The following is a 71,221-nucleotide window of genomic DNA, read 5'->3' as shown; positions in this document are numbered from 1 at the left end:
AAACTGTGGCACATCTACACAATGGAATACTATGCTGCCATAAAAAAGAAGGAATTCTCATCATTTGCAGCAACCTGGATGGAATTGGAGAACATTATGTTAAGTGAAATAAGTCAGTCAATGAAAGAAACATACCACATGATCTCACTCATTTATGGATAATAAAGAACATTATAAACTTGAACAAAAAGATAGATACAGAGACAGTAAAGCATCAAACAGACTGTCAAATTACAGGGGGGAGGTTAGGGAGAGGTGGGGGAGATAAGAGATCAATCAAAGGACTTGTATGCATGCATATAACCAATGGATGCAAAACTCTGGGGGGTGAGGGCATATATGGGAGTGGGGTGGGGGGGGCAATAGTAAGATATGTACACATATAATACCTTAATAAAAAAATTGGAAAAAAAAATAGTTGTCCAGTCCTGCCATTACGTTCTGCTCCCATCAGCTTCCGGATTGAGTCGGTTCCTCAATGGCCACTGCCTGCTAGTCACGTTCAAAGTCTCAGGATCCTGCTAATTGCATCCAAAGAACAATCATCTGAGTACACAATCTCTTGTCCCCTGGGAGGGAGCAGCGAGTGGTCATGGCTCATTTAGAAGCCACACAAGCCTGGCTGGCGTGGCTCAGTGGTTGAGCGGCGACCTAGGAACCAGGAGGTCACGGTTCGATTCCCGGGATTCCCGGTCGGGGCACATGCCCGGTTGTGGGCTGGATCCCCAGTGTGGGGCGTGCAGGAGGCAGCCGATCCATGATTCTCTCTCATCATTGATGCTTCTCTCTCTCCCTCTCCCTTCCTCTCTGAAATCAATTAAAATATATATATATTTAAAACAAAACAAACAAGCGAAAGGAATGGTTGCTGGTGCAGCTGGTGGACTCGTCATGGGTTAATTACATCCATGAAGGCCGTCAGGACAGTAGTCATGGAGCTGAGAGCTGCCCGGGATCAGTTTCAGCAGTTCCTTCCTCTCCCAAAACCACCAGGCGATCACGTGGAAGGAGCTGAGGCTGCGCAGGTGGTCCCAGGAGCCTCTGCGTGATGCATGAGTCTGTGGCTCAGAAGCTGGGAGCCCGGAGCCCCATTCATGCTGCCACTGCGTCACACCCCAGCTCACCACCCAGGGCAGCCACCCAGGCTGGGCACAGGCAGCAGTCAGTCAGCCAGGGCATCTTCAGAACACAAGTGCCAGGGTGCCTGACCTCATGGGCACCGAGCAATCAGCAGCGACCATTTCTCATCTCGTACTGGTGTGACCTCAGGGGCTAGAACAAGTCTGTTTGGTTTTGGATGGCTTTGTTCCAAACCCTGTGTGGGCCCCGGCCGGTGTGGCTCAGTGGATAGAGCGTCGGCCTGCGGACTGAAGGCTCCCAGATTCGATTCCGGTCAAGGGCATGTACCTTGGTTGCGGGCTCCTCCCAGGCCCAGGCCCTGGGCGGGGCGTGTGCAGGAGGCAACCCATCGGTGTGTTTCTCTCACATCGATGTTTCTCTGTCTCTCCTTCTCCCTCCCACTCTCCCTAAAATCAATGGAAAAAATACCCTCGGGGAGTATTAACCAAAAAACCCCACAAAAAACAACAACCCTGTGTGGCATAGACCCCTGTCAACACTGCCCGGGGCTGGCACAGGGACTGAGAAGTGACCCAGGTGCTTAGGGAGCAGCTGTGACAGGCAGGCTGGTCCCTCAGAAGCAATGGTGACAGTGGTGACAGGGGAGGCAGGAGCAGGACCGGAAGGGCTACAACTCTCATGCTTCCTCAAGAAACATTTCCGCGAGGGCACTTCCTTTCTCTCCCTGCTTCCCCAGCCAGCCAGTGCGGGGTCCCCACAAACCGGAGGACCCAGGAGAAATGTTCTTGCTATCCACTGTGCCCCCCCCGCCCCCAATTCATATATAGAAATCCTAATCCCAACGTGATGGTCTTAGGATATGGGGCCTCGTTTAGGTCATGAGGGTGGACCCTCACAAATGGGATCAGTGCCCTTTATTTTTTATTTATTTATTTTTAAATATATTTTATTGATTTTTTACAGAGAGGAAGGGAGAGGGATAGAGAGTTAGAAACATCGATGAGAGAGAATCATCGATCAGCTGCCTCCTGCACACCTCCTACTGGGGATGTGCCCACAACCAAGGTACATGCCCTTGACCGGAATCGAACCTGGGACCCTTCAGTCCGCAGGCCGATGCTCCATCCACTGAGCCACACCGGTTAGGGCATCAGTGCCCTTTATTTATTTAGTTGTTTATTCAGTGTTAATCCTCACCTGAGGACATTTTTCCATTGATTTTTAGAGAGAGGGGAAGGGAGGGAGACAGAGGGAGAGAAACATTCATGTGAGAGAGAGGCAGGGATTGGTTGCCTCCCACACACGCCCTGACAGAGCCTGCAACTTAGGTACCCTGCCCTTGACTGGAATTCAATCCACAATCTTTTAGCCCGAGGGCCAACACTCTAACCACTGAGCAACCCGGCCAGGGCAGGTCAGTGCCTTTACAAAAGGGACCCCAGAAAGCTTCCTAGCCCCACCACCAGGTGAGGGTATAGCAAAAACACAACTGTCTGCGAATCAGGACCCGGGCTCACCAGACACCCACTGTTGGTACCTTGCCCTTGGACATTCCAGAAGTGCGAGGAATGAGTGCGTGTTGTGTGTAAGCTGCCAGCCTGCGGTGTTCGTTCTAACAGCCCAGAGGGGCTCCGGCACTTCCTTCCCCAGCTGTCATTGTGATGATGAGGTCAACACAGCAAACACAGAGGTTGGGTGGTTAATGACCCAGCCCGCAGCCCGGCCTGCTGTTCCAGTGCACTTAATTGTAGAGCGTAATTGTCCAATCAGCCTCGGGGCCATGACGACAGCAAAGGTCAGCGTGTACATCGCTGACTCCTCACATTTCTGGACACGATTCATCTCCAGGATCCTCAGAAAACCCTTCCCTCGCCATTTGCCAGAAGAGCTCAGCAAGGAGGAAGCCACGAGGATTTCAGTAACCAGAAAGGAAGGGGGAGGAATCCGCACTGGGCCTTGAAGAGAAACCTCTGCTGTTACCACCACCGAACAGTCACAAAGGAGCACAGCTTTAAAGGCGCCTTGGAAGGCTCCAGATAGATTTTAATTGCCTCGAGGCCCTCAGGAATCTTGATGTAACACACAGTATTTAAAAGAGAGGGCGTGCTTAAAGCAAAACAAAGTTGCGAGTCAGAAATGCTGTCTGGTTTCATTTAAAAACAACTTTTAATTTTAGAATAATCATAGATTCCCAGGGAGTTGCATAACTACAGTATAAGATGAAAACCAGGAAATGTACAACCTACAGACCTTATTCAGATTTTAAAACTATATATGTTTGTACTGATTTCAGATAGGAAGGGAGAGGGGGAGATAGAAATATCAGTGATGAGAGAATCATCGATAGGCTGCCTCCTGCACGCACCACACTGGGGATTGAGCCTGCAACCCGGGCTTGTGCCCTGACCGGGAATTGAACCCTGACCTCCTGGTTCCTAGGTCAATGCTCATCCACTGAGCCACACCGGCTGGGCTGCATTTTGCCAGTTTTACGTGGGCTCTTTTGCGTGTGTGTGCACGTAGCTCCATGCAATGCTCTCAGGTGTAGCTTTGTGTAACCACCATGATCAAGATAATGACCTGATTTGCAGCAACCTGGATGGAATTGGAGAATATTATACTAAGTGAAATAAGCCAGTCAATGAAAGAAAAATACCACATGATCTCACTCATTTATGGATAATAAAGAACATTATAAACTGATGAACAAAAAGATAGTTACAGAGACATTAAAGCAACAAACAGACTTTCAAATTACAGGGGGAAAGTTAGGGAGGGGGGGTAGATAAGAAATCAAACGAAGGACTTGTATGCATGCATATAAGCATAAACAATGGACGCAAAACTCTGGGGGGTGAGGGCATGTGTGGGTGTGGGGTGGGGGGGTAATGGTAAGATATGTACACATATAATACCTCAATAAAAAAAATAAATTATATATAAAAAAAAAAGATAATGACCTGTACCATGACCACAAGGCCCCCTCAGGCTATCCCTTTATGGCCACATCCGCTCCCCTCCAGTCCCCATCCCTAACCCCTGGCAATATTACACTGTCCTCCGTCTCTAGCATGATGTTATTCCACAAATGTTGTGTAAATGTAATCATACGGTGTGCATACTTTTGAGCCTGGCTCCCCCCGCCCCTCAACAGAATCCCTTGACGCTCTGTCTGTGTCGTCACGTGTATCAATATGTCTGAGCTCGAGCTGCTAAAACAAAATACTAAAGGCTGAGTGGCTTATACAACAGACATTTAGTTCTCAGAGTTCTGGATCCTGGAAGTCCAAGATGAAGGTAGCTGGCAGATTTGGTTCTGGGTGAGGGCCCTCTCACTGGCTGGGGCAGGCAGGGGATGAGAGAGGGAGTGCTGGTGTCTGGGCCTTTTCTTACAAAGGGCACGAATGCCATCATGAGGGCCCCACCCTCATAATCACAGCGAAACCTAATCACCTCCCAAAGCCCCATCTCCAAATACCTTCCCATTGGGGAGACACAAACATCGAGTTCATAACATGCTAGTTCATTCCTTTGTATTTATTTATTTTTAAAAATATATTTGTATTGATTTCAGAGAGGAGGGGAGAGGGAAAGGGAGAAACCTCCATGATGAGAGAAACATGGATTGGCTGCCTCCTGCACCACCCCACACTGGGAATCGAGCCCACAAACTGTACCCCGACCAGGAATGGAACCGTGACCTCCTGGTTCATAGGTCGACGTTCAACCACGGAGCCCTGCTCCAGTTCATTCCTTTTTACTGTTTAGTATTCCATGGTATGGTTGTACCACAGTTTAACCGTCACTCATTGAAGGATATTCGGGTAGCTTCAAGTCTTTGGCTATTAAAGCTACTATGAACCTTTGTGTACAGGTTTCTGTTTGAAAATAAGTTTCATTTCTCTGGATAAATGTCTGATGTAATCCTGGGTCATATGGTAAGTCCCTCTTTCGTTTTAAAAGAACCCGTCAGCCCTGGCCAGTTTGGCTCAGTGGATAGAGCGTCAGCCTGCGGACTGAAGGGTCCCGGGTTCAATTCCGGTCAAGGGCATGTACCTTGGCTTCGGGCACATCCCCAGTAGGGCGCATGCAGGAGGCAGCTGATTGATGTGTTCTCTCTCATCGATGTTTCTGACTCTCTATCCCTCTCTGCAAAAAATCAATAAAATAAAAAATAAAAGAACCCGTCAAACTGTCCTTCAGAGTGGCTGCCTCATCTACTGTTCCCACCAGCGCTGAGTGAATGAGCCCGTTTCTCTGTAGATCGTCCAGCATTTGGTATCATCACTATTTGTGAGTTTAGCCGTTTGGATGGGGTGTGCTGATGGTTCATTGTGGTTTGAACCTGGGTTTCTCTAACGACCAATGATGTTGAATATCTTCCTGGGCTTATTTGCCATCTGTGTATCCAATTCATTGAAATATCTGCCTATGTCTTTTGCCCATTTTCTAATTGGATTGTTTATTAGTGTTGAGTTTTGAGAGTTCTTTATACACATGATCTAGACACAAGTCCTTGTCAGATGTGTGATTTGCAAATATCATCTCCCAGTCTTTAACTTGTCTTTTCATCTTTTTTAAACTTTGCTTTTGGGTGATAGTTGACATCCAATATTGTGTTAGTTTCCGGGGTACCACACTGTGATTAGACATTTCCATAGCTTACTAAGTGGTCACCACAGTAGGTCTAGTACCCACCGGTGCCATACATAGTCATTCCCACCTTCCTGACTACATTCCTATGCTGTGCTTTACAGCCCTGTGGCTGCTTTTGTAACTGGCAATTTGTACTCCTTAATCTCTCGTTTAATCTTCTTAACAGGGTCTTTGGCAGAGCAAAGTTTAATATTTTGATGTGGCCCTGGCCGGTGTGGCTCAGTGGATAGAGCGTCCTCCTGCAGACTGAAGGGTCCCAGGTTCGATTCCGGTCATGGGCACATCTCTGAGTTGTGGGCTTGATCCCCAGTGGGGGGCGTGCAGGAGGCAGCCGATCCATGATTCTCTCTCATCGTTGATGTTTCTATCTCTCCCTCTCCCTCTCCCTTCCTCTCTGAAATCAGTAAAAATACATTTTAAAAAAATAATGAAAAATAAAATAAAATGACACGTGTTCGTTCAACGGTGGTCTTCCCTGACAAGCTGCCTCACTCGAATGACTCTGCGGAGTCATTCCAAGCAGAGTCCCCTCTTCCCTACCGGGGGCCTAGGGAAGTATGGGACAGAGAGTCAGAAACATCGATGAGAGAGAAACATGGATCAGCTGCCTCCTGCACACTCCCCACTGGGGATGTGCCCACAACCAAGGTACATGCCCTTGACTGGAATTGAACCTGGGACCCTTCAGTCCCCAGGCCCATGCTCTATCCACTGAGCCACACCAGCCAGGACCATTTCTGTATATCTTAATTTGCTCTGGGCCCAGCTCTCCTCCAAGAATGTTTCAGAGCGGAAGGCTGACCTTGCCTGCTGACCTTGCTCGTGTAGGACTGGCCAGTTGATCTTCACAGCAAATGCCTGGGCTTAAAACCAGAGCATGCCTTTTGTCATCCTGTCCACCCCTCCCCCCCCATGTCCCTCCTTCTCCAATCCTCATAGTCTCCTTCCTAGTTCTACACACCAGGCATCTCCCCCTCCCCTCTGATGATTCTAATCCTACCTGTGGCTCCAGGTTTGATTCAAGCTCCAATTTGGAAAGCTTCCAGAACTTTCTAGGCCACCAGAGTATCTTCCTCCTTAGAACAGTTACTTACTGCATGTTTGGTACCACTCATTCGTTTGCTCCATGTATTTTTTTTAAATTTATTTTTATTGATTTCAGAGAGGAAGGGAGAGGGAGAGAGAGAAAGAGGGAGAGAGAGAGGGAGAGAGAGAGAGAAAGAGAGAGAGAGAGAGAGAGAGAGAGAGAGAAACATCAATGATGAGAGAGAATCATGGATCGGCTGCCTCCTGCACCCCCCCCCCCCCCACTGGGGATGGAGCCTGCAACCCAGGCATGCGCCCTTGACCAGAATTGAACCCAAGACCCTTCAGTCCACAGGCCGATGCTCTATCCACTGAGCCACACCGGCCAGGGCTAATTAATGTTCTTATTATATTCAACCTCAGGCTGTGTGAAGGTGACATGATAGATTCAGAAACATTCCAGGAGAGAAGAGTGGGCGGCAGTCGGTGAGTTGCAACATTTTTCCTTTCCTAGAACAATTCCCGTGGAAGAAGCTGCCTTCTATTTTCAGCACAAAGCACTGCCTCACTAACCGGATGATTATTCAGGTGGAGGTGGAGAGCCGCAGACCTTCATGTTAGCTGCAAGTTTTGCCGAACTGCAAACTAATATCCAGAGAGGATGCAAATGAGTGGTCTGCTGGCAAAATGGAACTCACGAAAGGGCTTAGAGGTTTTGGCAGTGAATTTGGGATGCATAGAAAAGGAGATTGATAACCTTCCCAGGAGGCGAGAGGAATCAGGGAGAACAGGCCCATGATGTACCCATCAACCCGCTTAACAACTAGAATGGCGCCAATAGCCACACAGAGCCCTGGCCGGTGTGGCTCAGTGGATAGAGCGTCGGCCTGCGGACTGAAGGGTCCCGGGTTTGATTCTGGTCAAGGGCATGTACCTTGGTTGCGGGCACATCCCCAGTAGGGGGTGTGCGGGAGGCAGCTGATCGATGTTTCTCTCTCATCGATGTTTCTAACTCTCTATCCCTCTCCCTTCCTCTCTGTAAAAAATCAATAAAATATATATTTTTTTAAAAATAGCCACACAGAACATGAAATAACCTGAGCAGCCAACAGTCCCAAATGTTGCTTCGTAACATTAGGATGGCCGACATGAAGGGAGAATTAGCAGAAGGTCCAGGGTCCTACCTAGGTACACAGTTCTGTACGCTCTTTTTAGTGGATGGGAGGGGGAGAGACAGAGAGAGAGGAACGTTGATGTGAGAGAGACACGTTGATTGGTTGCCTCCTGCACACACCCTGACGGGGGAGGGGATCGAGCCTGCAACCCAGGTCCGTGTCCTTGACCAGAATTGAACCTAGGACCTTTCAGTCTGCAGGCCGATGCTCTAACCATTGAACAACCCAGCAAGGACCAAGTCTGTATATCTTTTTTTCCGTGTGTGTTCTGTTTGGTTTTGTTCATCCTCACCGGAGGATATTTTCCATTGATTTTTAGGGAGAGTGGAAGAGAGAGGGAGAGACAGAGAGAAACATCGATGTGAGAGAAACACATCCATTGGTTCCTCCTGCACACGCCCTGACCAGGACCGGCCCGGACCCAGGTACCTGCCCTTGACTGGAATCGAACCGGGAGCCTTTGGTCTGCAGGCCAACACTATCCACTGAGCCACACCGGCCAGGGCTAATTCTGTATATCTTTTTAAAAATATATATATTCTATTGATTTTTTACAGAGAGGAAGGGAGAAGGATAGAGTTAGAAACATCGATGAGAGAGAAACATCCATCAGCTGCCTCCTGCACACCTCCTACTGGGGATGTGCCCGCCACCAAGGTACATGCCCCTGACCGGAATCAAACCCAGGACCCTTCAGTCCGCAGGCCGAGGCTCTATCCACTGCGCCACCCCGGCCAGGGCCAATTCTGTATATTTTAATAGAGAACACTGGGTGGGACGGGATTGATTCCAATTATAATGTGTGCTTTTTCCCACGTCACCAAGCAGGCCCCACACCAGCTGGATGTCCCACAATTCAACCCCGTTCTCACGCCCGCTCCCTGGAGAGAGTGTGGATCCCACAGGTTCGGGCTCGGTCCCACCAGCCCCCTCCCCCGGCTTCAGATGCCGGCGGCCAACCCAGGCTGTCCTGTGCTTCTGACCAGCCAGCTACAGACTGGGGGTCCCAGCGACCCCCCCCCCCCCGATTTGGGTCAGATTCATTTGCGAGCGGCTCCTGGGGCTCAGAGGAGCATTTCCTCAGCAGATCACGGCTTCTTATAAAAGGCTGTGCCTCCGCCGGTCGGAGGGAAGCGCTGCGCAGGGCGAGGCGTGGGAAGGGGGAGGGGCTCCCCCCGCCCCCCCCCTCCCCGCCCAGGGGCACCGCTTTTCGGGTTTTAGAGGCTTCCATACATAAGCCTCATTGTCCTTGGACGACTGAACTCACTCTCCATTCAGCCCGGCTCCCTTTCCCCAGAGGTGGGGGTGGGGTGGGAATGAAAATTCCAACCCTGTCGTCACGTGATCGTCTCCACTGGCAACCAGCCCCACATTAACATAACAAAAGGCCCTCGCAGCCGCCGCGCAGGAAATTCCAAGGTTTTGGGAGCTGTCAGGAGCGGGTGGGAGACCTAGTGAATAGTTCTCGTTATATCTCATCACAGCACGTCAAGGTGCTTTATTTTATTATTTTTTAATTCACTGATTTGAGAGAGGGGGGTAGGGAGGAAGAGAAGGAGGGAAGGGAGAGAGAGAGAGAGAGAGAGAGAGAGAGAGAGAGAGAGAGAGAGAGAGATCCTTTTGTTTTGCTGTTCCACTGATTTGTGCATTCATGGGTAGTTTCTTGTATGTGCCCCGAGCAAGGATCGAACCCGCCACCTTGGTGTGTCAGGAGGACGCTCTAACCAACTGAGCCTCTAAAGAAATAAAAATTAAAACATTGAAGCGGGTTGGCAGCACACGCCCGGCAGACAAAGGAGTGTGGCGTGGGCAAAAAAAAAAAAAAAAGAGGAAAAGAAACGTTTCAAAGTTTAAAAAACGATGAAACCTAGTAGCCATCGAAGTGTGGGGGGCAATGACACCAGGAATCACGAAGGGAAGGGGCCGGGGACAGAGCATGCGAGGCCCACACGGGACTGCCGCCCGCGTGTCTGCGAGGCGAGGCCCAGCTTCAGTCCCACGTCACCCGACGGGGGGTCTTAAAGGCGCCCCAGGACCTGAGATGCGGCATGGGGGTCCCCACGGGCGCGTGCCCCCCCTCGCTGTCCTTCCAAGGCCCCTGTCTTCTCTCCCGAGGCCAGGCAGCCTCCTGCCCGCCCCCCCCACCCCGTTCAGATCCCCCCCCAGGCTCCCCTATTCATTCCGTGCTCCGCAGTCCCTTCGCGTGAATGAAGGCAGACACGCAGCGAGTTTTTCTGTGAAAGCGTGTTCAGGATCGTCAGCGGCAGAGAACATGTCTTCCCCCTAATTTTGATGTTCGCCTTGCCGCTTTTGTGGGGAACAAGTGGATCCCCAGCCAGATCTGCTATTTAGGAGTATCATTGCCCAAGACCGTGGTCGGCAAACTGCGGCTCACAGGCGGCTCTCTGGCCCCTTGAGTGTGGCTCTTCCACAAAACACCACGGCCTGGGCGAGTCTGTGTTGAAGAAGTGGCGTTAGAAGAAGTTTACGTGTAAAAAATGTGGCTCTCAAAAGAAATTTCAATCGTTGTACTCTTTTTTTTAAAAAATATATTTTATTGATTTTTTTTACAGAGAGGAAGGGAGAGGGATAGAGAGTCAGAAACATCGATGAGAGAGAAACATCGATCGGATGTGCCCGCAACCAAGGTACATGCCCTTGACCGGAATTGAACCTGGGACCCTTGAGTCCGCAGGCCGACGCTCTATCCACTGAGCCAAACCGGTTTCGGCCAATCGTTGTACTCTTGGTATTTGGCTCTGTTGACTAAGGAGTTTGCCGACCACTGGGCTAAGACATTCTTGGTTTTGTAAGTAGCAGCTCTGGCCCTCGGATGATATCCTGGAGCCAAAGACGCCCCGCTTCCCTTTAGAACTTGATCAGCAGCACCCTCCTGATGCTGTAACTTACCCGCTTGGGAGGGGATCTGGCCGATCTGAAACCCCAAACAAACAAACAACCCCCCCCCCCAAAAGGCTGTTACCCTTTCAGACATGAAAGGAGACACAATGGGCAACTGCTCTTACCTGTCATTAACCTCTGATTACGGGGAGCTCTGCCCTGTTGAACTTTACCCCCACCCACCCCAGAGGGAGGCAGGGCTGGCTGGACCCAGGCCTTGCCCCGGGACCTGGCGGGGAAAGATGCGTGGCGCTCAGGAAGTTCCCGAAAGGCTCGCTCTTACTTCTGACCCACACTGACCTGTCTGGGAATGTAACTGCTAGAACATCGTACTGTTTTGTTTCAAACATGATCAAGAATTCAGCACTTCGCCCTGACCGGTGTGGCTCAGTGGATAGAGCGTCGGCCTGCGGACTGAAGGGTCCCAGGTTCGATTCCGGTCAAGGGCATGTACCTGGGTTGCGGGCACATCCCCGGTGGGGGGTGTGCAGGGGGCAGCTGATGGATGCTTCTCTCTCATCGATGTTTCTAGCTCTCTATCCCTCTCCCTTCCTCTCTGTAAGAAATCAATAAAATATATTAAAAAAAAAAAGAATTCAGCACTTTGGGGAATGAAGTCACCACGAAAGGCTCCGAGGTCTCCACGTCTCGGAATCCCTCTTCCTGCTGCTGTTCTCTCCGCATCGCTCTGCTGGCTGGGGGCTCCTCAGCCACGTTATTTGTTTGCATCGCAATAATGCGATTTCCGTCTGGCTCGGCCTCTGGCGGGGCTGGCTTGGGCAGCACAGATCCTAAAAATCGCTCTCAGAATGATGCTAGGCGAATGAGCCGGTCAGGGAGACAAATAGCGCATGATCTCACTCACAGGCGAAATCTAGAGAACGAAATACACGGGTGAACCCAACAGGCTCAGAGGTGTGGGTGCATGGGGCAGAGCAGACCTAGGCGGGGTGCGGGGAGGGGACAGGAAGAGAGGGAGAACCTGTGTGCACATACGCATCACCCAGGGACAGACAATGGGGCGGTGAAGGCCTGGGGCGCGGTCAGGAGTGGGGTGGAGGGGGGCAGAAAGGGAGACAATGGGAGACCTGTAATACTGTCAACAATAAAGCAAGAGAAAGCCGGTCTCAGAGAGAGGTGAGGAAAGGTGTTTAAAGTCCCCTGCGGGCCCTGACCGGTGTGGCTCAGTGGATAGAGCACCGGCCTTTGGACTCAGGGGTCCCCGGTTCGATTCCGGTCAAGGGTGTGTACCTTGGTTGTGGGTGCATACCCAGTGGGGGGTGTGCAGGAGGCAGCTGATCGATGTTTCTCTCTCATCCATGTTTCTGACTCTCTCTCCCTCTCCCTTCCTCTCTGTAAAAAAACAATAAAATATATTAAAAAAAATTAAGTCACCTGTGGAAACAAACGAATGGAACTAGCCCCCTTAAGGTGCCCACATTAAAAAAAAAAAGGCGCCCACATTGGAATTGGCAGGTGGGCATTGCACTCTTACCCACCAGCAGTCATCTGTTGGGCATCTGTGAGCCGCTCCTTGCACGGCCCTGGGTGTGACCAGTCCTTCTCCGCGGGCTCACACACACGCAGCTGCAGAACAACAAGGGGTCATGATGCAGCCTTGGCCGGGGGGGGGGGGGGGGGGCGGGGGGGGGAGGCAGGGCAGCCTGTGTGCTGGGCGGCTGAGACGGTGGGGAGGGAAGTGTATATTTCCTTTTACCGTGTACTAAGCTCTTCCTCGTTGCAAAGCATTTCATGCACCAGCCCTTACATCTCAACCACCTTTTGAGGCAAAACAACTGTTCTATTTATTTAAAAAAAATTTTTTTTATTGATTTCAGAAAGGAAGGCAGAGGGAGAGACAGAAACATCCATGATGAGGGAGAATCAGGGATCGGCTGCCTCCTGCACGCCCCACACTGGGGATGGAGCCTGTAACCTGGGCCTGTGCCCTGGCCGGGAGTCGAACCGTGACCTCCTGGTCCATGCTCAACCACTGAGCCACGCCGGCCAGCCAAAACTGTTTTATTTTTAACTTATCTTTATTGTTGAAAGTATTACCTGTGTCCCCCTTTCCTCCCCCTTTGACCTACCTCCACCCCCCCCCCCCCGCCCCCGCCTTCACCACTCTGTTGTCTGTGCGCCTGGATTATGCATATAAATTCTTTGGTTCATTTTAACTTTACAGATGGAAACTGAGGCATTGAGATGTTAAGTTGTTCCCAGTCACAGGGGGGGATCTGAACGGCCGGCATCTGCAGTTTCCAGGCGTTTTCTCGTCTGATTGGCTGCCTCCAGGGAGGGGGGAGGGGTGGTACAAATGGTAGTTATTTGCTGCGAGGTGGGGGCTCCCTTTAACAATGCCCGGGAATGTACGAAAGGGAGGCCGGAAAAAGTTTCTCACGTTCAGCTTTTCCTAAGCCTTTTGAGGTCACTTTCAATAAAATTTGCAAATGACTGGCCGGGAAGATATGCAAATGACTTGGTGGAAAAGTCAGCCACCCCACGTGCGCATTCTTTTTCGGAGTGAATGTGTTTGAAGACAAAGCCTTGTATATTTCCCGCTCCCTTTCCAACGTGATCGTCCAATTATCATGTATTAACAAAACATCCAGTGACTTGAACTGAGTATGCCTACGAGCAGGGCTCATTGAAAATAGGAAACTGCTGTATAATTTATTCTTTTTAAAAATATATTTGTATTGATGTCAGAGAGGAAGGGAGAGGGAGAGACAGAAACATCCATGATGAGAGAGAAGCTGCCTGCCTCCTGCACGCCCCACCCTGGGGATGGAGCCCGCAACCCGGGCCTGTGCCCTGACCGGGAATCGAACCCTGACCTCCTGGTTCCTAGGTGGATGCTCAACCACGGAGCCACACCGGCGGGCTGTATAACTTATTCTTTTAGGTACTCACAGGCAGTACCTTGTACACCGGCTCTACTCAAAATTAAACCAAGCCCAGAAGCAGAATAGTAAGTACATCCCTCTGCTGTTATGTGCAGTTTGAACTGTCACAACTCACAGCTCTTACTCTCTTTTTTAAAATATATTTTATTGTGTTTTTTTACAGAGAGGAAGGGAGAGGGATAGAGAGTTAGAAACATTGATGAGAGAGAAACATCCATCAGCCGCCTCCTGCACACTCCCTCCTGGGGATGTGCCCGCAACCAAGGTACACGCCCTTGACCGGAATCGAACCTGGGACCCCTCAGTCCGCAGGCCGACGCTCTATAAGCAAAAACACCTGACAACGGTCCCTGAGAATCCACGAATCTCGGCGGAAAGGGACCCGGATGGTCACGGAGCCTTAATGGCTCTCAAGGCGGCACGGTGGGGGTCCGTGGGTTTTGGGTGTCACAGTGACTGGCAGGGGCTACTGGCACGTAGTGGGCAAGCGCCAGGCGTGCTGGTCTACAGTGCGGGACGCTCACCTGAAAACGCGTTCCCAGAATTAACTCTATTTGACATACAAGCACAAAATAGCTTTGCCCAGTTTTTTTGTTTTGTTTTGTTTTGAATCCTCACCCTATGATATTTTTTCCTTTTTTTTTAGACAGAGAGGGAGAGACAGAAATACCAATGTGAGAGAGACACATCAATTGGTTGCCTCCCGCATGCCCTGACCAGGGCCAGCAGCCCGCCACCGGGTAGCACCCTTGACCTGAGTAGAACCCGGAATTCGTCAGTCCCTAGGCTGACGCTCTATCCACTGAGCCAACTGGCTAGGGCTCTTTGCCCAGTTTTTAAAAATTGATTTTAGAGAAACACCGATTTGTTGGTCCACTTATTTACACATTCATTGGTTGCTTCGTGTGAGTGCCCTGACCAGGGATGGAACCCCCACCCTTGGCTTAGGGGAAGGATGATCTAAGCCAGGGGTCGGCAAACTCATTAGTCACCAGAGCCAAATATCAACAGGACAACGAAATTTCTTTGGAGAGCCAAATTTTTTAAACTTAAACTATACAGGTAGGTACGTTGTTATTAACTTAAACAGGGTACTCCAAGGCTGGCCTTTGCTAAAGACTCAAGGGGCCAAAGAGCCGCATGTGGCTCGCCAGCCGCGGTTTGCCCACCACGGCTCTAAGCAGCTATGGGGCAGGGCTCTTAGTCTTGATACAGTGACTTCTCCAGGAATGTAACTACCACAGCAAAGTGCGGGAACATTGTACTATTTTGTTTCAAACATTATCAAGAATTAGCCGTTTTGTAAAAGAAAGTCACCAGGGGCAAAATTGCTCATCATACTGGAGTTGTGAAAACACACGTTTCCAGTCGCATTTTAAAAATTGATTTGAGAGAGAGAGAGAGAGAGAGAGAGAGAGAGAGAGAGACGCGTTGATTTGTTTGGTCCGTCCATGAGTCCATTGGCCAACTCCTGCTTCGTGTGCGGGACGGGAATCCACGCGCAACCGCGGCGCTTGGTGCCTAGACGGTGCTCCCGCCCCCGGCTGGCGGCCAGGCCTTCCGTTGGCGTTGGGAACCGCTGGGCAGGTGCCTGGCATCAGCTAGTGTTGCCCGGGAGCGCTCACTTATTAAAATCGTTTCATTCTAACCATCCGCGCTTTTATTCGTTAGATCATTTTTTTGAAATCGTGTTGTTTTTATTATCTATGATTTCTTATTTCAGTATGGTTATTGGGGGCGTTACAAAATGCTGTTATAAAAAGGAGTTAGATCTTTTACAGGGTTACTAGTCCAGCCGACTCCTTTTACAAAGGAGGACGTTGAGGCCCAAAGCAGTTAAGCCGCTTGCCCCAGGGCGCGAGTGTTATCTCCCGGTCTCCTTAGGATTATTTCAATTTTAAAAATTGGAAAGGGAGAGTGGTGCCTGGGAAATTATGTGAGGAGGATGAGCTATCTGAATTCAGGCAGCAGAAGGCCCTTTGGGGGGGGTGGTGCGGATGGCGAAAAACGCTGCGTAGTATTTGTCAGGCTGCGGGTCAGAGAAGAGGGGCGAAGCGTTTGGGAGAAAGAACCCCGTCTGTGCGGCCGCTGAAACGCATTTTCTTCTACCTGGAGGCCTGTGGCATGGAAGCTGGAGCCAGGGGTGGCGGGCTAGGAGGGGGGCCACGTTTCCTCCCCTTCCCCCGCCCCCCGCAGCGGCTGCAGGGTTCCCCGGACCCCAGGCCAATAACGCCACAGCATTTGGGCAGCCCCGATTCGCCCAGCGCAAACCCCCTATTCCCTAGGGGAGCCGTTCTCGGTACCCAGGGTCCCCTGGCTTTGAGGGGGGACATAAAGGGCCTCATGTAGCACTTGTACCCGCGGAGGCCGGGGTCCCTTCGGGGTGCGCACCCCGCCGCTCAAACTCAGCGCGTGATTGTTTTATTGTTTCCTCATCGCGGGGTTCGGGGGCGCGCGCAGGAGCGCGCTGGAGTCTGGGGGTGACACTGAGGGATTGCTGCGTTTCTAGGCGGCGTCCCCGCTGCCTAGGCAACCGCGCTGCAGAGCGACGGCCCCGGGCGCGCGGCGCCGGCCCCCCCTGCCCCTAACCCGGTCACCTTCCCGCTCCCCTTCCTCCCGTTTCTCTCTCCTCCTTTTCCCACTCCTCTTCCCACGTCCCCCTCGAGACCCCCGCATTCCGAGCGCCCTATTTAAGCCTCGGTTTCCTGATCCACAAAATGGCCACCGCGGCCGGCACCTGCGGTCACGTGACCCCGGACTGCGGACAGGGTGGCCGCGGACGAGCGAGGGCGATCGGTTTGGAAAAATCTCCCGGCATCTGCTCGTCCAGACACGGAGGGAAAGAAAAGAGAGCGAGGGCGAGCGCCAGGAAGGGGGGACAGCAAACACCGGGAGTGGAGGGGGCGGAAGGTGACAGAGGCCTTAAGGGAAATGTTAAGGCCCCTAGCGGGCGAAAAGCGGGAAGACGAGTTCTCGCGATATCTCGCGAGCCAGCCTTCCGTGGGCTGTCGGCGGGGGACAGGGAAGGGAAGCTCTAGCAAAGTAGGACAGCGTTTGCGTTTTGAGTTCCCAGGTAGGACGACCAGCCAGGGACGGGAAAGCAGGAAATCCCGCGAGATCAGGGCCGACCAGGCGCTCAGTCGCTAGGCAGAAGTGGTGGGGCAGCGGGAGCGGGGGTGTGAAAGGGAGGGCACGCGCACTACGTGCTGACGTCACAGCCTGCGAGTGGGTATATTAGATCCGTGGCAGCGCCGAGCGCTCCAGAGCCGCAGTTCTCCCGTGAGAGGACCTTCGCGGTGAACCTAACGCACTCGCTCAGCAGCGGAAGACTCCGAGTTCCCGGTACTCTTCAGGGATGAGTCATGTGGCGGTGGAAAATGCGCTCGGGCTGGACCAGCAGGTGAGCTGCCCGGCGCCCCGGCTCCCTCCCCTCCGCCAACTTGGCTGATGGCGCAGCGCCCGCGGACGCCCTTCGTCCCCATTTCCCGGCCACCTCGGGCTGGCGCGTGTCCACGGGGCTGTGCAGGAGCGGGGAGGTGACGGGGAACGCGGCTTGTGACCGGCGCCCGGGCCGGGTCCCCGGCTCGACCCGCGCGGTATTGTCCCCGGGACGAGCACAATGGCGGCTTTTGTGTGTGCCGGCGCGGGCGGCGGAGGGCGAGGGTGCGCGCGCTCGCGGGGAGGCGCACGCGCGGGCCCGGCCCGACCGCCCCGCGGGTGGCGGCGGGGGGGGGGGTGCGCCCGGTGGACTCTTTGTGGCCCCGCGGCCGGATTCCCGTCAGGCGGCGCCGGTGAGCGCGCGCGCGCCCCCGACGTGGACCGCGGCCCTGGAATGTGGGAGGGGGCGGCGCGGGGGGCGGCCCGCGCGCCGGGTAATGGCGGCGGCCTCCTTTGTGTGGCGCCGGGTGGCGGGGCGGCGCTGCGGCCCACTAGCGGGGGGGGGGGGGGGGAGGGAGGGAGGGAGGATCCCCGGGGGGCCCTGGCCGGCGAGGGCCCGGAAAGGGAGATGGAAGGGGCGCCCGGTCCATCGGCGGCGTCCTTCCTTCCGCGGGCGGCCTCGCCGCGGCCCGGTTTCCGCAGGCCCAGCGCGGCGGCCCGGAGGCCGCGTTTCCGGAGTGGAAAGTTTTGTGACGCAGGAGATTCGGGGGGGGGGGGGGGGGGGAGGGCGCAAGGGCCGCTGCGCGCGCCGTGGCGCTGGGCTCTGGGGACCGAGGCTGAGCCCCGAGTGGCCCTTTCCCCGGCACTGCCCCCCGGTAGTCACTGCGGCGATGTAGCCGGTGGCCACGCGTTGTTGTTGTTGGTGTGTGCGTGTGTGTGTGTGTGTGCGTGTGTGTGTGTTTCCGATTTTGTTTTTCTTGGAAGGGACCACGGGTTGTGAGTATCTCTGTTAGTGGCGTTTGATCCAGGAATCGGGCAAAGCAAAAAAAGACACCCCAGCTTCTCGGCCCCTGGGCTGAGATCGAGGGTGGGGGGGAAAAGGCCCCGAGTGTGGCTCCAGGGAAAAGAAAAAAGTTGTGTTGACTTGTTGCTGCCCGTGGAGTAAAATGTCGAAATAGGTCAGATAAGGTGTGTGGTCTGACCGCAGTCCCCTCTGCTGAGCGGGCGGGGGCGAGCCGAGGGCCCGGCCGGCGGGCCGGGTGGCAGGAAGTCTGCATTCCTCTGCGACAGTGGCCCTGCGCCTCCGATAAGCTTCCAGAGGGTGTGCCTGGCCCCAAGGAAACTTCGGCCTTCCGGGAACTCGGGAATAACCCTGAACCGAAACTTAGTGACAGCTGAATTATAGGTCATGTGTGTTTGCAGGGGTTTAATTTTTTCTTTGGAAACATTCTTTCCATTACTGAATCAATGATATTAAATCCTCCAAATTGCTCACACGTCATACGTCGAATGGAGGAGAGAAAAAAGGCTGGTGTTCAGGCAGCTTTAACGTTTGCCATGTAAGTGGTGCCTTTTTAACATTCCTTCTCGAGGATATATTTTGATTTTAGCCAGGAAGGGAGGAAAAGAAAAGCATCCGTGGCAGAGAGATCGAAAGATCCATCGATTGCCTCCCTATTTGCCCTGATTGGGGATCCAACCTGCAACCTTTTGGTGTACAGGATGACACTCCAACCTACTGAGCTACCCGCCAGGGCCGTGGTGCCGCTTTTTAAGATTCTAGGCAGGAATAAACCTGAAATTTGCACTGCATGTAATTCGAAAGAAGACGCAATCCTTAGAATTCAGCAGCAAGCAAATTCACCACTGAGAAAATTGCGACAGTGTAATCTTAGCGATCTTTAAACACTTAACTAGCGTTGAAAGTTGCCAAGTGTAGAATTAATAACTGGTAACAAGTGCAAACAAAGTTTTTCTTTTGTGCTTTCAAGTATCAGTCTGTTGAGATGACTACAGAGAGAAAGCCTGACAGCGTTTTTGCTAATAGAAATTATAGAAAGAAGGCACTTAAGCCTTACTCAGCTCATTTTCTTTAAGACATAGCATCTGTTTCCAATTTTCAATGACTCCAGTGATGGTTGCAATGAGACAGAATCGCTTTGACCTTTTCACGGAAGTTATGATATAGCACATCACCTTTGCAGACAGTTGGCAACAGTAGTCTGGTCTTTTGTGGCTTTTAAAATACTTCTTTTGGCATGTATAGATCCCCCCCCCCCCCGCCTTTGCTTGTAAGTAGTTCCTGGTTAGTCATAACAGAATGTGATGAAGATAGCAGGTTTTTTTTGTGTGTGTGTTTTGTTTTTTTTGCAAAGCAGGTCTTTTTGTAGAATGTTGAGGTGTTGAACTAGTATAAGGGGATAGGGAAAAGTGGGGATTAAAGGCAGTCCTAGTCTTTCAGGGCATTGAATGCCAGTTGTGCCACCTCAGTGGTGAAAATGGGAGAATCCGTAGGCATCCACTCCACAGGGTTGTTTTTAACATAGTGCTTAGTAAGTGGTGGATATATTAATGTTTTCTAAGAGTGCTGCCCCAATTAAAAATGCTTGTGCAGTATTTGGGGCATAAAGGAATTAACATTTTGTTCTGGCGTTTTCAGGTGTGCTTTGTACATTTAAAATAATCCCGAGTAGAAAGTTGGCATTGGAAACATTTGTCAAATACAATTGGAACTAAAATTCATCCTGTGTGTATTTGACATTTTAAAATAATTTGTTTCTGGAGCTCTTACTGTGGTGAATGTTATGGGGAGAATTCCTTCTGAATGAATGACTCACAGGGACCCAGTTTCTACAGCACCAGCATCTGGGTGTGCTGCCTTCTGCAGTACGGACAGTAATACTGTTTTGTATTTCTTTAGAACTTCACAGTCTTCAAAGCACATTCTCAGTCACCTTTGCATTAATAGTTTCAAACCAGTCCCATGATTCGGGGCAGACTAGTTTTAGTAATACTTCACCATTCTGGCTACTAACCGTTCAACTCTCTTCCAGTTTGCTGGCCTAGACCTGAACTCTTCGGATAATCAGAGTGGAGGAAGTACAGCCAGCAGTAAGTACAATGGTTTATGGATTTACTGAATATTCGGGCTTTAATGCTGTTCATTTTTGGGGTTTATTTAAAATTTAACAATTTCCCCTCTGATTTTTACGGTGTAAAGAATTATGCAGGCAGTGTTATGTGGAATTATGAATTAGTGATCAATCTAAAGCATTGTAACGTTTTGGTAGTAAAAAAAAAAGGTACTGGTTTTCTTGAGTTAAAAACAATCATTTAAAGAAATACAACACACAAATTACCTCTAGAAGACTGTCTGGTATGAATCCTGAGCCCAGCTTAGAGGTGGTGGGGTTGTGTGAGAGCGAGTCTTGCCAGAATTAAACTCAATAAAGGAAACATTCAGTTGTTACAGCTAGCTACCCCTTTCCCATGAAGAACATGAAAGCAATAGAACAAAGCTATATTGAATCTTGTGGTGCTTAGGATTTTAAATGCCGTGTCACTGTATCATTCTTTTGAAAAGTAGATACATAAGTGGGATCTAAACAAAATAAATTGACAAAATAGATCCAGAGGTATGGATGCATGGAACCGAACACATCTCAGTGGGGGAGTTGGGGGGGCAGGGACAGGAAGAGATTAACCAAAGAACATATGTGCATATATGCATAACCCCTGGGGAAGCCTGGGGTGGGGCAGGGGTTGGGTGGAAGGGGGCAAAAAGGGAGAAAATTGGGAGATAATCTGTAATACTATCAACAATACAATAAGATATAAAAGTTTTCTTTTTTTTGAGACTTGTTAGATTAATAGTAAGTAGGGATCTTACTTGTTTATTATTTGGCAGTAGACTTGCTCCAGCTTAGGTCTCTCCCATCCTATTAAATAAAAGACACAGGTATGGGCTGTAGAGTCTGAAATCAGTATTTCTTCAAGCACTGTGTTACACTACTGGGCACATAGTTACTTAGTATTTTATTTATTTATTTGAGGGAGAGAAACAGAAACATCGATTTATTGTCCCACTTATGCATTCAATTTGTGTCTTGTATGCGCCCTGACTAGGGATTGAACCCACAACCTTGGTGTATCAGGACGATGCTCTAACCAACTTGAGCTACCCAGTCAGGGCCATTTAGTATTTGTTTTAAATTTCACTGTATTTGCCATTCATGCTAAAAATGTTAGGCATCGGTCCTCCTAATAGAGATCTTTAGTATTTAATTTGACCCAGAAGGGGAAAAGGGAAGTTAAGTTGCAGATTTATTAGAAATAAAGTGAGTTGACTTTCCTTTTTGTTTTTGCATTCTTATCCATTTTCTAGGCCATATTCTTGCCTGCGTACAGAGCAACAGTTAACTCGCCATAAACTCGGCAAGCCCCAAATTAAAACTCACAATTCTTTAAAATCATTCCCCCTTTTCAGTTTTTCCACATATGTATTTATTCTGTTTTGGAAACTACCAGGATGGAAACAAAAAGGTCTCTTAGTGGCTAAGTATGTATTTATTACATGGTAGTCTTTCAGGTTATAGTAATACTTCAGTTGCAACTGTTTTAATTTATAACAATTCTCAAATCATAGCAGACCTAGTGGCAAGTTAAATTATTAATTTGTGCAGTTTAACTGGTAGTTACCAAGTCAAATTTTTGTTTGCCAAACATGTCTCCCCCCCCTCTTTTAAAGTTATCCTTATAAAGCAATAACCCATTTAAATAAAAGGGGATTCCCCCTCCCCCTTCCCAAATTACACTAGAAAGCTAGAGATTTAAATTATTTGTGTGTGTGTGTGTTTTTTTTTAGAAGGGCGCTATATTCCTCCTCACTTAAGGAACAGAGAAGCTACTAAAGGTAAGTCCTTTGAGCAATTTGGGGACCTACCAGTAATTCTTGCTGCATTTAGAAGTTTGAGCCTAGGGAAAATGAGGCACCTTGGGAAATCTGTAAATGCTGCTCTTCTGTCAGGGCAGATATTAGGGCTTCATCACTTTGGAAAAACCTCATCTAATGTCACACTGAAAACGGTACAGTTTCACTGATCCTGTGCTTCTAGTCTGTGGTTATTCGCAGCATGATTTTCATTAGAAAAGGTGAGTGGGCAGCCTGCTATGTAAACCAAACTGCATGGTGGTAACAACCCAGTTGTTTCTGTCTTGCGGAGATGCCAAAACAAAGGTGGGGTTATTGTGGACTAGTTGTTAGGGTATATAGCATTGGGCATGCTCCTAATAAGTTGGGAGTGATTCCCCGATTTCATTTCCTTCCCTGAACTACTTCATTGGAAAGGTTTTGTCCAAAAGGTATCACAACATTGAGTCTTTTCCCATTTAGTGTGTGATGTAGTGATAGAAAATTAGTAGATGTCTCAAATTATGGCACAACTGTTTGGGTGCTATATGTTTCTTTAAATGGTGGGCCTGAGATTTGGAAGAAAAGGAAAGGTCAGGAAAATGATTTAAGGCCAGGAGGGAATATGCTGGACATATGAAAGGGTGGAGAGAGAGAGAGAGAGTCCACAGGAGCATGTGCTGGCTGTCACTCCTCCGTACCCACATGTAGTCTGTTAGCTTCACTGTCCTGGCAATACCTGACTGTACAATCTACTGTTCTGTCACATTACTTGGTTATGTCGCTTTTTTCAGTTCCTACAGAGTTTGTCTTTATCATCATGGGTGTTGTCATTCATCATTCCTTAGAATGTACCCGCTGGGATCGCCCCATGTACATTTAGTGCTTTCTTTCCCCCTTTGTTGCAGTGGCAAAACAAAGGGAGAGGCAGTAGAGGAGGTTTTAGAGCCGAAAGAGATCTTAGAACTCTCTCAGTTCTTCACTGATAGCGAAAACTGTTGGTCACCAGGCTGGCTAATGGTAGAGGCAGAAGGCTGAATGAAAGTAACTTAATTAACTTGTAAACTGTTTGGCTAATAGTGTCACTGAAACCAGTTAAACTTGCTACTTGTCTTTAAATCCTCTACCTGTTTATACCTTTGTCATCCCTCCCCTCTTACTGAATGTTTATGGCTCTATCCTAGGGCCTGTCTATACTGAGTAAGGAGGAGGGTTTTCCTTTCTAGGGATTCTTGGTTCTTGTCTGACAGGATGTATTTCACGTGAACAGAGGACTGTTTTATTTAAGCTTTTTACTGTTGAAACGGAAAAGTACTGTATTAAAGTAATGTGACACTTAAAAATGTTGCAAATGAATATTACCCCTAAGAAACATTGAAACCAGTGGTAACTGGTTCCTAGTAAACTCACTTATAACATGAATGGAAAATTTTCCCCCCCAAATTTTAAGAGAAAGCTTATTTAGAAAGTTACACAAGTATGAGTGAGCCAGCTGGGCTGCATAGGCTCAGGAAACCAGTTACAGAAGCAAAGAAGGGCCGCTGGAGCTCAGGATAGAGAAAGGCAGGGGTGCCCTCCTGAGAGGGGGGGAAAGCATGCAGAAAATAATTTGAGATCGGCAGAGTGCTTGGTTTAGTGTACAGCATTTCCTAATGGAGAGAATTAAAGAGAAAACATTCTGTGTACCAATGTAAGCCAGCTCTAAATACTGGTTTTCTTCTAGTGCCGTAATAGGAATTATTCCCATTGTCCCTCCAGTCTACAGGAATAAAGTGAATGGAGGGCTTCCAGTTCAGAAACATAAGAATCATGTGACGGTATTTATCACTTTCTAATACTACATTACAATGGATTTGTGTTGTTTTTTTTTGAATTGAAGGATTCTACGATAAAGACAGTTCAGGTTGGAGTTCCAGTAAAGATAAGGATGCATACAGCAATTTTGGAGCTCGTGGTGATTCGAGAGGAAAGTCTAGTTTCTTCAGTGACCGTGGCAGTGGGTCAAGAGGAAGGTAAGTGGTTTTTTACTTCACGTGTTTGTGCGATATAGCCGTTTAGGAGTTGATCTTTAATTGGTAAGTCCTCATCCTTGTACTCCGGTCATCGAGCATCTTTTTTCTCCTTAATAGACCACCTATTTGGATGTTAAGTATTATGTCTGTTACAGTCATATTTTCTTAACTGTGAGAGGTCTGTACTAAATTGAACTTTTTACATAGAAATTAGGTAAGAATAAGAATGACCCCTTTGGCATAATGAACTCAGCTATTTTTATATTTCTCTACTTCTGTATAGTCTATTTAAAAGAGTAAATTTATCTAGTGAATGGCCTAATTTGGTTGATTTTTGTGGATATTCTATATGGCAATTTTTAAACACCTTATATTTTTGATTACACAAGTGTGGTGAACTGACCTCATGTGCCTAATAGCTGTGGTTAGTCCTGTGTGTCCTGATTTTTCGCAAACAGGCCTAAAACTCTAAAACCATCCTAATTCAGGTAAGGATTATTTTCTACTTTTTATCCAATATCTGTCACACAGGTGAATTGTCCTTTAAATGACATTCTCATACCTGGGACAATTGATACTTGGTGTGGTATTTTCTTTTTTTTTTTTTTTTTTTTACTTGGTATGCTATTTTCTTTTCCCTACCACTAAATATATGTGGATATAAAGGTGCTGATTACAAATATACAAGATTTGATTCTTAATTTCAGCATGTATGAGGCCTGGGTAGGCTATATAATTTATAGAAATAAAGGATACTGATTTTAGAAAACAAAGCTATATAAGTTATACATATCAATCTGGTAATTAGAGGACCTTATTTGTCAAAGAAGAGTAAGCCAGAATTGGACTGTTGACATCCTTGAAGTTAGCCATAATGAATAATTCCAACTTCTCCAGGTCCCGCTCTAGAATAGTGGTAGGAATATGACAACTGGTTAAATGATAGGATTCTGATTAATTGCTTGTGCTGTTCAGGTTTGATGATCGTGGACGGGGTGACTATGATGGCATTGGTGGCCGTGGTGACAGAAGTGGCTTTGGCAAATTTGAACGCGGTGGAAATAGTCGCTGGTGTGACAAATCAGATGAGGATGATTGGTCCAAACCACTCCCACCAAGTGAACGCTTGGAACAGTAAGTTTCTGAAATGATGTTAATTGTGACGCAGTGTAGCCTTGTAAGCTAGTATTATAAAAACTTACCAATCTTGATTTCAGGGAACTCTTTTCTGGAGGCAACACTGGGATTAACTTTGAGAAATATGATGATATTCCAGTTGAGGCAACAGGCAACAACTGTCCTCCACATATTGAAAGTGTAAGTATTTATGCTTAATCTTTTAAGACAGGGAAATGTAAATTTTTTCACAGCATGCCAAAATGATGTAGGCATATAGACCATGCTTGACTTATTTGAACAGTTCTTGAAGGTTACTTAAAAAACCAACCTCATTGTTGGAAAGGGATTGAGCTCAGTCAGTGTTACCATAAATATGAAATGGGAAATGGATCAAACACAGGAAGCACCCAAACTTTCCAATGTAGATACCCCCCCCCCAATGTAACAATTTTTACTTAAAACAGCTGTAAACTCAAGTACAAATCAGCTATTAGGTTTGTTCATTATTGTATTAGTATTAAAACAGAAGTGGCTATTTCTAGCAATTTAACCCTGTTGAATTTCTTTGCAGTTCAGTGATGTTGAGATGGGAGAGATTATTATGGGTAACATTGAGCTTACTCGTTACACTCGCCCGACTCCAGTGCAAAAGCATGCTATTCCTATTATCAAAGAGAAGAGAGACCTGATGGCTTGTGCCCAGACAGGTGAGCTCACGCATTGAAGTAAAAGAGAATCGCCTGTGAGCCACAGGGATGTGGCCAGGGGAGAGGTGCCTCCTGGGTAAAGTAGCGCCTCCCATCTTTTGGAAATGGGGTGTGACTAGCCTCTGAATGCAGTACAAGCTTTACTATGTGTGTGAGTTAGACCATTTTGAAAGAGGGTGCCCCGCCCCCCCAATAAAAAACTCACTGGAATCATTTGGCCTTCGGAACGGTGAGAATGCCATCCTTCATACACTAGCAGTATATACCAACAAGGAAGTGTTAGAAATTGAAATGGATACCGCTTTCAAGGCAAAAGTTCTGTTTTCTTTATAAACAACAATGCAAAGAAGTGAGTACATTGTTACTCATTAGTGTTTGGTATACTTTTCTATAAAGGAACAAAATAAAACTTTCTTTATGGCTACAAGGTCTCTATTGCATCCACTCAGCTCTGCTGTTGTAATGTGAGCGCAACCATATGTGAATTATTGAGTGTGGTGGCTGTATCTGCAAACATTGTCTAGGCCTTAGTTTGTGGACTCCTGTTACAAGTGGATCAAAGAAGTCACTTGGTATTTTTAACTTAGCTGTTACTAGGACAGTTATAAAACAACCATCTACCAATGTTTATTCAAAAGTAATCCGCTTTTTCTGTGGTTGAATGAACATGTGTTCTCTTCCACAGGGTCTGGGAAAACTGCAGCATTTCTTTTGCCCATCCTGAGTCAGATTTACACGGATGGTCCCGGCGAGGCCTTGAGGGCCATGAAGGTGAATATTTCCTTACAAGATGGGAACTGATGGTGTTTGGTTAGCTGTAAGGGACACTAAAACCCACTCCAGTCTACCTAATGGAAGACCGTTTGCAAGTGTGCCCATACATTACAGAAGGGCATTTTGTAATGAGTCTTTTAAAAAGTAGTTGAGTTTTAATTTATAAATCAATTTCTTAGGAAAATGGAAGGTACGGGCGCCGCAAACAATACCCAATCTCCTTGGTATTAGCACCAACTAGAGAATTGGCAGTACAGATCTATGAGGAAGCCAGGAAAGTAAGTATGCATTTTAGCCATTGTTGGCTTTCGTTGACTCTGAAATGTTTTATGACTTTGTAAAAATCTTGGCTTTGAGGTTGATAAATTTTCTGTGCTTATAGTTTTCATACAGATCTAGAGTTCGTCCTTGTGTTGTTTATGGTGGTGCTGATATTGGTCAGCAGATTCGAGACTTAGAACGTGGATGCCACTTGTTAGTAGCCACCCCAGGACGTCTGGTGGATATGATGGAAAGAGGCAAGATTGGATTAGACTTCTGCAAGTACGTTACATTTTACATCCATGGGATGCAGTGTTAATTTTTAAAAATTCTGGCCATTAGTTTTCTGGAACTTAATAGTGTTAGCTAAACTTTAAAGTTTGCGAAGTGGTTTACTTTGTCTTCTAACGTTGGCTAAAATGTGGTGGTTGTAATTTTAATGTTGAAAAACGTGACATTTTAGTAGAGGCTGAGAAGGGCCTCACTGGGACAAGTGGTCAAATAGTAAGAACTCATTTAATGGAACTGGGATGATCGATTCCGTGGCAAAGCCCTGCGCTGTCACATGGATCAACTTGTGTGCTGTGAGGAGGTGTAGCTCCCTGAATAAATAGTATAATTGTACCTACCGATACAGCTATACTAAAACTCTGCTCACATTCTAAACCGATTTTTCTCATCACAGATACTTGGTGTTGGATGAAGCTGATCGGATGTTGGATATGGGGTTTGAACCTCAGATTCGTAGAATAGTTGAACAAGATACGATGCCACCAAAGGGAGTGCGCCACACCATGATGTTCAGCGCTACTTTCCCTAAGGAAATACAGGTATTGTTGGATGCTGCACACTTGATGTAATCAGGAACTTGTTTGTCTCGGTGGGTATTAAAAGCTTCTTTCTTTCAGATGCTTGCTCGTGATTTCTTGGATGAATATATCTTCTTGGCTGTGGGAAGAGTTGGCTCTACCTCTGAGAACATCACACAGAAAGTGGTTTGGGTGGAAGAGGCAGACAAACGGTCATTTCTCCTTGACCTTCTAAATGCAACAGGTAAGATTGGAAGTTTAGCTTTACTCTGTGCCTCAGGTAATGAGAATCCATTTGAATCACTGTTATTGCTTTTCCTCATTCCGGGCATTCTGTTAACATGGTCTTAAGGAAATCTTGCCTTTATGTGTGTGTTTACTAAGTGCAAAAAGAACACAGCCACCATTAGTGACAAAACACTTGTAATTTTTCAAATTTAGGCAAGGATTCCCTCACCTTAGTGTTTGTGGAGACCAAAAAGGGTGCAGATTCTCTGGAGGATTTCTTATACCATGAAGGATATGCGTGCACCAGTATCCATGGAGACCGATCTCAGAGAGACAGAGAAGAGGCTCTGCACCAGTTCCGCTCAGGAAAAAGCCCGATTCTCGTGGCTACAGCCGTGTGTATCATGCTCTTGTTTTCATGGTCAGCTATTGGTTTTCTTTTAAGTGGGCCATATATAACAAAGGAGTTCTTTTCCAGGTAGCAGCAAGAGGCCTGGACATTTCAAATGTGAAACATGTTATCAATTTTGACTTGCCAAGTGATATCGAAGAATATGTGCATCGCATTGGCCGCACAGGACGTGTGGGAAACCTTGGTAAGTGGTTGCTTGATGTTCTGGTTATTTTTTTACTGTGATTCGTGTAGCAAAGAACTTTTCAGGATCTTAATTTTAAGAACTTTCTATTTCCAAAGAATGCAGGTAAAATACATTTCAGCAGTAGAAGTGATAGAAAAGTCAGGTTTTGTTCAAATACCTTTGCCTTGGTTAAATAGCAAATTGTAATTTTTTTTTAAGTATTATGCTTACTATTCTACTAAGGAAAGAATACTGGACTGCTTTATGGAAGACCTTAATTTATGTACTTTCTGGAACTGTTTTAGGCCTTGCCACCTCATTCTTTAATGAGAGGAACATAAACATCACAAAGGACTTGTTGGATCTGCTCGTTGAAGCTAAACAAGAGGTACCATCTTGGTTGGAAAGCATGGCTTACGAACACCACTACAAGGGTAGCAGCCGCGGACGATCTAAGAGGTGAGGACAGGTGGCACATGCCCAAGGCTAACTGCAGATACAGGCAGTCCTCGGGCTACGGCGGACTTGACGTACGTCATTTCATGATTACGTCGCCATCTCCCATTTATTAAAAAAGTTCCGCCATTTTGATGTACGTACATATGTGCTTTGTGTTTTATTATTTATTTGCCACAAGTAAAGGTCAGGAATTGTTATTTTCTAATTTTTTTTTTACTGCTTCACTTCATTACTGCGGTGTGTGTGCTCCATGTGAGTGACCTAGGTGCTTATGTTAGGTGGGTTCCGACTTAACGGCGAAAATTCGTGTTGAAACAGATCTCCGACGTAACCCGAGGACCTACTGTATTAGTTTAACAAGCTTAATTTTATATTGCGTTCAATGCAAATCAATTCCCTAACATGCGAAGTTACTATAAATCAAACATAAAGACACAGACACAATATGAAGTTAGAGATTTCACACCAGGTAGCTTGATGTGTTGGGTATGGTGTTCCTGGCTAGATTTCTAAAGATGGAAAAAAGAGTTTGGCTATCAAGACTGCCGTGGCCACAGTAGAGACTGAAACATCAGCACCAGTGTGTGGTCACTGGGAAGCTGTAGCAAGAACTTGGGGCTCTCCAGTGGGATCTTGTCACGTGAACCGTCCCCGTTTGTGTCCTTGCAGTAGTCGGTTCAGCGGAGGGTTTGGTGCCAGAGACTATCGCCAGAGTAGCGGTGCCAGCAGCTCCAGCTTCAGCAGCAGCCGTGCGAGCAGCAGCCGCAGTGGGGGAGGCGGCCATGGCGGCAGCAGAGGGTTTGGTGGAGGTAATATTCCTTTTTTCTGAAAATATGTTTTTATTGATTTCAGGGAGAGGGAGAGGGAGAGACAAACACCAATGATGAGTCATTGATCGGCTGCCTCCTGCATGCCTCACGTTGGAGACCGAGCCCGCATCCCGGTCATGCCATGACCTCCTGGTTTATAGGTTGATGCTCAACCACTGAGCCACACTGGCTGGGTGGGAAAGATTATATTTAATCTGGCCAAAGATGACACTGATCTCTCTCCTTTTCAAATCTCTCATTAGGTGGCTATGGAGGCTTTTACAACAGCGATGGATACGGAGGAAATTACAACTCCCAAGGGGTTGACTGGTGGGGTAACTGAGCCTGCTCCGCAGTCGGTCGCCCTGCCAAGCAAGCTCATACGGAAACCACATGTAACTTAGCCAGACTATACCTGTGTAGCTTCAAGAACTTGCAGTACATTACCAGCTGTGATTCTCCACTGAATTTTTTTTTAAAGGGAGCTCAAGGTCACACGAAGAGATGAACAATCAGCAGCCCTGTTCGGAAGGTGGTTTGAAGACTTCATTGCTGTAGTTTGGATTAACTCCCCTCCCACCAACCCCCATCCCAAACTGCATTTATAATTTGTGACTGAGGATCATTTGTTTGTTAATGTACTGTGCCTTTAACTTTAGACAACTTTTTATTTTGATGTCCTGTTGGCTCAGTAATGCTCAAGATACAATTGTTTTGACAAAATAAATTTACTGAACTTGGGCTAAAATCAAACCTTGGCACACAGGTGTGATACAACTTAACAGGAATCATCGATTCATCCATAAATATTATAAGGAAAAAAAACTTAAGCGGTAACCTGCATTAGGGCTCTTTGATACTTGCAGATTGGGGGAAAACAAACAACAAACATCTTGAAGCATATTAACGGAATTAGTTTCTAATGTGGCAAACTGTATTAAGTTAAAGTTCTGATTTGCTCACTCTATCCTGGATAGGTATTTAGAACCTGACAGTCTTTAAACAAGCCATTCCAGTCATGAGGAGGTGATGTATGAACACATGCATACATTCGAAGCACTGTTTCAAAGTTAATGCAAGTAAACACAGCAATTCCTCTTTCAGTGTTTAGGCAGATCATGAAGGATGAGCTGGCCAAATGTGGGCATACTATTACAGGGGAAGTTTAAAGGTCTGATAACAGGAAACAAATAGGTTTTTCGGAGAATTCATCTACTTCAGACATTTTAAATGCCTGCCATAAATTGAGATGGTCGAATGGCTGACCACAGCAATGACCAGCCCGCAGTAGGGCCCTGGATGATTTTTGGTCTAATAACGCATGCTAGTGTTGATGTTTTTTGGTCAAGAGGGTATGAACAGGAAGAATTAATGCAGCAGGCTTTCTTTTCAATGCCGATTCACATTACTCTGTTCAAGCTGCGTTGAGATGTTAAACTGGCTTACTATAGACTTCGTAAAAATGGCTCCAGAAGAGGAACTGACATCTGAGATCACACAGGTTGGAAATATGTACATAACTGCACAAGGTGTCAATTCTGCTCTCCAGTGCAGTTTAGTCAGTTTTAGTTGCATAGGTTTCCATTGTATTTATAGTCTGTTTATGCTAAATCTGGCCAAAGATGAGCATTGTCCACCACTAAAATGCCTCCGCCACTTGGAATTCTGCGCTAATTTTGTGGCCAGAATGCGGTGATCAAAACGCTCAATCTTTCTACAGTGGCATAGGGAGACGGCAAAAATTTCCTAAAGTGCAATAGATTTTCAAGTGTATTGTGCCTTGTTCTAAAACTTTTATTAAGTAGGTGCACTTGACAGTATTGAGGTCATTTGTTATGGTGCTATTTCAATTAGTCTAGGTTTAGGCCCTTGTACATTTTGCCCATAACTTTTTACAAAATACTTCTTTTATTGCACATTCAGAGAATTTTATATATATGTCTTGTGTGCGTGTCCTTAAACTTCCAATCTTATTTTGTCTCTTGGAGATTGTTGAACGCAGCTTGTCTAGGAAGGGGGATGGGACTAGATTCTAAAATTTATTTGGGACCATGGGAGTGATGGTTGGGAAGAAAAACTATTTGCACACAGATTTCTAGATACTTTTTGCTGCTAGTTTTATGTAATATTTATTGAACATTTTGACAAATATTTATTTTTGTAAGCCTAAAAGTGATTCTTTGAAAGTTTAAAGAAACTTGACCAAAAGACAGTACAAAAACACTGGCACTTGAATGTTGAATGTCACCGTATGCGTGAAATTATATATTTCGGGGTAGTGTGAGCTTTTAATGTTAAGTCATATTAAACTCTTAAGTCAAATTAAGCAGACCCGGCATTGGCAGTGTAGCCATAACTTTCTGATGTTAGTGAAAACAAAATTGGCGACTTGAAATTAAATCATGCCAAGGTTTTGATACACTTGTCTTAAGATATTAATGAAACACTTCAGAACACTGATACGAAGTGTCCAGATTCTCAGATGTTTGTTGCGTGAGTTTCGTTTTAGTTGTGTGTATTTTTTTTTCCCAGTGAATGTCTGGCACATTGCAATCCTCAAACATGTGGTTATCTTTGTTGTATTGGCATAATCAGTGACTTGTGCATTCAGCAATAGCAAGTTCTACCAGTAAGCAATATTTTCAGTTCTAAGGTTTCAAAAATGTAAGCGTGGATTTAAACTTGCTGAATGTAAGGATTGAACCTCAAGTCACTGTAGCTTTAGTAATTGCTTATTGTATTAGTTTAGATGCTAGCACTGCATGTGCTGTGCATATTCTGATTTTATTAAAATAAAAAAGTTGAACTGCACAGTCTCTTTCGTTGTTGTCAATTGTGGTTTATTATTAGCAGTGTCAATAAAGTTGTGCTCTTGCCTGAACTGTAAGGTGTTCTATTTTTTTTGGTTGCTGTCCCGCTAGTTTTGAGATTCCTCTTGGAGACAGGAACAATCCCTCTGGTTAAGTATTTGTAATACAGTGGAAAAGGTTTCTGTAATAGATGGAAATCTAAAAGGTGTACGGCATGTATTCTAGATCGGGTTACATTTTAAGCAGCTTCAATATGGGTTTGAACCTGTTATTTGAAGGGTGGTTGAAATGGAAGAATGAATCAAATATTAGTAATCAAACGTTAAGGACTTGGGGATCCAAGAATGTATGTATTTGGGCCGCTGGTTCGATTCCCTGTCAGGGCACCTGCTCAGGTTGCAGGTTTGGTCCCCATCGGGGCACATCCCAGAGGCAACCAATGTTTCTCCCTGTCCCTCGCAAATCAAAAGCATTTACATGTATTTGGGGTGATGGTGATAGACACCTCTGTTACCACACATTGGGGTAGGCAGCTTGCCAATGAACCAATGATGGTAGAACCATAACTGAACAGATACGTCTTCGGGCGTCAGAAGTTGACAACATGGTTCAACCTAATGAATACACATTGACCTTTGTTCCCCTTTGAGTTCTAAGTTTGTAGTGTAATGAACATTTAACACTAAAATACTTGCTTCTGGCTTGTTGCCTTTTATGGAAGAACTTGAAGCGTAAGATGCCATTGATATTGGAGATAGGAAAGGGAGGTAGTTGAGTTTGGTCAAAATGAGTGGAAAGAAAATGGCCAGATAGAAAAGATTGGCAGTGGTTGAAGGTGATTGAAATGGAGTGAAATAGCATTCTAAGGAAGGTTCAAGGTCCCTTTTATCTGTTCCGGGGAACTGCCTAAGCCATCCTATGGTTTAAGTGGTCAATAACGTATCGAAATACTATTTACCGGGTTTTCCCAATCTCATCAGATAATTTTTTTCAAAAATGTCTTAGAGCATATTTGAAATTGCCCAATGTCTTTGTGCTTAATCCTTTTATTTTTTGCTCTTAAGTGACCTGGTTGGTCACGGGCCTCCCCTTTGTAGCTCAGTAACATATCCGAGGGCAGCGGTCTGTCCCTCCTCCACACCGAATGCAGAGATTTATTCACTGCAGTTACTGGACTTCGAAGTTAGCTTTCTCCTTCTTATTGAACACGTATCCTGCACTCTGCCTTAGTTTTTGTTTACCCTGTTTCTTCTAATTAGAACTGGAGCTAAATTAACGTTCCGAATGATTTTATACGCTGTACTCGGAATATACGTTTACAGTAACTAGCATTGTGGATAAAATAACTCCTCTAATAGGCGGAGGAAAGAGTAGGTTACAATTGGAGTACACAGAATGACCTCAACTACTTTGAAAATACATAGAAGAGTGGGAGGAATCTGCCCGGCCAGTGTGGCTCAGTTGGTTGAGCGTCGACCTATGAACCAGGAGGTCATGGTTCAATTTTGGTCAAGGGCACATGCCCAGGTTGCGGGCTCCATCCCCAGTGTGGGGAGTGTAGATGGCAGCTGATCTATGATTCTCATCATTGATGTTTCTCTCCCCTTCCTATCCCTTCCTCTCTGAAATCAATAAAAACATACTAAAAAAAAACAAAAAAAGATGGCCAAGCAAACCCAGAAAACAATTTTTAAAAAAGTAGGAGGAACTCTGCTAAAATAGTAACAGTTCCTGTTTCTGGTTGAAGTTTTAAAAAGACTCTCTGCTTCGTACTTGTACTGAACAGATTATACAATTAGAATGTATTTGCTAATAAAGATGTTTTTCTCTTTTTTAGTTGTGAAAATAGTACAGGGCTCCTGTGTACCCTTCGCCCAGTTCCCCCAATGGGAACATTGGCACAGCTGATGCAACATCAAAGCAGGAAGTGGACTTTGCTACAACCACGGACCTTATTCAGGTTTCTCCAGTTTTACATGCACTCGTGTGTGTGTGTGTGTGTGTGTGTGTGTGTGTGTGTGTGTGTGTGTGGTTCTGCGCAGTTTTATCGCGTGTAGATCTGTGTAACCACCTCCACCAAACTGTTCCGGCAGCAGCAAGACCTGCCGGGGGCGGCCTCTGTGGCCACACCTGCCCCTTCCTGCCTCCTCACCCTGTCGCCCCTGGCAACCACTCCCTTGGTTTCCATCTCCAACACGTCACTTCAGAATTGCTAGCAAAGTGGAGTTGTGTGGCACGTGACCGTTTGAGACGGCTTTTTGTCATTCAGCACAATGACCTTGAGAGCCATTCAAGTGGCTGCAGTTCCGCCTTCTTGCTAAGTAGTATGGATGGGCCGTTGTCCGTTCAGCCAACGAAGGACATTTGGCTTGTTTCCAGTTGTTACTCCTCACCCGAGGATATTTCCCATTGATTTTAGGGAGAGAGAGAGAGAGAGAGAGGAGAGAAAAACACATCCATTGGTGGCCTCCTGCACGCACCCCAACCAGGGCCTGGGCCGGGGAGGAGCCCGCAACCAAGGTACGTGCCCTTGACCGGAATCAAACCCGGGACTCTTCAGTCCACAGGCCAACACTCTAGCCACTGAGCCACACCGGCCAGGGCTGTTTCTAAAGCTGCTATGAACATTCGCGTGCAGGTTTTGTGTAGACAAATTTCCATCTTTCTGGCATAAGTGTCCAGTACTGTGATGGCTGCATCGCTCAGCAGATTGGCTCCTGTGGAGAGGTACCATTTGTCTGATGTGTCTGAAGACAGAATCTGCCAAATCCTTTCCCAGAGAGACTAGAATTTTTTAAAAAATATATTTTTATTGCTTTCAGAGAGGAAGGGAGAGGGAGAGATAGAAATATCAGTGATGAGCCGAAACCAGTTTGGCTCAGTGGATAGAGCGTCAGCCTGCGGACTGAAGGGTCCCGGGTTCGATTCCGGTCAAGGGCATGTACCTTGGTTGCGGGCACATCCCCAGTAGGGGGTGTGCAGGAGGCAGCTGATTGATGTTTCTAACTCTCTATCTCTCTCCCTTCCTCTCTGTAAAAAATCAATAAAATATATTTAAAAAAAAAAAGAAAAGAAAAGAAATATCAGTGATGAGAGAATCATCGATTGGCTGCCTCCTGCATGCCCCCTACTGGGGATTGAGCCCACAACCCGGGCATGTGCTCTGACCGGGCATTGAACCATGACCTCCTGGTTCATAGCTAAATGCTCAACCACTGAGCCACACCAGCCAGGCTGTGTTGTCTGAATTTATTTTGGCCTAATTGGTGGGAAGTGATAGCTCATTGTGGTCTTAATTTGCATTTCCCTAATGACTAGTGATATTAATCATCTTTTCTTGTGCTTATTTGCTATCCTTATATTCTTTGGCAGAATGGATGTTCTGTCTGGCCCATTTTAAAATTAATTGATTGCTTTTTACTGCTGAGTCCTTTATACATTGAGTGGCCAGATTATTATGATCTCTGAACGCATAATAATCTGGCCACTCAGTGTATATTCTAGGTACAAGTCTTGTTAGATATATGGTTTGCAAATATTTTGTTTCAGTCTATAGCTTGTCTTTTCATTTTCTTAACAGTCTTTTGCAGAGCAAACACTTAATTTTTTGAAAAACATTTTTAATTTTGACGCAGCCCAATGTATCAACATTTCCTTTTGTGGAATGTGCTTTGCGTAAGGACCCTTCACCCAGCCCTACATACAAAAGATGTTTTTTCCTGTTTTTTCTAATAATTTTGCATTTAAATCTATAGTCCATTTTTAAGGCGTGAGGTTTAGGTTGAAGTTCACTTTTTAAGCTGTGTCCAGTCATTCTAGCACCATTGCTGAAAAGACTATCCTTCCTCCATTGACTTTTTAAAAAAAATATATATATATTTTATTGCTTTTTTACAGAGAGGAAGGGAGAGGGACAGAGAGTTAGAAACATCGATGAGAGAGAAACATCGATCAGCTGCCTCCTGCACGCCTCCCACTGGGGATGTGCCCTCAACCAAGGTACATGCCCCTGACAGGAATCGAACCTGGGACCCTTCAGTCCACAGGCCGACCGACGCTCTACCCACTGAGCCAAACCGGTTAGGGCTCCATTGACTTGTTTGTGCAACTGTATCAAAAATGAGTTCACACCTGGCCGGTAGCTCAGTTTGTTACAGTGTCATTCTGATACGCCAAGGTTACCAGTGCAATCCCAGGCACATACAAGACAAACCAATCCCTGGTCAGGGCACAAACAAGAATCAACCAATCCCTGGTCAGGGCACAAACAAGAACCAACCAATCCCTGGTCAGGGCACATACAAAAATCAACTAATCCCTGGTCAGGGCACAAACAAGAATCAACCAATCCCTGGTCAGGGCACAAACAAGAATCAACCAATCCCTGGTCAGGGCACATACAAGAATCAACCAATCCCTGGTCAGGGCACAAACAAGAACCAACCAATCCCTGGTCAGGGCACAAACAAGAACCAACCAATCCCTGGTCAGGGCACATATAAGAATCAACTAATCCCTGGTCAGGGCATATACGAGAATAAACCAATGAATGCATAAATAAGTGGAAAAGCAAAATCAATGTTTCTCTTTCTCTGCCTTTCCTTCTCTTTAAAATCAATCAATCAGTAAATTAAAAAAAAAAATCAGTTGACTATCCTTGTATGGGTATTTTTGGGTTCTCTTCTGTTTTATTGATCTACTAGAGGCCCAGCGCACGATTAAATTGTGCGCGTGTAGGGTCCCCTAGGCCTAGCCTGCCATCAGGGCCATGTCCGCCACCCCGCGACTCCTCGCACACTCCGCGGACCCTGCTGGCGCCCTGCCCCGCCTGCCGCGAGAGCCGCTGCTCATTTGGTCATGACGCTGTTCTGGCGTCACGACCACAGGCCTTTATGTATAGATGTGCCAGTAGCACACAGCCTGCCTCAGTTATTTCTGTCCATGTAGTAAGTTTTAAAATCGGATAGAGTGATTCCTCCTAATTTATTATTTTTCAAAATGGTTGTAGCTATTCTAGTTTCCTTCCCTTTTCATATAAATGTTAGAATAAGCTACAAAAAATCTTGCGGGATTTTGATGGTAATTGTGCTGAACCTGTAGGTCAGTTTGGAGGAGAACTGACATCTTCACTATGTTGAGTCTAAAGCGCATTTTTAAGTTGGAAACTCAGAATATCCAGCGACAGGGATACCTGGCACTTCCTACATGGAACACTCCTGTTTATCCGTCCTGGGATCATGCTCCTCCTCTGCAGTATGTCCCTGGAGCACATGCCTCCGGGAAAGGCCACATTTTGTGAAGGAAGTTCACTCAGGAACATATTAAGGAGTTTATCCCTGGCCGGTGTGGCTCAGTGGATAGAGCGTCAGCCTGCGGACCCAAGGGTCTCGGGTTTGATTCCAGTCAAGGGCACATATCTTGGTTGCTGCTCCTCCTCGGCATGTGCAGGAGGCAACCAATGGATGTGTTTCTCTCACATCGATATTTCTCTCTCCCTCTCTCTTCCACTCTCTCTAAAAATCAATGGGAAATATCCTGGCGGGGGGGGGGGGGGGGCGGGGGATTAACAAACACAATAATAGGAGTTCAGCTGCTGGACATGGCAGCCTAGGTCTCCTGCTGAAGACAATTATCAAAACGCATAAGTAGGGGGGGAAAAGGAGAAACAATTGTAATAATCTGAACAATAAAGATTTATTTAAATTAAAAAAAAACAACAAAAAAAACCGCATAAGTATCTTATAAACCTGCGGGCGTGCCTGCCTGTTCTGAGCCAGTAAACACCTCTGGACGGGCTCCCGTGAGGGACAGAGATGGAGGTTTCCCATGGGTCAAATGCATCAGTAACCGCCTGAGCAGAAAATGCACTCCTCGGCTACCCCAAACTTAGGGCACCTTGCACCTTTCCAGTGTCATCTTCCTGAAACTCATCATTTTGAGAGTACCTTGGAGCCTGACTTGAATATTAATTCTCAGCAGGCACTGAACTCAATTACCACAATGTCCCAGAATTTTAATAACACTTACAATTTTAATGTCAATTTCCGCCAAGGAGCTGTGTCCTTGGATCGCACTGCGGTGACTTCCTGTAGAAGGTCTCTAATTGCCAAACACACAGGCAGAGCCTGCTCCTTCCCAAGGGGCACAGGGCTGCCAGGTGTCATTTGCTTTCCCATTGCTTTTGTGTGTTTTTAAAAAAATATATTTTTATTGATTTCAGAGAGGAAGGGAGAGGGAGAGCAAGATAGAAACATCAATGATGAGAGAGAATCATGGATCGGCTGCCTCCTGCACACCCCACACAGGGGATGGAGCCCGCAACCCGGGCACGTGCCCTGACCGGGAATCGAACCGTGACCTCCTGGTTCCTAGGTCAATGCTCAACCACTGAGCCACAGGGTGGATTTTGAAGACATCTACAGAATTAACAGTGTTCCTTTTTTAAGTCAGTCCATACTGAGCTTTCTTTATATACACACTGAGTGGCCAGATTATTATGATCTCTGAACGCATAATAATCTGGCCACTCAGTGTACATCCTATAGAATAAAAGGCTAATATGCAAATTGTCCCCTCCACCAGGAGTTCGACCAGCAGGCAGGCCGGCCAACCGCTCATGCCCCTCCTCCTGGCCAGGCTGGCCGGACCCCACCCATGCACGAATTCATGCACCGGGCCTCTAATCTTACCTTATAATAGACAAATATGCAAATTGACCGCACCTTCGCTACGCCCAAGCCACGCCCACCAACCAAGCCACGCCCACCAACCACGCCCACCAGGAAACCATTGCAGGGATGTTGGGGTGTGGTGGAGCCCAAGGCCGGGAAAGCCTCGGGGCGGAGGCTTTCCGGGCCTTGGGCACCAGCAGGGAGCCTGCACCGATCGCAGGCAACGACCAGGGGGTCGGCTCCTACGATCCTAGCAGGGACCTTGGGGTGTGGCGGAGCCCAAGGCCGGGAAAGCCGCCCGAGGCTTTCCCGGCCTTGGGCACCAGCGGGGAGCCTGCACGGATCGCAGGAAACCACTGGGGGTCAGCTCCTGCGATCCTTAGCAGGGATGTTGGGTGCGGCCGAGCCCAAGGCCACTGCCCGGGGCCAAGCCCCAACCCTGAAAAAGGCAGAAGGCGGTGGCCACAGCCAAGGCCTGGGTCCCCGGTGCCGGCAGAAAACTGGTGCAGGCAGCCAAGTGAATGAAGGTCTATTGCACGAATCTTCGTGCAAACGGGCTACTAGTATACACACACACACACACACACACACACACACACATACACACACTGAGTGGCCAGATTATTATGCGTTCAGAGATCATCATCATCTGGCCACTCAGTGTATTTTAAATTTATTGATTTTTATCCATTTCGAGTTTATCCTGGTGTGTGATGATGGTTTATGGATCCGATTTTTTTTTCAATTTGACCCAACTGCCATCTTGGATATATCTATCTTTTCTGTACTGTTAGTTAGGGTAAGGTTAAGGTTAAAGTGTATCAAAGAGGCTCTGAGATTCAATGACTTGACTAAGATAGAAATAATTTCTCTTACCTGCCATTTCAGAATTCGTGTTCCCAGGCCAGTGGGTGACTCTGCGGCCCTGCCATTCAGGATTGAGGCTCCTTCCAGTTCATTTCTCTACCTTGAAGGCGGCAGTTCTCAGTACGGTTCCTGTCCCAGGAGGGTCAGCGTTGCCCGAGAACTTGTTAGAAATACAAATTCCTGGGTTCCACCCAGACCCGCTGACTCAGAAGCAGCGAAGAGGGGTGCAGTGATCTGTATTTTAACAAGCTCCCTGGGGATTCGCATGCGCGCTGGGGTTTGAGAACCGCTGATCAAATCAGCCTGCGTTGCGGGGGGGCGGGGTGGTGCTCAGAGGAGGTGCGACACTGTCTTCCTGTGTCGGTGCGGAAGTGGCACACATCACTTCACTCATATGCCATTGGGGTAAAATCTTGGTCACATGTCCATGTCTAGCTGCAAGGGAGGCTGGGAAGTGTAACCAAGCTGGGCACATTCCTTTATATAAGACAAGGGGAGAACGTATTTGAGAGGATTGCTAACAGTCTTCACCACAGTCAACAATGATCAGATACAAAACTCCCATTGCGCAAATGGGCTTCCTTCTGGAATGTCTCCTGTGTTAATACTGGCCTTCTGGCTCATGGGCTAGAACTGCATAGTTTTCATTTTTGAGGCTTTGCAATATGTTTTAATATCTTTAATATCTAGTTCTCCCTTCAGGCTCTTTTATTTAAAGTTTTATTTTTGCTCTTCTTGCTTGTTTATGTTTTGAAAACAACATTTACCATCATTTGTCTAGTTATAAACATTTTGGAGGGTTTTAAAAATATATTTTATTGATTTCAGAGGGTAAGGGAGAGGTAGAGAGAGAAACATTAGTGATGAGAGAGAATCATGAATCGGCTGTCTTGTGCGGGATTGAGCCCGCAACTCAGGCATGTGCCCTGACCAGGAATCGAACCCTGACCTCCTGGTTCATAGGTCAACGCTCAACCACTGAGCCATGCCAGCCAGGCATGTTTTTGTTTGTTTGTTTGCTTTTTAAAGATCTTGTGCACTTCATGTCAAGTTTATTCCAAGTTATTTAAGTTATTTGTTGCTATTATAAATGGAATATCTTCTTCCTTATATTTTCTAGGGTGGGGCAAAAGTAGGTTTACGGTTGTGAGTACTCAAAACAGTTTATTCTTGTATTATTATTATTATTATTATTATACTAGAGGCCCGGTGCATGAAATTTGTGCATGGTGGAGGGGAAGTCCCTCAGCCCGGCCTGCACCCTCTCCAATCTGGGACCCCTTGGGGAGGGGGGATGTCCAACTGCCGGTTTAGGCCTGATCCCGCAGTTGGACATCCCTCTCACAATCTGGGACTGCTGGCTCCTAATAGCTCACCTGCCTGCCTGCCTGATCGCCCCTGCCACCTCTGCCTGCCGGCCTGATTGCCCCTAACTGCCCTCCCCTGCCAGCCTGATCGCCCCTAACCGCCTCTCCCTCGGCCCCTGCCACCATGGCTTTGTCTGGAAGGAGGACCGGACAACCGGAAGATGTTCAGTCTATCCAGTCTAATTAGCATATTACCCTTTTATTAGTATAGATATTAACTATTGTATTTCCATAAAAACAACTGTAACCCGGCTTTTATCCCACCCTGTATGAAAACTATTGATTTCTTTATGTTTTATTTTCTGCTACTTTACTGAATTCTCATATTGTTTTTGGTAGTTTCTCAGTTGAGTCTCTTGGCTTTCCCAAGCATGCAGTTACATTTTCTGCAAATAATAATAGTTTTACTTCCTCTTTTCCAACTAGTAGACCTCTAGTTTATTTTTCTTGTGTAATCGCTTCAGTTAGGATCTCCAGTACAATGTTAAATAATTGCTAATTCGTCTGGCATTTCCCATTAAATTTGATACTAAAATAATTAATGTCAAACATGTTAAACAAGTTAAGGGTATCAATTTTATTCATATTTTGAGTTTTCAATCAAGATGGGTGTTGAATTTGTCACATGCCTTTTCAGACTTTGAGGAAATATGTTTTTTCTCCCTAGATTTATTAATATACTTAAGTATTTTAATAGTTTTTCTTCTTTTTAATTTATTATTGACTTTAGAGAGAGAGAGAGAGAGAGAGAGAGAGAGAGAGAGAGAGACATCGATTTATTGTTCCACTTATTTATGAATTCATTGCTTGATTTTTTTATGCGCCCTGAGCAGGGATCAAACCCACAACCTTGGCGTATCAGGTCGATGCTCTTACCACCTGAGCTAGCCAACCAGGGCCTTAATAGATTTTCTAATATTCAAATAACATAGTATTCTTCACCTTCTAATCCAAAGAACTGAATAGATCATGGGTACAATAGGTAGCTGCATCTTCTCCCTCCCTTTCCCTGACCTCTCGAGTCCTCACCACCCTGCTAAATGGCACTATCACCAGATAAAATTGTATACCAACTGCACTTACATTTCAAAAGAAAATAAGAAAGAAAAAAGTCTGAGAAAGAAAAGAAGCTGAGAAGTCATTCCTTTTTTCTTATACCTTACACCACTTGCCAGCCAATGTCATAAGTTCTACTTGCAAACCCCGACCTCTTATCGTCACCACTGCGCACATCCTGGGCAGGTGGGTGACTAGATGTGGCAGGTGCAAGCTTCCTGGATCTCTTGACGCTCCTGTGTATATATATTTAAAATATTTTTAAATTCACTTCAGAGAGGAAGGGAGAGAGAGAAACATAATGGTGAGAGAGAATCACAGATCGGCTGCCTCCTGCACGCCCCCCACTGGGGATGGAGCCTGCAACCCGGGCCTGTGCCCTGACCAGGAATCGAACCGTGACCTCCTGGTTCATAGATCCATACTCAACCCCTGAGCCACGCCGGCCGGGCTTGATGCTCCTATGCTCCCTATTGTCTGTGACAAAGAAGGGAAGGTGTATGTAAAGCACTATTTTAGCATTCTGTGATTTCGATGGACATATAATAGTGGACATGCAACTGTTACACACACACACACACACACACACACACACACACTCCTGGTTCATAGATCCATACTCAACCCCTGAGCCACGCCGGCCGGGCTTGATGCGCCCATGCTCCCTATTGTCTGTGACAAAGAAGGGAAGGTGTATGTAAAGCACTATTTTAGCATTCTGTGATTTCGATGGACATATAATAGTGGACATGCAACTGTTACACACACACACACACACACACACACACACACACACACACACACAAAACTGCCCCCGCCCCAATCCTTCCATTACTATCCCACGGTAGGAAGCTCAGAGCCACGCGAACTACTCCTTTACCACCTCCCTCCACTAGCCTAAGGCCGTCTCGTGGTTCTAGAACATCGCTCACGTCTGCAGTTCTTGCCTTCCTGCTGTGCAGCCTGGATCACAGGGCAGCTGCCTCTCTTTCTCCACTCTCTCCCTCTCTGGGACACACCCCCTTCCGTCCTTCCTCACTGACAGCCCCATTTGGCTCCGGATGGGTGTGCCTCTCTGAGGATGCGTGGCTCCTCAGCCTCCCTTGCAGCTACAGAAGACTTGTCTCCCAATTCCCGTCAATGGGATGTAGGAGGGAGCCCCTGGGGTGGTGTCCCCTCCCACACGAAACCTCATGAGAAGACTTTTGGCTCTACTGGTTTTTCTTTCTTCTTTTGTCAATCCTCACCTGAGGATGTTTTCCCATTGATTTTTAGGGAGAGTGGAGGAGAGAGGGAGAGACGGAGAGAAACATCGATGTGAGAGAAACACATGAATTGGTTGCCTCCTGCATGAGCCCTGACCAGGCCGGGGAGGAGCCTGCAACCAAGGTACATGCACTTGACCGGAATGGAACCCGGGACCCTTTGGTCCGCAGGCTGACACTCCATCCACTGAGCCACACCAGCCAGGGCTCTACTGTTTTTTCTCTCCTAGAACTGGGAGCATAAAGCCCAGAGGTGCAGGAACTGATCTGCAACCGTGAGGACATAAACCATATGCTGCCGGTGGTGGGGTAGAAAGATGAGCGAGTCTACATCGTAGATGACCCGGTGACGCTGGCGCCCCATCCTGAGCTGGGACCTCTGGACCTCTCAGCACGTAAGAAAAAGAAACCTCCACGCATCTCAGTCTCCATCCGCTGGGCTGTCTCTTCTTGCAACTTTTTGGCAGATAAGGGTCACTGTTCCAGCTTCAAGTTTGCCAGTTCTTTCCCCTGTCTGCTCACATCTACCTTCGAATCCCTCTAGTACATTTTTCAGCTCCGAATGTTCTCTCTCTCTCTTTTTAAAAAATGTTTTAAATACATTTTATTGATTTTTCACGGAGAAGAAGGGAGAGGGACAGAGAGTCAGAAACATCAATGAGAGAAACATCGATCAGCTGGCTCCTGCACTCCCCTACTGGGGATGTGCCCGCAACCAAGGTACATGCCCTTGGCCGGAATCGAACCTGGGACCCTTTGGTCCGCAGGCCGACGCTCTATCCACTCAGCCAAACCAGCTAGGGCAATGTTCTCTCTCTTGATGGATACTTCCATTTTGCATAAACATCATTTTTTATTTTCTTCCGATCATCTTCAAGAGAATCGTTTAACTTTGTCTAGCAAGCGTGGCGCCTGATCTTTCTCAGGGGTGTTTCTGTTGCGCGTGTGTCTCCCCCCTGGGATGGACCTTATGTTGCATTTCTTTGTGTGCCTTCTGATTTGTTGTTGAAAACCGGGTATTTGAATCTAATAAGTAGTAACCGGAAATAAGATTCTCCCCCTTCCCCAGGGTTGCCGCTTTTTGCTTTTTGATTGCTGTAAGCCGTGTCTGTGCCAGTGACTTTATACATTCCCCTGTGTCTGTGGTTGCTTTTGAATGTCCTACATGTCTGGCTCTTAAAAGGGGCAAATAGCCCTAACCGGTTTGGCTCAGTGGATAGAGCGTCGGCCTGTGGACTCAAAGGTCCCAGGTTCGATTCCGGTCAAGGGCACGTACATTGGTTGTGGGCACATCCCCAGTGGGGGGTGTGCAGGAGACAGCTGATCGATGTTTCTCTCTCATCCATGTTTCTAACTCTCTATCCCTCTCCCTTCCTCTCTGTAAAAAATCAATTAAAAATATATTCAAAAAATAAATTCTTGAAAAAAAAAGGGGTAAATAAAGAGAGATGGGAGAGGGAGTGGCGGGGGTGGGGAGAGGAAGAAAAAGGGTGCTGGCCCTTTAAATCCCCTGGACTTCGATTTAGTTGGACAGGGAGGGTCTTGCAATAGTAGGAGTGCCATAGTGCAAAGATCAAAACCAGGAGTTTGACCTTGGTATGAGGATAGTCACTAAACTATGAACCTAATGCAAACGGCACCTTTTTTCCACAAATGTTTTTCTGGTTCAGGATCCAACCCAGGACTCTCCATTGCATGTAGTTATGGTTCCCAGGGTCCCCAGTCTCTCTGACAGGTCTTCAGTCTTCTCTCTTCTTGATGATCTTGAGGGGTACTGGTCATGCACTGGTTGATTTGGGCTTGTCGAATGTTTTCTCCTGAGTAGATTGGAGTGGCCCATTGTTGGCGAGAATGCCACAGAAGTGAGGTGTGCCCCTGGCATTATATTGGGGGTCACAGGGTGTCAGCGTGTCTGATGACTGGGGACGCCGACCCTGATCACTGGCTGAGGCGGCTTCTCCACTGCCAACTACCCTCGCCCCTTCGTTATTAACAGACACCTTGGAGCTCATACTCTGAGACTGTGTTTATGTTTCTCTTGTCTTTTGCTCGCTGATTTTAGCATCCGTTGTAGAGGTGCCTTCGCCAGTTATTACTGGGTTGTTTGTATTTCTCGCATTCCTTCTACATTTATCTATTTATGTTTTAAATATATTTTTATTGACTTCAAAGAGGAAGGGAGAGGGAGAGAGAGATAAAAACATCCATGGTGAGAGAGAATCATGGATCGCCCCGCACTGGGGATCGAGCCTGCAACCCAGGCATGTGCCTGGAATTGAACCCAGGACCCTTCAGTCCGCAGGCCGACGCTCTATTCACTGAGCCACACCGGCTAAGGCTCCTCCTACATTAAAAAAAAACAACACATTTAATCACCTTTATTTATTTATTTTGTTTGTTTGTTTTTGTTCATCCTCACCTGAGGATATTTTCCCATTGATTTTTATTTATTTTATTTTTCTTTATTTTGTTCCCCATTGATTTTTAGAGAGAGTGGAATAGAGTGGGAGAGACAGAGAGAAACATCGATGTGAGAGAAACACACGGATTGGTTGCCTCCTGCAGGAGCCCTGACCAGGGCCCGGGCCCGGGAGAAGCCTGCAACCGAGGTATGTGCCCTTGACCTGAATCAAACCCGGGACCCTTTGGTCCGCAGGCCGACGCTCTATCCGCTGAGCCACACCGGCCAGGGCTCTACATTTGTTAAACGAGATTCTTCTGCAAGGAAGCGCTTCCCTGCTCCTCATTGATGTATTTCTTCGGTCACTCATTAATATCAGCGCGGACCGGGGCTGGACACAGTGTTCTCTGGGTTACAAGCCAGGCTGTCCTTGCTGATCCTGCTGCTCCACTTGTCCTCATTCTCAGCACCGGGAGCTCCTTCAAGTGAGCGCCTGTCCTTCCGGCGTTCTCCTCTCCTTTTGCAAGAGCCTCCTCTTCCTCATCAGATGGTGTGGGGAGACTCTTGAGTGAAGAGGCCAATGACCAGGGTCCTGCAGGGCTGTGGGAATCAGCAGGGGACACGCATCCAGGGACTCGCAACAGGGGAACCCGTTAACCCATCGGCCCAAAGGTGTGCCTGGGGTCTGGGAAGAGCGGGTGCCATGGAAAGGAGCCCCTGCCCCCCGGGGTCAGGATGGTGCTACCTCCTGGCAGAGGACTGGCTGAGGGCCCCCTGTAGCCGCCACGCTGGGCTGCTTTCCTGGACAGCGAGTCTCTGTGCCGCTCCCCACGTGGCTGGGCAGGGAGCTGGGGTGGCAAGTGGAAGGCACCGTGTTTGTGGGTGTGTTTCTGAAGTTCTGGCTGGTTTCCAGAGCCATTTCCCAACCGCCAACACTCTGGGCAGTGCCCTGCAGTCGGAGGGTGGCGGTGCCAGGTGCAGTGACGCCGGTTCCAGGCGAGAAACTGCCCCTGGAGAGGGAGGGGCCCGACCCGTTTAACTGGGAGGGCAGGCGCCTGGCGAGGAGCAGGCAGCCCTGTTCCTTGGTGCCCAGGGCGGAGCCTGGACCCGCTCCCGGTGGAGCGGCTAGGAGGTCAGCCTGCGGGCACCGGGCGGCCTGGGCTGGGTGAACGGAGGGCTGACCCCCGGCGGGCCTGAGCAAACAGAGCTGCCCCTGAGCTGTCCTGTGGACGTCTCCCTCCAGCTCTGCTGCTTTTTCTTTTTAAAAAAATACACACTGAGCGGCCAGATGATGATGATCTCTGAACACATAATAATCTGGCCACTCCGTGTACATCCTATAGAATAAAAGGCTAATATGCAAATTGTCCCCTCGACCAGGAGTTCGACCAGCAGGCAGGCCGGCCAACTGCTCATGCCCCTCCCCCTGGCCAGGCTGGCCGGACCCCAGCCATGCACGAATTCATGCACCAGGCTTCTAATGTATATATACACACACTGAGTGGCCAGATGATGATGATCTCTGAACGCACAACAATCTGGCCACTCAGTGTATATCCTATGTAATAAAAGGCTAATATGCAAATTGTCCCCTCCACCAGGAGTTTGACCAGCAGGCAGGCCGGCCAACTGCTCATGCCCCTCCCCCTGGCCAGGTTGGCCGGACCCCAGCCATGCACGAATTCATGCACCAGGCCTCTAATGTATATATACACACACTGAGTGGCCAGATTATTATGCGTTCAGAGATCATCATCATCTGGCCACTCAGTGTATCTGTATTGATTTCAGAGAGGAAGGGAGAGGGAGGGAGAAAGAAACATCAGTGATGAAGCATGGATCGGCTGCCTCCTGCACGCCCCCCACTGGGGATCAAGCCCACAACCTGGGCCTGTGCCCTGATCGGGATTGGAACCGGGACCTCCTGGTTCATAGGTTGACGCTCAACCACTGAGCCACACCAGCCGGGCGAAAGCTCTTTTCCATAGAGACTCTCCCCAGGACTCGGCTCTGAGGACATGGCCTGGCCCCTCTGAGACCAGCAGGCTCGGCTGGGGTGAGGAGGCCTTGCTCACTGTCCTCAGAGCTCTGGGGGTTCTCTGGGCAGAAGCAGAGCTCCCTCCCCCTCCGGGGCCGGGCCCAGCTCTGGGAAGCCAGGGCCAGGGCGGGCGGGGCAGAGTCCCCCAGGAGGCGGGGCCGGGCTGCGTGGCTGGTCTGTGGGTCTGTCAGTCACCGGCACCTCCTTCTCAGGGGCTGTTGCCCTGTCAACCATTTGGAGGATGTGCTGTTCTCTGTGGGGCAGGAAGGAAACAAAGCCCATTCCTGTGCCCGCTGCCACCCTCTCTCTGTTTTGCTTTTAGAAAATATATATATATTTGTGTTGATCTCAGAGAGGAAGGGAGAGGGAGAGAGCACCTGAAAGAGGATGGGTTTTCGGCAATGGGTCCCTACCCCTGACCTAAGGAATTAAAGGTCTATCTCCTCTTTTTTTTTTCTATATATATATATATATATATATATATATATATATACACACATATATATGTGTGTGTGTGTGTGTATGTATATATATATATTAATATATATTTTATTAATTTTTTTTACAGAGAGGAAGGGAGAGGGGTAGATAGTTAGAAACATCGATGAGAGAGAAACATCCATCAGCTGCCTCCTGCACACCCCGCACTGGGGATGTGCCCGAAACCAAGGTACATGCCCTTGACCAGAATCAAACCTGGGACCCTTCAGTCCACAGGCTGACGCTCTATCCACTGAGCCACATCGGTTAGGGCCATATATATAGATGTCAGAGAGGAAGGGAGAGGGAGAGACAGAAACATCCATGATGAGAGAGAATCATGGATCGACTGCCTCCTGCACGCCCCCCACTGGGGATGGAGCCCGCAACCCGGGCCTGTGCCCTGACGGGGAATCGAACCCTGACCTCCTGGTTCGTAGGCGGATGCCCAACCACTGAGCCATGCCGGACGGGCCAAAAAACACTCAGGACTCGTTCACTGGGGCAGAAGCCGTGCGCGGCTCTGATCGCTCCTGGACAGGAAGTGATTTCAGGAGGAAAAGAGACCTGTTTGCTGTGTGAGTGCAAACACAGCCACACCTCGGCCTGCGAGATCCTTCCAGAGAGATAAAGAACGGCAGCCCCGGCCGCAGGTCCTGAGAGAGAGAGAGAGAGAGAGAGAGAGAGAGAGAGAGAGAGAGAGCATGGAGCAGCGCCAGCCGCAGGCCGCGAGCCTCCGGAGGTTTGGGTGGAATGGCAGCTTGTGGGTTTCAGCCCCTAAAGCCCTGGGGGGCTGGGGATGGGAAGCGGGGCTGTCCTCCTGGAACCAGAACTGCTGGGCAGGCGGCAGGCGGGACCCTGTGGACTCGCCTCGCCCATCAGCCACACCCCTCCGCTCCCTCCCCCCAGGACAGCAGAGCTCATTTTCACCGCACAGCATCCTGGGGGGGAGGGAGGGGGCCGAGTAGACACAGCCTTATTTTTTTAACTGATCAGCACTGTCCCTCCTGGGAGGCTAGGCCTCAATAGCAGCTGAAAGTGTGAGTCAGGACCTGGGTTGGTCGGCCCTGCCCCCATACCAGCCCCCTCTTCCTGAACACCTCCTAGCAACCAGTTTCTGGCGCCTTTAGTGTTGTTGTTTTTTAAGTTATTGTTATTATTTAAAATATTTATTGTTGAAAGTATTACATATGTCCCCTCTTCCCCCATTGACCTCTCCCAGCCTGCCCCACCTCCCCCACCCCTGTCCCAGGCCTTCACCATCCTATTGTCTGCCTCCGAGGGTTATTCATAGAAGCACACCAGGTCTTTGGTTGATTACCATCCGCGCCCCCCCCCGCCCCCCCCACACACATACCCTTCCCTCTGAGATTCCGCACTCTGTTCCCTGCTTCCATGTCTCTGGATCCACTCCATCAGTTTATTTTGTTCATTAGATTCCACATATGAGGGAGATCATGTGATCCTTGTCTTATTTCACTCAGCAGGATGCTCTCCAGGTCCCTCCATGCTGTCTTAAAGGGTAAGAGAGTCTTGTTTGCAGCTGCATAGTATTCCATGGTGTGAATGTACACAGCTTTTTATCCACTCGTCTACTGATGGGCACTTGGGCTGTGTCCAGATCTTAGCTATGGTGAATTGTGCTGCTATGAACAGAGGGATGCACACATTCTTTCTGATTGGTGTTTCCGGTTTCTTAGGATATATTCCTACAAGTGGGATCACCGGGTCAAAAGGCAGTTCCATTTTAAATTTTTAAAAAATATATTTTTATTGATTTCAGAGAGGAAGGGAAAGGAAGAGCAAGAGAGAAACATCAATGATGAGAGGGAATCACTGATCGGCCGCCTCCTGTACGCTCCCTACTGGGGACTGAGCCCACAACCCGGGCATGTGCCCTTGACTGGAATCGAACCCAGGACCTTTGAGTCCACAGGCCCACACTCCATCCACTGAGCCAAACCATCCAGGGCCCATTTTTTAAATTTTTTGAGGAAACTCCATACTGTTCTCCACAGTGGCTGCACCAGTCTGCATTCCCACCAGCAGTGCACGAGGGCTCTCTTTTCTCCACATCCTCGCCAGCACTTGTCGTTTGTTGATTTGTTGATGATAGCAATTCTGACAGGTGTGAGATGGTACCGCATTGTCATTTTAATAGCCTAAATGTCCATTGACTGATGAATGGATAAACAAAATGTGGTTTATCTGTACAATGTATAATGCAATATTATTCATTAACTAAAATGAATGAAGTTCTGACACAGGCTACAACATAGACAAACTTTGAAAACATTCTTCTGAGTGAAGAAACCAGACACACAGGAACACATATGATTTCATGTGTATGAAATGTCCAGAACAGGCAAATCATAGAGACAGAAAATGGATTAATGGTTGCCATGGGCTGAAGGAGGAGGAATGGAGAGTGACTGCTAATGGCTATGGAAGTTCCTTTTGGGATGATGAAAATATAAAATTAGCTAGTGGTGATGGTTGCAAAACTCAGTGAATAGACTAAAAAACATTGATGTGTACACTTTAAAAGGCTGAGTTTTATGGCATGTAAATTATATCTCAGTCAAACTGTTACCGGAAAAAGGCCTTTCCTTTTCTTTGCAGTGGACTTCCACAATGTATGAGAAGCCCCTGATAATTAAACCCCAAGATTGTTGGCTCCTTTGATTCAAACAGCCCCTCTGTTCAAACTGCAAGATAAGATGAAGCTACTCTCAAGGCTACATTCTTGCATCCTCCTCCTCCCTGCTGTTTTCACAACTCAGGGATCATTCCCACCAAGGAGTCTCTAGTTAGTAGAAAGTTTCCTTCTCCCTCCTTTCAAACCTCTTTTGAACTCTTCATAACTTTTGTTCTAAGCATGTTTTACAGTCTTGGGGAAGATACTGATAAGACACCTCCCTAGGACATCTGCCAGACTGCCTCCTGGAAAGCAAGCAAACTAACTTTTCAAGACAATCCCCCGAATTTGCTCAACTTCAACACTTATGATACCACTTTTGTCTCTCCCAGCCTCACGCCATCCCCAGAGAACCACAGGCACCGCTGCACCCCCCCTACCATGGCTCTTCATTCAGTCCCACTCAGACCCACACCTCCAACCTCAGGACATGGGTACTTTATTTCACAAATCTTTGACAATCCAGACAAAAAGGTTTGGTGGGCCCAGAGGGTGGGTTGTAGAGACTGCTGGCTCTACTGCTGGCCATGCTCTGTGGCCTCATTGGTTGAGTGGCGCCTCCACAGTGCTGCTGGTGGTGGGAGGCATGGGGCCTGTGGGGAAGGAGCCTGTGGGTGAACCCAACAGGGGCCCAGGGGAAGGCATGAGGGGGCTGACAGGTCCTGACAGCACCTCGGGGCCCAGGCCTTGGTAGAGATGGGCAGTGCCAGGCGGGCCCAATGCCAAGCCTGAGGCCACCTCCCCAGAATTCCCACCATCGCTGCCCCCAGCCACCATCATAAAGCCACCGGCTGGTGCATCAGCTGGTCCTGTGCCTCCCAGACTCGACGCTGCCTTCTTCTTTTTTTTCTGTGATGGCTTGCGCTTTCTAGTCTTTACAACATCATTCCACAAGGTCACTGGTCGGTTCACCTGACAAAAGGGAGGCCATGAGTGGTCCCCAACCTCAGACTCTTGCTTCTGTGTCTCCACCCTTTCCACCCCACTCCTTAAGAGTAGGGAACTGGCTCAGGACTAGGGGAGCAGGCCCCAGCTGTGGCACAGATAATGCCCCAAGGAATCATGAGCTTGTGAGGCCCTAAGCTGGGGAAAGGCTGGGGGAGCCTCTAGCTATAGGACTAGCTGATGGCTGGTGGGGAGGAGGAAGGAGATGAGAAATGGAGGAGAGAGAAGGGAGCAGGAGGGAAAAGAAAGGCAGGGAGGAGATGGAGGTGCAGAGAAGAGAGGGAGGAGGGGGAAGGAGGAGGTAGATGAGAAATGGAGGAGAGAGAAGGGAGCAGGAGGGAAAAGAAAGTCAGGAAGGAGATGGAGGTACAGAGAAGAGAGGGAGGATGGGGAAGGAGGAGGGAGGAGAATAACAGGGAGAAGAGAGGAAGGGAATGAAGAAGAGAGGGAAGGGAGATGGGAAGAATACAGGAAAGGAAAAGGAGAAGGAAGGCAGGGTTAGAGGGATGGGGGAGCAGGGGTGGCTCCAAGAGGCAGAGCACACCTGGTGTCGCTTGTAATAGAGTCCGCAGGCATTGCATACAGGATCTCCATTGGCATTCATCCGCCACAGTGCCGTGGTAGTTGTCTGGCAGTTGGTACACTGGGCACCTGCCCACTTGCTGACCTGCTGGGGGCAGCAAGAATGTGAGGGTCAGTGCACTGGGGGGGGTGGGGGTGGAGGACCCAGGAGGTGAGGGTCAGGGTGAAGGCAGGGCTTCCTGGACAAGGTGTAGACTGAGGGTTCTCTAAGGGGTGAGGACATGGCCTCCTGTCCCGGGGCTTTCCAGATGGTGTGGGGGACTGCATCAGTGGTTCTCAACGTTGGCGGACATTGGACTCACTTGGGGAGTTGGAACCAATCCTGATGCCCAGGCAGCGCCCCAGACCAGGTAAATCAACACATCTAGGGAGGGCCCCATGGTGATCCCAGTGTGCAGCCAAGTATGAAGACTGCTGGGCGGGGAGTGGACAGCGTGCCTGCTTGCAGCCTGAGGGTGGGCTGGGGGTAGACACTCCTGTACAGAGCTGGGTCCCTGAGTGGATGGGGCAGGGAGAGGGGATCTGGGTTCTCGTAGAGTGTGAGGACAGAGATCCTGCACAGAGTGGAAACAGGCCTGGGGTCTTACCGTGCGATTTTGGGGCGTGTTCAGCCTATTCATCACCTGACCATCGGCACTGCACACGTACCACAGTGGAGTGGCTGTCACTCTGCAGTACTCACACTCCCTGGCGTCTGGAGAGGTGGACAGGGGGAAAGAGGGACCAGGCTCAGCCCAACTTTGCCTTGGACTCCCCCTCCCCCCCACCTCAACCTCCCTGTCCCTTTTGGGGAACCTCACCATAGGTGGTCAGGGACAGGGTTCCATGAAGATGGGGTAAGGAATAGGCCACTGGATTGGGGGGGCTTCCGGTAGGAGGAAAGAAGCTCCTAGAAAAGTCGGGGGCCCCGGAGGCACTGCTGGGGACAGGGATGGAGGAAGGCACCGCAGGTCCCAGTGTCAGCAGGTCCGGACTCTGTTGCTGTGCCGTTAAGGTCTCTAAGAAGGTGCCTCTCACATAGGAATCTTCTGAGACCTGAGGCGGGGCGTCCTCCCGGGTGGGGCACACAGTGGAGGGAGGGTAGAGCCCAGTGTTGCCATAGGCCCAGCTGGTGTATGGTGAGCCCCCTGGGGTCCCCTCCATACAGCCAAGACATGGGTTCATCTGGAGACCTGTTGAGGGGGTGGGTATGGGAAGGAAGAAAGAAGGGGACAGAAGGTCTGACGCCATCCTGCTTTCAGGGTGCAGTGGTGCCCAACAGCCCCAGCATGGTGGCCAACCTTCCCACCATCCCACCTTCCCACCTTCCCATAGGTTGCCAGAACAGCTGCTGGCCCTGAGGGACTCCTGGATCTGAGCCCCACTGGTCACCCTGGCAGCTGCAGTCACCCTCAGCCATTTCCCAATGGGCGTTGAGCATAACTGTGTGGAGCCCCATGGGCCACTCAACAACTAGGGCCACCCCCACCTACTTACAACATTCATTCCCGGTGTGGCAGGCTGGGGATGTACATTCCCAGGCCTGCACATACGTAGGGAACGTGGTCCACATAGCCTCGTGAAGGCTTCCGGCCATCTCCAAGATGGCCTCTTTGTTGGGTTCTACCCTAGCTAAGGGTCTCCCTGGCAACCCCAATAGCATGGAACCCTGCCAGGAAAGCCAGTTCAGCAGCTGCCTGCATGTGCCATGACTAGGGCTGAGGATCGAACCTAAACCCAGGTGCATGCCCTTGACTGAGAATCGAACCCGAGACCCTTTGGTGCACAAGCCCATGCTCTAACCACTGATCACACCAGCCAGGGCCCATGAGAGGTTCCTCTGGGCCAGGCCTGGAAGTTGTGTGTGAGTGTCCCACGTCCCGCGTGGTTCAGGGTTCTGGTTCAGGCTCTGGAGGAGGCCGCACGCAAATGAAAGAGGCAAGACAAGAAATACTAATTTGGAAATTGGGGGAGCGCTTTGCTCTGGCCTTGCGATCCCTTTTATTCAGGTTTGGGATCCACCCATAGCCTTAGGCAGGCAATTCCAGTAACAGCTCCATGATAGCCCGTCAGCAAGGATTTACATAAGACCAAAAGGTGGAAGTTGGTTCAGCTCCCTTTGTCTCCACCAGACAGTGGGTGGTTGGCTCTGACCCTTGCCAGAGCCTCGAGGTTGACCAGCCTTCCGGACTCCTTGTCCACCCCTTTCCGCTAGTGAAGGCCATGGGCAGCTTCCAATAGTCGTGTATGTCACTGCTCACTCCATTGATCAGAACTCTCATGTCCACCTGTCATTGTAAGGGAGGCTGGGAAAGGGAGTGAGTCAGGAAGAAAGGGGGACAGGGTTGACGAGCCTACAGCAGTGTCTGCTTCAGGATTCTGTAGACTCCCCACAGCTACGCTGTTTCATGTGGTAGCCACGGGCCACAGTCAGGACAGTGGCTCCTGTACAAGGTGAGGGTAAGGCTTCCAGAACAAGGCTGTCAGAGAGAGAGTCACATCAGGGCTCCTATACAGGGTCAGGAGAGTGTTTCCAGAGGCCAAGCTTTGGGGTTCCTATAAAAGATCAGGTCAGAGATTCCTGAAACCAGTCAATTTAAGGATTTCTGTTGGAAGTCAGGGAAAGGTTTTCTGCAGAATCCGGTTATAGGCTCCAGCACTGTTATAGGCAAGGCTTCCTGAAGGTCAGGCCATGGAGCCAGGACAGGGTTAGGTCAGCAAGCCCTGTACAGTGTCTGGGCCCGGGGGTCCTGTGCCAGGTGAGGCTGTAGGCGCCTGTATAGGATGAGGTCTGGACTTAAAGCAGGGGGTCAGGACAGGCGCTCCCCACAGGTCCAGGAAAGGATTTTCCAGGTAAGTTCCAGACTGAGGTTCATGTTGAGAGTTGGATCACGGGTTCCTGTGGACTCTCTGGGGTGGGGCGTGAGGTAGGGATTGTGTGCAGAATGACGTCAGGACTCATTGTCAACAATGGAAGCAAGCTCCTGAACTCAATCAGGGTTCCCAAAGAGTTTACAGATGGGGGTTTCTTTTTTTATGTAATATATTTTTATTGATTTCAGAGAGGAAGGGAGAGAGAAATATCCATAATGAGAGAGAATCATTGATCGGCTGCCTCCTGCATGCCCCACACTGGGGATGGAGCCCACAACCCGGGCATGTGCCCTGACAAGAAATTGAACCGTGACCTCCTGGCTCATAGGTTGATGCTCAACCACTGAGCCACACCAGATGGGCAAGAACTCATACAATTTAATAGCAAAAAACAAAACAAAGAATCTGATTAAAAAATAGGCAGAAGATCTGAGTAGAGATTTTTCCAAAGATATACAGATGGCCAACAGATTTATGAAAAAATGCTCAACATCACCAACCTTTAGGGAAATGTAAATCAAAGCCACAATGAGGTAACTGTCACCTCATGTCTACTAGAATGGGTATTACCAACAAGACAAGAAATAAGTGTTGGTGAGGATGGAGAGAAAAGGGAACTCTTATGCACTGTTGCTGAGGATGTAAATTGGTGCAGCCACTATGGAAAACAGTTCCTAAAACATTTAAAAAATAGAATTATTTTTCATTCAGCAATTCCACTTCTGGGTATTTATATCTGAAAAAAAAAAGACAACACTACCTCGAAAAGATATATGCACCCCCATGTTCATTGCAGCACTATTTACAATAGCCAAGATATGGAAGCAACCCAGGTGTCCACTGGTTGATAAGTGGATAAAGAAGTTGTGAGATACATACATACATATATATATATATATATATATATATATATATATATATATATATATGTATATATATATGCACACACACACACTGGAATATTACTCTGCCATAAAAAGAATGAAATTTTACCATTTTCACAACAAAATGGATGGACCTAGAGGGTAGTGTGCTAAGTGAAATAAGTCAGACACAGAAAGACAAATACCAAATGATCTCACTTATATGTGGAATCTCCAAAAAAAGGGAGGGAAAGAAATGCACAAAATCCCCCATCGAACCAAGTTCATAGATACACAGAAAAGATTGGTCGTTGCCAGAGGCAGGGGTGGGGCGTGAGAGAAATGGGTGAAGGGTGTCAGAAGGTACAAACTTTCAGCTATAAAATAAGTAAATCTGCCCAACCAGCGTGGCTCAGTGGCTGAGCATTGACCTATGAACCAGGAGGTCACAGTTCAATTCTTGGTCAGGGCACATGCCCGGATTGCAGGCTCCATCCCCAGTAGGAGTTGTGCAGGAGGCAGCCGATCCATTATTCTCTCTCATCACTGATGTTTCAATCTCTCTCTCTCTCCCTCTCTCTTCCTCTCTGAAATCAATAAAAACATATTTTTAAAAAAGGAAAAAAATAAAATAGTAAATCCTTCTTTTATAATTTTTTAAATGAATTTCATTTTATTAATTTTTTAAATAAATCTTTATTGTTCAGATTATTACAGGTGTTCCTCTTTTTTCCCCCATAGCTCCCCTACACCTGATTTCCCCCTCCGCACCCCATGCCCTTACCCCCCCGCCACTGTCTTCATCCATAGGTGTACGATTTTTGTCCAATCTCTTCCCGGACCCCTCACACCCCCTTCCCCTGGAGAATTGTCAGTCCACTCCTTTCTATGCCCCTGATTCTATTATATTCACCAGTCCATTCTGTTCATCAGATTTTTTTATTCACTTGATTTGTAGATTCACTTGTTGGTAGGTATGTATTTGTTGTCATTTTGTTGTTCATAATTTTTATCTTTACCTTTTTCTTCTTCTTTCTCTTCTTAAAGAATACGCTTCAGCATCTTACCTTATAGTAGACAAATATGCAAATTGACCGCACCTTCGCTACACCCAAGCCACGCCCACCAACCAAGCCACGCCCACCAACCACGCCCACCAGGAAACCGTTGCAGGGATGTTGGGGTGTGGTGGAGCCCAAGGCCAGGAAAGTCTGCACGGATTGCAGGCAACGACCAGGGGGTCGGCTCCTACAATCCGTAGCAGGGACGCTGGGTGCCGCTGAGCCCAAGGCCGGGAAAGCCTCGGGCGGAGGCTTTCCCGGCCTTGGGCACCAGCGGGGAGCCTGCACGGATCGCAGGAAACCACTGGGGGTCGGCTCCTGCGATCCTTAGCAGGGATGTTGGGTGTGGCCGAGCCCAAGGCCACCGCCCGGGGCCAAGCCCCGACCCTGAAAGATGGCAGAAGGCGGTGGCCACAGCCAAGGCCTGGGTCCCCGGTGCCTGCAGAAAACTGGTGCAGGCAGCCAGGTGAATGAAGATCTATTGCACGAATCTTTGTGCAAACGGGCTACTAGTTTCATATAATCCTGTTTTGGTGGTGATGAACTCCTTTAGCTTTTTCTTGTCTGTGAAGCTCTTTATCTGACCTTCAATTCTGAATGATAGCTTTGCTGGGTAGAGTAATCTTGGTTGTAGGTTCTTGCTGTTCATCACTTTGAATATTTCTTGCCACTCCCGTCTGGCCTGCATAGTTTCTGCTGAGAAATCAGCTGACAGTTGTATGGGTACTCCCTTGTAGGTAACTAACTGTTTTTCTCTTGCTGCTTTCAAGATTCTCTCTTTGTCTTTTGCTCTTGGCATTTTAATTATGATGTGTTTTGGTGTGGTCCTCTTTGGAGTCCTTTTGTTTGGGGTTCTCTGCGCTTCCTGGACTTGTAAGTCTATTTCTTTCACCAGGTGGGGGAAGTTTTCAGTCATTATTCCTTCTATTAGGTTTTTCAATATTTTGCTCTCTCTCTTCTTCTGGCACCCCAATAATTTGGATGTTGGTACGCTTAAAATTGTCCCAGAGGCTCCTTACACTATCTTCATATTTTTGGATTCTTTTTGTTTTTTGTTTTTCTGGTTGGGTGTTTTTTGTTTCCTCATATTTCAGATCTTTGGTTTGATTCTTGGGGTCCTTTGATCTAGAGTTGAATTTCTGTATATTCTTTATTTCAGACAGTGTATGCTTAATTTCTTCTTCTTTTTTTTTTAGTGTATGCTTAATTTCTGGATGGTCCTTTTCCATTTTTTTGGCATTCTCATTAAGGTCCTTGAAGGTCTCACTAAGCTCCTTGGAGGTCTCACTAAGTTTCTCGGCGGTTTTTAGAAGATTCTTGAGTAACCTTATAAATGTGGTTTTGAACTCTATGTCCAGTAGTTTGTTTTCCTCCATTTCTTTCATTCGTGACATGTTTCTTTGTCTCCGCATTTTGGCTGCTTCCCTGTGTTGATGGAGTGGTTTTGTGTGGTAGGTGACCTATAGGGGCCAGTGTCTCAGCCTCCCCAGTTACCTGAGGTGGATACTCTTAGTGTACCCCTTTGTGGGCTGAGTGCAAAGTCTTGGTGTAGTTAAGCCTTGATTGCTGTTGGCACACTGGAAGGAATTGACCTCCAGGCCAATTGGCTGTGAGGACCCACTGTGTCTAAAATGGAAGAACTGCTGCGCTGGAAACATGCTTATGGGGCAGGACTTGCTTCAGTGGGGCTTTGGTGCTCACTGAATCTGCCTCTTGAATGTATCACTTATGGATGTGAGGAGTTGAAATCTGGTGTAGTCTCACACTGACCAGTAGGTACACTGGTTTCTGGATCTCCAATGGGGTGCAGTTCAGCTACTGTCTGAGGCCACCCAGCAGGAGCTACAGTGAGATCTGCAGTTTTCTCCTCTTTGCTTGGGGTTTGGAGGTTTTGGAGCTGTCTGACCAGAGCTGCAGTTTGTTAGGTTTAGCTGCGATAGGGCAGGCCATTTATATGCAAAAGCCGCTGCGTGGAGCTTGGGTGGGTTTGTAGATTATGTGGTGGAGGTCTCAGGGAGTCACTAGGCTAGGTGTGGCAAACAGCAATGGCTGCCAGTCAGCAGTCTCTGCGTCTCCGAGTTTCTGCATCCCCGCGTCTCGCACCCCAGAGCTCTAAACAGTGATTCCTGAGCGCAGCTCTACAAGAAAATCAGCCTCACTTTCCAACCCGATGGCAGACAGTCCAGCTTCTCCCTGTAGGAGTTTGGGTCCCCCGCGTCTCCCCAGAAACTGGATTTCAGAGAAATCGGGAGCTTGTCTCCCTTCGGGTTGAACAAAGCAACGCCCACTGCCAGCCCGGATCGCGCGCGCCTCCGTACCTCAGCTTTTCAGCGCTTGTGCGCGTCTCAATGCTCTTTTCTTTTTCCTTCTAGTTGTAGAACTTCCACTCAGCCAGCTTTCCCTTGGTTCTGGGTGATAGACGTTTTGTCTTTTAGTTGTAGTTTTGAAATTGTTGTGCGAGGCAGCAGTTTAGGTGTTTACCTATGCCGCCATCTTGGTTTCTCCAGTAAATCCTTGTATGTAATGTACAGCATGGTAACTATCCTATCTAATAAAGAGGGAATATGCTAATTGACCCTCATGCCATCGCAAAGATGGCAGCACCCACAGCCAATAAGGAGGGAATATGCTAATTGATTGCTACACCCTCAAAGATGGCAGTGCCCACAGTCACAAGATGATGGCGCCCAGTCACCTTAGCCCTGCCGAGGCAGCAGGAATGCTGCAAGGCCTTGCTGCGCCCCTGCCTCCGAAGTCCCCCAGTCCCCTCTGCCCCCCAGCTGCCTAGAGCTGGCCTGAGGCACAGGCAAGCCTTGGATGGTGGCTGCCTAACCATCCAGGGCTGCCTGAGGCTCAGGTAACCAGGGACGGCCGAGGCTTGCCCTGCTGGCAGTGGCAGCAGCAGAGGTGTGATGGGGTGTCACCTTCCCCTGATTGCCAGGTTGCCTCCCAACCCTGAGGGCTCCCAGACTGTGAGAGGGGGCAGGCTGGGCTGAGGGACCCCCCCTCTAGTAGTTAATAATGCTATATCATATATATTTGAAAGTTGCTAAGAAAGTAGCTCTTAAAAGTTCTTACCAGGAGAAAAAAATTGTAACTATGTATGGTTATCGATGTACCTACACTTCTTGTGGTGATCATTTCACAATATCTACAAATATTGAATCATTGTGTTGTATACCTGAGGCTAATATAATGTCACTAGAGGCCCAGTGCACAGTTTCATGCACCTGTGGGGTCCCTTGCACGAGTGTCACATCGAGGCTGGGGAGGGACTGCGGGAGGGCTCTAGGGTGTGTCCAGCCCTTCTCACCCAGTCCTGATTGGTGGGACTCCAGCAGCAAGCTAACCTCCCAGTTGGAGTATCTGTCTCCTGGTGGTCAGTGTACATCATAGCGACTGGTCAAATGGTCGAACGAACGGTCGAATGCTTAGCATATTAGACTTTTATTATATAGGATATGCCAATTATACTTCAAAAATAATAACTATTGATCTTGGGGCATTCTATCACAGTAGTTCTGTGATGGAGACACAATACCTTTCCCATCAGCATTGTGGCCTTTGGGTAGATCTAACCTACAGGAAGTGAAAACCCAGCGTTTACCCTTCTGCTCCCCAAGGATTGTGGGCAGAAACATGGAGGCGGGGCCAGAAGAGGCATGGCAATGGGTCCCAAGGTTACTTTTCTGGGCTCATGGCCAGAGAAAGGGTGGAGAGTGGGAAAAGTTGAAAGGGAAGCTACAAGCAGGAGGTCTTTGGCTACAGTCACGTTGTTTGGGACTCTGAGAGAAGTGCGCCCCAGACTTCCCCCTCCTCCCACACCCTTAGGGCCACATGGGAATGTCTTGGGGGTACAGCACGCTGAGATAGAGGGCGCAGGAGCATAGCTGGCCACGAATGCCTGCCACGGATGCATGGCCCGGACAGAAAGTTCTCTTTGGGCTGGATTTAGGCCAAGAAGAGTGAGTCAGGCTACAGGGAGAAATGTAAGAGGAAACATCTACTGAGCGCCTAGAAAGTTCTTCCCTGGGAAATATGTTGAGAGTGGCACAAAAGTGAACTACGGTGTGAGGTCTCAGAAAATGATCCTTGAGCCCTGGCTGGTGTTTCTCAGTGGTTAGAGACCAGCCTGCGCATTCAAGCGACGTGGGCTCAATTCCCAGTCAAGGGCACTTACATGCGTTGCCGGTTTGCTCCACACCCCCTGGTCGGGGCAGGTGTGGGAGGCAACCAGTCCATGTGTGTCTCTCATGTCGATGTTTGATTCTCTCCTCTCGTCTCCTCTCCTCTCCTCTCCTCTCCTCTCCTCTCCTCTCCTCTCCTCTCCTCTCTCCTCTCCTCTCCTCTCCTCTCCCCTCCCCCTCCCTCCCCCCCTTTCTCCCTCCCACCTTTCCACTCTCTCTGAAAAGCAGTGGAAAAGTTATCCTATGGTGAGGATTAACAACAACAAAGATCCTTTAAGCCAAGCTTGCTGTGTTCACGGATGAGTAGGGTGTGGAGACCCATCAATTAGGGAGGACAGGGCAGAAGCCTGGGCGCACCGGGGCCAAGGGGAGGAGGTAGGACGAGTCACAGAAGCGACGGGGAGTGTGGCAGGAAAGCTGGAAAACTGCTGTGTCAGAGCAGCCAGGCAAGGCAGGAACCTCAACGAGGCTCAGGTGCCTGCGTGCTGGGTGTGCACCCACTGCTCTGGGGGCCCTGCGGCTGGTCCCCTTAATAATGTCTTTCTTTTGCAAGTAGCTTTCTATTTTCATTCATTCATTCATTCATTCATTCATTCATTCTAGTCCTCACCTGAGGATGTTTTCTCATTGATTTTTAGGGAGAGTGGAAGGGAGGGGGTGAGACAGAGAGAAACATCGATGTGAGAAAGACACATCAATTGGCTGCCTCCTGCATGCACCTTGACCAGGGCCTGGGCCAGGGAGGAGTCTGCAACCGAGGTACATGCCCTTGACCGGAAATGAACCTGGGACCCTAGGCTTTGCAGGCCGATGCTCTATCCACTGAGCCACACCAGCCAGGGCTTGAATGTGCTCTTTTCTGATGGACCTGGAGGATTTCTGTTGGGTCCCAGGCTGACAGGAAAGCAGGTCCCAGTGCTGGAGGCCACCCTGGCCCTTACTGGTGGAGTCCCTGCTGCGGCCACGTGTGTGGTGGGTGGGGCCAGTGAGTCAGGGCCTGCGAGAGCCCAGGGCAGCGCGCCAGGGGCCTGGGAGCAGCTGACTCCCCTCCGCTTCCCTGGCAACCGGGGCAGGTGGCCCAGTCCAGGTGCCACCGTGGCAGAGGCCGTGGGAGTGCCCGGGGCGGGCAGGCCACCTGCAGGGCCAGGCCTGCCCGGTCCAGGTCCCCGAACTGGGCCAGGAGGGCGTGCCAGCCAACGCGCTGGGGACGTGGGAGGCAGTGCCTGCCGCTTCTTGTTCTTCCTGTCCAGGGGATTTTAGGGTTTGCTTGGCTCTGACTGTCAGTAACACTTGGACTGAAAAAGGACACGAAACAGAAACAACCCCTCAGTTTGGACTCAGGAGGACGTTGGGGGTGGATTCTTTTTTTTTTTAATTACTTTATTGATTAAGGTATCACATATTTGTCATCAACCCCCCCCATTCCCATCTCAAACCCCCCCACACGCATGCCCCCACCCCCCTGTTGTCCGTGATCACTGGTTAGGCTCATATGCAAGCACACAAGTCCTTTGGTTGATCTATCTCCCTTGTCCCCACCCTCCCCTACCTTCCCTCTGAGGTCTGACAGTCTGATCAATGCTGTTCTTGTTCTTCAGTCTATGTTGTTCATCTTTTCCCCTAGATGAGTGAGCTCATGTGATACTAGGAATACACTTATAGGAACCGAAAATGAGACAAGCAATAATGGTTCTGCTGAGAGGCAAATGAATCAGTCTATAGTGAGTTTCTTTCTGGGCCAACAGTTCTTTTGAGTCCCGGTTTCTATGTCCAACAGTTGTTTATGTGTACATAACAGCAATGATATTTCAGTTCTGGATGGTGGACAAATGGTGGTAATGGAGGTCCGACCCTCTCTGGTTTGGTCCTGGGCAACCTGCAGCGACGCACAGCTGCTGACTGCTAGTATGGCAAGGCATGGTCAGCGTCTTCCATCTCTGGACTGTTTCTCTTCTGTCTTCATGGCTGGAGTAGTCCTGTCAATTCCTCTCTGTTGCAGGAGTCCACATGGTCTCGGAGTTGTTTTCTGAAAATATACAAACATATTCTCGACCAAAAGTTAATAAAGGAATCTTTTCTATAAATTTGACTTGCGATCCTTTTTCATTTTTTTGCCCAAATGATTTTCCTCTGGCTTGTTTTGACACCATGTATGTTTTACCTGGGTGTCTTGTGGGGGTGGATTCTTAAGCCCCTGGTTGGGAAGGGAATAGCGGGGACCTCATTCTTGAGGTTCTTGGATGCAACGAGAATCACAGAAGTGACAGAAATGGTTGTCATGTGATACATTTTGAGTTTTTTTATGATTTGAAACTCTTGTGTTCCCTGCTAATTTTTAAAAAAATATTTTTTTATTGATTTCAGAGAGAGAGAGAGAGAAACATCCATGATGAGACAGAATCATGGATCGGCTGCCTCCTGCATGCCCCACACTGGGGATGGAGCCCGCAACCCAGGCATGTGCCTTGACCGGGAATCGAACCATGACCTCCTGGTTCATGGGTTGATGCTCAACCACTGAGCCACACTGGCCAGGTTCCTCCCTTCCTTTAAAGAACTGTAGTTTTAGTCTCAAGTACCCACAAGGGCAGAGCTAATCTTGCTGTTTTGTTTGATTCATTTTTCTGAACAATACATACACCTTCTTTGTTCTCAAAAGACATAGTCTTCCGCCTCCCTCTGTGCTCTAGCCAGTGGCCCCTCCCTAAAGGTCAGCTTTGGGACCTTGTGTATCTTCCAGAAATTCTGTGAGTTTACTAACATGTCTGATTATATATATTTGTTGGCCCCACATAAATAGTAGAATTCTACACACAACCTAACCTTCCATCTATATAATAAAAACCCAGTGGTCGTAACACCATAACGACCATAGACTGGTCATCAGGAGGTGCATTGATGGGTCCCACGGCGCTGACGGGACTTGATGCTGGGTCCCGTGGCTGGCCAGGTCTGGGTCTTGCGTGACTTCACGTGCTGGGCCTCTAGTTTTTATATAAAATTAAAAAAATTCTTGGAGCTCTTTCTATCAGTGTATCTGGAGTGGCCTCATTCTGGGGGCCACACCTTCACGTATTTTGCTAGCCTACTATCTTTTTAAATTGATTTCAGAGAGGAAGGGAGAGGGAGAGAGATAGAAACATCAATGATGAGAGAGAATCATGGATCGGCTGCTTCCTGCACGGCCCACACTGGGGATCAGGGCCACAACCTGGGCATGTGCCCTGACCGGGAATGGAACCGTGACCTCCTGGTTCATAGGTTGATGCTCAACCACTGAGCTACGCTGGCAGGCTTGCTAGCCTATTATTGATAGACATTTAGGTTGCACACCATCCTCTGCTGTTACAAACAATGCTGCAATGTATATCGCTCAGAGATCATCTTGCATACGAGTGAGTACATGTGTAGGATGAATCCCTAAAGGCGGAGTTGCTAGGTCAAACGGATGAGCAACTTTAATTTCCATAGATATTGCCAACTTGCGCTCAATAGAGGTTATGTCTATTTACACACTGACTAGCAATGAATGAATGCAGCAGCTCCTCCACACCCTTTTAAGCACAGCATATTAGCTTTCTATGGCTGCGTAACATTACCACGAACTCAGTGGCTTCAAACAATACCCCTTTATTAGCTCGCAGTTCTGGAGGTCAAGGCTGGCATGGTGTGGCTGAAGTCTCTGCTCAGGGTGTCTCAAGGTTAAAAGCAAGGTGTTGTTTGGAGGCTCTGGTGAAATACCTGCTTTCCAGCTGTTTATGCTGTTGGTAGAATTCAGCTCCTTGTGACTGTAGGCCACTCTGAACGCATGCGATCTCTGAACACATAATAATCTGGCCACTCAGTGTATATTCTATATACACTGAGTGGCCAGATTAAAGGCTAATATGCAAATTGTCCCCTCGACCAGGAGTTCAACCAGTAGGCAGGCTGGCCAATTGCCCATGTCCCCCCCCCCCCGGCTAGGCTGGCCGGATCCCACCCATGCACGAATTCATGCACCGGGCTATATATACACACATATATATACTGAGTGCATTCAGAGATCATAATAATCTGGCCACTCAGTGTATATATATTTAAAAAGAATTTTTTTAAAATTGATTTCAGAGAGGAAGGGAGAGGGAGAGAGAAACATCAAAGATGAGAATCACTGATCGGCTGCCTCCTGCACACCCACCACTGGGGATGGAGCCTGCAACCCAGGCATGCACCCTGACCGGAATGGAACCGTGACCTCCTGGTTCATAGGTTGATGCTCAACCACTGGGCCATGCCGGCCGGGCTCTAGACTTCTATTTAAAGGGCTTGTTAGATTACGTCAGGCCCATCTGGACCATCCTAAGATGACCTGATTTGGGAACTTAATCACATCTACAAAACCCCTTCACAGCAACACCTAGATGAGTTTATGAGAGAATAACTGTGAGAAGGTTACTGCCCACCATGGGGTGAGAATTTAGGGCGCCATCTTAGAATTCTGCCCACCACACACTGAGTTATCAAGCTTTTGGATCTTTGTTAATTCAGGAAGCGAAAATGGAATTTATTGGCTATTTCTCTTAGTGTGCAGCAAATCCTTTCATGTATTTAAAATCCCTCTGCATTTTGGGGTGTGTGTGTGTGAATGATACTTGCTTATATCCTTTGTCCTTTTTCCTACTGGGTTCTTTTTCTCTTTCTTCTTTCTTTCTTCTTTCTTTCTTTCTTTCTTTCTTTCTTTCTTTCTTTCTTCTCTCTCTCTCTCTTTCTTTCTTTTTCTTTCTTCTTTCTTTCCTTTCTTTCTTTTTCTGTTTTTAAATGTATCCCCATTTCAAAACATATTTTTTGTTGATTTCAGAGAGAGGAAGAGGGAGAGAGAGAGAAACATTGAGAGAGAACCACTGATCAACTGCCTCTTGCACGCCTCACACTGGGGATGGAGCCCACAACCTGGGCATGTGCCTTGACTGGGAATTGAAACATGACCTCCTGGTTCATAGGTCGATGCTCAACCAGTGATCCATACGGGCCGGGCTCTTTCTGTATTTTTTTTTTAATGCAAAGGGATGATGGTAAGCTATAAGCAGCTTGACACTATTTCTTTAGCAGACAAAGGAACAGAGCTTAGACTGTGCAAGCTAAGCATTTACCCACTCCACCATCTTGACCCAGTCTTTCCTCCTTAATGACTTTGTTTGTCTTATTTTACCTGGAACCCCACCCTCCTTCTTGCTGCCTCCTAAAACACCATTCATTCTTTACAGCCCAGGGCAAACCCAGAGGGCCGTGCCCGACCATACCAACGCTCACTCAACTCCTCTTGATTTTTTTCTTGTGCCATCTTATGTTTTGCGATTGTTGGTTACTCTTGGCCTCACAGCTGGGATGTTGAGCTTTTCTATGGCAGAGAGCTAAAGAAAGATTCAGGTGTAAGACCGAGCGTGTGACATGCATAGAACTAGTAACAGCAAACGAATAGACTGAAGCCGTGAACTTTTTCTCCCTGTTCATTACAAATACATGTCACCATCTACCTCAAACAGCCTTGCCTTGGTAACTTCCACCTACTTTTAGAATTATTAAATGACTAGAAGCCCAGTGCACAAATTTGTGCATGGGTAGGGTCCCTAGGCCTGGCCAGTGATCAGGGCTGATCAGGGCCTTCCAGCTGTTGGCCAGCCAGGGTCTTCCTTCTGGCTGCTGGCTAGGGCCTCCCTTCATTTCACGCCGCCCCCTGGTGGTCAGCGCACATCATAGTGAGCAATAGAACTCCCGGTCTCCCGGTCGAACTCCTGAGGGGACACTTTGCATATTAGCCTTTTATATATATAGACTAGAGACCCTGTACACGAAGATTCGTGCAAGAATGAGACTTCCTTCCCTGGCTCCTGGCACCGCCTTCGCTCTGGCCTGAGCTGCCTTTTCGCTCTGGCCCCAGAGCTGCCTTTCCACCTTCCCACGCTGCCCAGAGGCCCACAGTGGCTGGGATGGTGCAGAATGCCCACGGCCACTTGGCACTTGTGTATGCAAATTAACCTGCCATCTTTGTTGGGTTAATTTGCATACTCACTCCTGATTGGCTGGTGGGCGTCCCAAAGGTACGGTCAATTAGCATGTTACTCTTTTATTAGTGTAGATATTAGAGCATGTTAATGAGTAATCTCTCATATAACCACTAATTTTTTTTGGCTTGTTTCTCTTTAGCGTGGTTTAATTAGTGAGATTTGTCTCCAAATCTGTAACGTTTTAACGTTTTTGTTGGTTTGAATTAATTTAAGATTTTTATCAGAGAATATGTGTGGTTTTTTTAAAAAAGAGTCAAGTGGGCCCTGGCCAAAAGGCTGCCTGTTCGATTCCCAGTCAGGACACAGGTTTCAGGCTCAATTCCCAGTAGCGGGTGGTGGTGCATGAGGCAGCTGATCGATGGTTTGCTCTCACATAGATGTTTCTCTCCCTCTCCCTCTCTCTCTCCCTCTCTTTCTAAAAATCCATAAGCATATAAATAAATAAATAAGTCGGGTGGAGCTGAAAGGCTCATAATGCATCCGGGCAGTCGTACTGCCCCCACCTGCCCTGCCTCCTTCACTTCTCCGCCAACACAGACACTTGCAGGCTTTTTCTCTTTCTCCTCATATCTATCTCCCTATTTATTCTTTCTTTCTTTTTTTAAAAAAGAAAATAGATGAGCCCTGGCTGGTTTAGTTCAATGGATAGAGTGTCAGCCTGCGGACTGAAAGGTCCCATGTTCGATTCCGGCCAAGGGCACATGCCTGGGTTGCAGGCTCGATCCCCAGTAGGGGGCGTGCAGGAGGCAGCCAATCCATGATTCTCTCTCATCATTGATGTTTCTATCTCTCTCTCTCTCCCTTCCTCTCTGAAATCAATAAAATATATTTTTAAAAAAATAAAAGAAAATAGATGATATTTCAATTTAGTAATCAAATTCAAGGCTAATTCCTGAAAATTCTGGAAAGTTGACTTTAGCTAAGGTCATACAAATCTATGAAATACATGAACCAGGAGCCCATCTCCCTATTTCTAATGAACACACTTAAGCCGCTACGTTTTCTTTCCTAAGTTTAAACATTATTTGTGACTTCCTGTCATGCTGATGTAGACTGATCCCATTTTCCCTCCCTCTACTCTCCTGACAGGGCTATTTCTAAATTTTTGCTTAAAACAAGTCCCGGTGTTCTTATGACTACGCGCATGCTCACGGCTGAGCGGGCTCAGCTCCAAGCCACCCTGCCTTCGGCGCCCGCACTGGCTCTGTCCCTGCGGAGACATCAGTAAGGATGCTCAAGGCTGCAGCACAGCCTGGTAACGAAACACCCCTCTCGCCAACCAGGGCTTACCCCAGAAAGCTCTTCCTTTTTTCTTTTTTTTAAATCCTCACCCAGGATGTTTTCCCATTGATTTTTAGGGAGAGTGGAAGGGAGAGGGAGAGACAGAGAGAAACATTGATGTGAGAGAGACACATCGATTGGCTGCCTCCCACATGCCCTGACCAAGGACGGGAGCCTGCAACTGAGGTACGTGCCCTTGACGGGAATCGAACCCGGGACCCTTCAGTCTGCAGGCCAATGCTCTACCCACCTAGCCACACCGGATAGAGCCATAAAGCCCTTTTTTTTCTTCTAAAGCTCTTTCTTTAAAAAAAAATATATTTTATTCATTTCTTACAGAGAGGAAGGGAGAGGGATAGAGAGTTAGAAACATCAGTGAGAGAGAAACATCGATCAGCTGCCTCCTGCACACGTCCTAGTGGGGATGTGCCCGCAACCAAGGTACATGCCCTTGACCAGAATCGAACCCGGGACCCCTCAGTCCGCAGGCCAACGCTCTATCCACTGAGCCACACCGGTCAGGGTGTGATCTCTCATTTTAACAGAATAATGTCAGGAGATTTGCTTCCCAGACACAACAGAAGCGCAGGACCGGCAGGAACGGGCGGTTGTCTGGTCGTGTTCGTGAAGTCAGCCTTCCCACTGCAAAGGCATTTCTGCCCCTTTTCCACGAGTCCCAGGGGTGCAAGGTCAACTTGCAAGGTCACCTCCGTCAAGCGACATGCTCTTCTCATGCCTTTTGTACTCACCTTGACACTTAAAGTGAACGTGGTGTTTAAATGATTCCTCAAACTCTTCGGACAGCCTACAACTGTTGACACAGTGAGCCCAACTGATTCATGCACACTCCCCCATGGACGCCATGGAATGTTCCATGGGCGCCCAGGCCTTCAGCTGGTGAGGAGTTGCCCAATGCTTCCCAGCCTCCCACTGGACTTCGCCCCTCTGCACTCCAGCTCTTTTTTTAAAAATACACACTGAGTGGCCAGGTGATGGTGATCTCTGAACGCATAATAATCTGGCCACTCAGTGTATATCCTGTATAATAAAAGGCTAATATGCAAATTGTCCCCTCGACCAGGAGTTCGACCAGCAGGCAGGCCGGCCAACCGCCATGTCCCCTCCCCCTGGCCAGGCTGGCTGGACCCCACCCATGCACAAATTCATGCACCGGGCCTCTAATATATATATATATACACACACTGAGTGGGCAGATTATTATGCATTCAGAGATCATAATAATCTGGCCACTCAGTGTATATTTTTATTAATTTCAGACAGAGGAGAGAGAGAGAGAGAAACATCCATGATGAGAGAGAATCATGGATTGGCTGCCTCCTGCACGCCCCCCACTGGGGATCGAGCCCACAACCTGGACATGTGCCCTGACCGGGAATCGAACCATGACCTCCTGGTTCATAGGTCGATGCTCAACCACTGAGCCACGCCGCCGGGCTGCACTCTAGCTCTTCATGCTGGGTCTTCTCTCTCAGGTCCAGTCCTGCTCTTACCCTTTGGGATCTCGCAATGATCTCAGCTACCTCGGGCCTGGCACTCACCGTGCTTGGCCTTGACCCCAGCTCTCTCTGCTCCACTTGTGTCCTGCCCTGGCCTGGCCCGGGATGGGGGCCCGGCACTGCACTGCCTGGTACTTTTCTCCAGGAACAGGCATGAGTGGCTGTCGGGCCCCTGGGTCTGCCCTTGGGGGTGTGCAAGTGCCCTTGACAAGGGCAGGCCTGGAAGCTACTCCTGACGCCTGACCATCACACGGAGCCACTGCTGGGCTTCCCGATGGGCCCGCGATCCTGCGTCAGCTTGGCCACACACACCTCCCTCCCTGCCCCTGACAGACTTCGCCTGCCCTGTTTATCAAGGAGCTCCCCCCCCCCCCGGCCGCCCCCTCGTTTTACATAACGACAGCCTTCCCCGAGTGCCCCTGTGTGCCAGGCCTGAGTGTGTCCC

The 71,221-nt window shown here is 48.2% G+C and overlaps 2 protein-coding genes across 2 annotated transcripts; one reads left to right on the top strand and one right to left on the bottom strand.

The window, feature by feature from the left end:
• The first annotated feature begins 16,985 nt into the window (after positions 1-16,985).
• On the top strand, positions 16,986-32,668 carry DDX3X (DEAD-box helicase 3 X-linked). Its single transcript, XM_079764813.1, has 17 exons — positions 16,986-17,144; positions 20,176-20,233; positions 21,987-22,034; positions 23,911-24,043; positions 25,019-25,177; positions 25,261-25,360; positions 25,734-25,869; positions 26,555-26,640; positions 26,823-26,921; positions 27,026-27,186; positions 27,590-27,734; positions 27,813-27,957; positions 28,155-28,336; positions 28,420-28,537; positions 28,825-28,978; positions 29,648-29,787; positions 30,051-32,668. Exons 1-17 carry the CDS (start codon positions 17,100-17,102, stop codon positions 30,128-30,130), a joined length of 1,989 nt encoding a protein of 662 aa, XP_079620939.1. The 5' UTR covers positions 16,986-17,099; the 3' UTR covers positions 30,131-32,668.
• Positions 32,669-51,980: 19,312 nt separating this feature from the next.
• Positions 51,981-54,110, bottom strand: LOC307095470 (erythroid transcription factor-like; the record flags this gene model as incomplete). The annotated part of the gene is made up of 4 exons (XM_079764655.1): positions 51,981-52,352; positions 52,930-53,055; positions 53,555-53,661; positions 53,768-54,110. The coding sequence occupies 4 exons, from the start codon at positions 54,108-54,110 to the stop codon at positions 51,981-51,983; spliced, it is 948 nt and encodes a 315-aa protein (XP_079620781.1).
• Between the last annotated feature and the right edge of the window lie 17,111 nt (positions 54,111-71,221).

Source organism: Cnephaeus nilssonii, assembly GCF_951640355.1.
Source record: "Cnephaeus nilssonii genome assembly, chromosome: X".
NCBI lineage: Eukaryota > Metazoa > Chordata > Mammalia > Chiroptera > Vespertilionidae > Cnephaeus > Cnephaeus nilssonii.
Note: the sequence above shows the minus strand (reverse complement) of the source record. Positions and strands in the feature narration are given on the sequence as shown.

What these genes read in the sequence shown, in the direction of transcription:
- DDX3X (XM_079764813.1), top strand. Translation starts at nt 17,100, where the DNA reads ATGAGTCATGTGGCGGTGGAAAATGCGCTCGGGCTGGACCAGCAG. An exon ending in GTCCTCCACATATTGAAAGT is followed by an intron (nt 25,361 to 25,733) that starts GTAAGTATTTAT and finishes ATTTCTTTGCAG; the next exon opens with TTCAGTGATGTTGAGATGGG. An exon ending in CAGCAGAGGGTTTGGTGGAG is followed by an intron (nt 29,788 to 30,050) that starts GTAATATTCCTT and finishes ATCTCTCATTAG; the next exon opens with GTGGCTATGGAGGCTTTTAC.